Source organism: Schistocerca americana, chromosome 4, assembly GCF_021461395.2.
Source record: "Schistocerca americana isolate TAMUIC-IGC-003095 chromosome 4, iqSchAmer2.1, whole genome shotgun sequence".
In the NCBI taxonomy this organism is placed as follows: domain Eukaryota; kingdom Metazoa; phylum Arthropoda; class Insecta; order Orthoptera; family Acrididae; genus Schistocerca; species Schistocerca americana.
The window spans coordinates 472,395,611-472,467,699 of NC_060122.1; the positions used below are offsets into that span (position 1 = coordinate 472,395,611).

At 38.5% G+C, this 72,089-nt stretch overlaps 1 protein-coding gene across 1 annotated transcript; it reads left to right on the forward strand.

Moving 5' to 3' along the window:
* Window positions 1-1,959: 1,959 nt before the first annotated feature.
* Window positions 1,960-59,926, forward strand: LOC124613108 (DNA-binding protein SMUBP-2-like). Its single transcript, XM_047141713.1, has 9 exons — window positions 1,960-2,420; window positions 10,399-10,582; window positions 15,834-15,970; window positions 19,257-19,399; window positions 19,647-20,069; window positions 21,252-21,555; window positions 22,773-22,948; window positions 44,330-44,624; window positions 58,770-59,926. The coding sequence occupies exons 1-9, from the start codon at window positions 2,192-2,194 to the stop codon at window positions 59,741-59,743; spliced, it is 2,865 nt and encodes a 954-aa protein (XP_046997669.1). The 5' UTR covers window positions 1,960-2,191; the 3' UTR covers window positions 59,744-59,926.
* Window positions 59,927-72,089: the final 12,163 nt, after the last annotated feature.

Here is a 72,089-nt window from a genome sequence, read left to right on the forward strand (position 1 = left end):
TCAGACAATCTTATTTCCACAGATTCATTGATAATCGAGCTCCAAAAGTTTGATGTATGGACCAAAACTATTGTGTCGTTGTAATTCATGGAGTGGTCTGTGGAAATGCAATGTTCGGCGATTGCGGACTTTGTGGGATGGAGAAGGCGAGTATGCCGTTGGTGTTCCACAATGCGTTCCTGCAAAGTTCGTGTTGTTTGCCCTATATATGATTTGCCGCATTCACACGAAATCTTGTAAACACATGATTTACGCAGGCCCAGGTCGTCTTTAATGGATCCCACCAGTGATGAAATTTTGGAAAGAGGGCGAAAGATGACTCTCACGTGATACTTTCTCAACATCCTGCCAATCTGTGAAGAAATATTCCCAATAAATGGTAGATAAGGAGTCGACCTGAAGGCCTCTTCCTCTTCCTTGTTCCGTCGTTTGTAGGTCTGCATCACTCTGTTCACTTGCCTAGTTGAAAAGCCATTCTTCAGAAATACTTTGCTTACTCGCCAGTGCTACTACAGTGGTACCCACCTGAAGATGGCCAGAAGACTCTGCGCCGAAATTCCGTGGTTCTCCCGTGTTTTTGTGGAACAATCAGTACGCCGAGAAAGCTTTAGATATCACAACTTTAATATCGGTCACAAATGTTTTTTAAATAAAAGAAAACATGAAATAACAACAGAAAACACTGTTCATTATTTTTTTATGTGTAATTACAACACATAGCAGCACACAAAAGGGAAGTGGGAAATCCTCTTAAGACTATAGTTTTAAAAACTCACAAAGGTGCCGAGACGACATGTGCACCAACATAATAAAATTATCAAAAAATAAATATTGTCAGTTGACCACAATTCTAAAAGGCTAAAAAAAATTATCTTCGCTGAGTTGTTACAAAAACTGAGCCCCTGAAATGGTCAAGATTGACCTTATTATTAAGATTAAAACAAAAAATAAAGTTATGTAAATGTCCAGCATGTAGCAACATTTTGAAAGATAAAATTATCTTATCTGGGAACCTATTGGCGCATACAGGACCAAGCTAAAAAAAAAGAAAAAAAGAAAAGCACTCTGTTCATAAATGTAAACGTCAAATCTTCCTTCCTTTGATTCCTTGACGTTGAAGTTCTGTTCCACCCTTCTGTTTATAAGATGTGTCTGAACGTCGCCATTAGAGATACGTTGGAATGTTTTATATTCTGCTCAGTTCCATGACGGGCAGGATGCGTCGCTGCAGCCAAAGCCAAGCACCTTGGTCAAAACACATGTCTCGTATGATAACAGCGTCCAACATGGGAACGCAGCCACTGTGTTCCGCCGTCTGGGGTCGGAATGGCGATTTATACTGTATTTTGTGCACATGTTGGCTAAACTGTCAAGTCGATTGGTTGAATGAGTTGTAAGGCGGTTGATTTAAAATATGTGTTAATTTTTTATGTCTCTGTTTGTAATAAAGAGGAAAATCATTAGTCAGATTTTCCTGCCTTTTTTTTATCTGCATGTACATTTCTGCGTGCAGCATTGATGGCTGAAATATCGAGATTCACGTTCATAAAACTGCTACTAAATGTTGACGATGTCGAATAACATTTGCTCTTATCTACATGATAAACTGACGAAGAACAGTTGCAGCTACTAACAATAAAAAATCAATAAAGAATATATACGCGTCTGTTTTAGTAAAAATATTGTGTATCGGAAACGTGGAGTTGTCGATTTACCTACAAGTATTATGAAATATTTTCCACCATTATTCACGAGGTATCTTCAAGAGAGAGCGCATTACAAGCAGTGTCATGGAAACATACTTAAATACTATTTATTTCTCTAGCTGCATATCTATTAAAATACTTAACATATTAGGTTCTTGTGTAAGTTAAATACTAGAGAATAATTATAAAACTTTTTAAAATGGTATTCCCTTGTTTCTGCTCGCAGACGCAGACTTTGCACTGTTGGCAGACATGACTTCCGAATGTTGTCTGTTTGTTTAGCGTCTGCAAATGTTTGTGAAATATAAATGGTACAAAATTCATCAATTCCGACAGAAAACGGCGTTACACACTGTTCAGGACGATGTTAAATAACAAGAGGACTCGTCATGAATCTGGGATGCTAATATTTTTGAAGAAATAGATAGGTTATGTGCGATGTCATACTCTGTGTACATATGAAATTCAGGTTTTGATCCCATGAAATGGAAGAAGTACTAACGAAGTGGGTGGACAAACAAATTAGTTTATTGGAATGTGAGCTTGCATTCGAACGACAAAGGGGAGACGCCGATGTAGGGAGGAGCACCTGCCCAGATAAGCCAGTCATTAAAGTTCTGGATGTGGTGTCCGTTACTCCTAGTAAAGGGCACTATGTCATCGACTGTGAACTTAATGTATCGAGCCAAGAGAATTACCAATACTTCTCAACAGGTAATGAGCTAACATGTATCTCAGTTTGTACTGCTTGGATTAGGTACGTGTGTGTGCGCGATTTTTTTCAACTATTACGCTTAGCACTGGGTAAAAATATCACATTGCAACAGACAGCAGTTGCAAGAAATCATACACTCAGTCTTTAATTCGTACTTGTAATTTCGGAAGACCAATAACTTGTAGTTCAATACGAAATTGTCGATGGACTTGTATTGAATATGAACATTTACGCTACCCATCGTGAAAAGTTATGTAGAATAGCAATATATTTTTAACATTATTTTTGAAAAAAAACTAAGTATTTTCAGTGCCCAACGAGCAACTGTTTCCAGATGATTCAGTGAATGGTAACAGTTTTGATAAAAGACCCATATCTAAATGTTAACCCTTTAGCCCTATCAGTATTTCATCCTTTGGACCCTGACGCCGCCATAAAAAGCAAAGTTTATTTATTTGTTATGATCTTCTGTGATACAGAAAATAAGTTTAATTTTCACAGTCATTTGAATTAGAGAGAGTATGTAACTAGATGGATTTCTGTTTGGGCCCTTTATTGAATCAGTTGCCTGTCATCGTGATGTAAGTTGTATATAGCTCCCACAAATGACCAAAACAATGACAAATTGATCCATCCACTTGATCATGGCTCTATTTCCACTATTATTGTATATTTTTGGAAGTGATCTTTCAAAGTATTCAACTTGTAGGGAAAATATGTTTTAAGTTTTTAAAAACTTAAACATATACTTAACTTACACCCATCCACATGTGACTGACTATTGCACAAATCAATGTTGATTCATTATAAATCATTTGTTTTCTAGCAGTATCTTTCACTTGTAAAGGGGAGGAGGAGAGAGCTACATTCCAAAACAGCAGTTTCAGGGGGCACTGTGTTTTCTTGATGTCCCTTACGGATTAAGTGCTTGCTCAATATGTCTAGTGTATTAAAAATGGATTAAAATAAATAGCATGAAAATATATGTCCATTTGTTATTGGTATAGTTTGTTGTGCAGTCAACCACCACATATCAACAAATAAAGTGCTCCAGTGAGGTATGTAAGGGACCATCATCCTTGTCCAGTGCAGAAGGCTAACAGGTTGACATCCTGATAATGACATAGTTTTTGTCGGAATTTGGTGAAAAAAGTATCAATGAAGGCGAGGTGTTAGTCTAAAACTGTATGCTAATACCCTCAATTAATTTCTTAGGCTTTTCGCTGTTTCTAGTGGAATGAGGATGTAGACACTGCATCATCATTTGTCAAAATAGGATATAAAATGGTGGCCACAAGGATACTATTCAAGAGTTATTTGCTGAATGCTGCCATTGGATTTTATGTTCTTCGTTGCATTCTTTACAAGTCCATAGCAACACAACCATCCTTTAATCATTGGTGGAGACTTTAATCATCCAACAATGAACTGGGAAAATTACAGTTTTGTTAGTGGTGGGCATGATAAGACATCCTGTGAAATCTTATTCAGTGCCTTCTCTGAAAGCTTCCTAGAACAGATTAGGAATCCCACTCATGATGGAAATGTATTGGAGCTAATAGCAGCAAAAAGACTTAACCTCTTTGAGAACATCCACATCGAAACTGGTATCAGTGACCATGACACAGTTGTGGCAACAATGATTACCAAAGTACAAAGGACAACTAAAACAAGCAGAAAGATATATATGTTAAGTAAACGAGATAAAAAATCATAATGCCATATCTCAGTGAGGAACTTGGAACTTTCAGCACAGGTCAGGAGCATGTGGAGGAACTCTGGCTCCCATTTAAAAGAATAGTTAACCACTCAGTGGATAGATATGTACCCAGTAGGACAGTTCACAATGGGCAGGCACCTCTGTGGTACACAGTCACTGTAACATAACTTCTAAAGAAACAGAGATTACTGCATGATAGCTGTAAAACAAAGTGTAGGACTATAGGCCTAGATAGAGAGATGCTGAATGAAACTCGTTTGACTGTCAAGAGAGCAATGTGTGACACCTTCAATGACTACCGTAGCAGAATATTATCAAATGGCATTCCACAAAATTGAAATAAATTCTGGTCATATGTGAAGGCTGGTGGTGATACCAAAGGTAGTGTCCAGTCCCTGGTGAAAGAGACAGGAACTGTAATTGAGGGTAATAAAACAAAAGCTGAAACGTTTAATTCTAATTTCAGATGTCCCTTTACAAAGGAAAACCCAGGAGAATTGCTCCAACTTAATCCTTGTACCACTAAAAGGATGAATGAAGTAAGTATTAGAGTCATTGGTGTTGAGAAAGAGCTGAAATCGTTAAAAGCTGAACAAAATTCCAAGCCCCAATGGAATCCCCGTCAGATTCTATACTGAATTTGTAAGTGAATTATCCCCTCTTCTAACTATAATGTATCGTAGATCCCTTGAACAAAAAATGTGCCCAGTTCTTGAAAAAGGGCACAGGTAATGCCCGTCTACAAGAAGCGTAGTAGAAGTAAGCCACAAAACTACTGTCCAGTATCCTTGGGATCGATTTGTTGTTGAATCTTAGAACATATTCTCAACTCAAACATAATAAGATATCTGTAACGGAATGACCTCTTCTGTACTGACAGCATGGGTTTCGAAAACGTCAATCATGTGTATGGATTGAGGACTTTGGTGGGGAGAACACAGCATGTTATCTTGTATAGAGAGTCATTGTCAGATGTAGAAGTAACTTCGGATGTGCCCCATGGAAGTATGTTGGGACCCTTGTTGTTCATGTTTTTTGTATATTAATGGTCTTGCAGACGATATTAACAGTAAAATCAGGCCTTTTGCAGATGATGATGATGATGATGATGATGATGATATCTGTAATGAAGTACTATTTTAGAGAAGCTGCATAAATATTCAGTCAGATATTGATAAGATGACAACATGGCACAGAGATTAGCAACTTGCTCTAAATATTCAGGAATTTAAAACTATGCACTTCACAAGACAAAAATGTAGTGTCCCATGACCATAATGTCAGTGTGTCATTGTTGGAATCACTCAACTCATATAAATGCTGGTGTGTAACACTCTGTAGCAATATGAAATGGAATGAGCACATAGGTTCAGTCATGGGCAAAGTGGGTGGTAGATTCCAGTTTATTGGCAGAATACTGGGAAAGTGCAACCATTCTACAAAAGAGACTGCTTAAAGAATCACATGTGTGACCCATCCTAGAATATTTCTCAAGTGGGTGGGACCCATACCAGATAGGACTAACATTGGTTATTGAACTTATACAGAGAAGGGCAACACGAATGGTCACAGTTTGGTTTAATCCCTGGGAGAGTGTCACAGAGATACTGAAGGAACTGAAAAGGCAGACTCTTGAAGACAGACGTATACTATCCTGAGAAAGTCTATCGTGAGGATAAGATTAGAATAATTACTGCACATACAGAGGGATTCAAACAATCATTCTTCCCATGCTCCATACGTGAATGGAACAGGAAGAAATCCTAATAACTGGTACAATGGGATGTACCCTCTACCATGTACCTCATGGTGGTTTCCAGTGTATAGATATAGATGTAGATGCATAAGAACTTGTCAATCACCTACAGCTTGTTATACACACTCTACATTTTATAATAGGCTTTAGCTCCACTAGAACCTTACCAACAGCAGTAATAAGGATTTCCAGGCACTGATTCAGTGACTCATTGCCAAGCGAAGGATTGATTCTTGCTTGGAGTGATTTGTGGTAGGCCTATGCACATCACACACTGGCCAAAATCTTAAGATATGTTTAAAATTACACTACACTCAACAAACATAGTTTGTAAATGATTGTGAGTTTATCTTTCAATACATGTTGTCTGTCTATGACTGGACAAATATTTTAAAAAAACCTGAAACCTTATTAAAGTAGACCTAACTGTATTAATTATATGCACTGCTTTCAATGTCCAGTAGAAGATTAGTACAAATAAACTGAACAGAATGTTTTTCATTGATTTTTTTTTTTAATTTTAGGACTTCTAATGTCGCTAAAATGATTGTAGAATTGGACAGTTTTTCCAACAGAGAACACTTTTCATCTGTCATGAGTTTTAATTGAATATTCACCTAGCTGATGAGCTGCATATTGCCTTACCCTAATAAAACATACTAACTCACCCATACATTGTCTTTCTTTATCATAATTACAAGTGGTCACAGTTCCCCAAGACGCCTTATCTTCAGTTACAAAGAGCTCTGTGTGCATTTGCAGTTCAATCAACTTAGTGTTAGTAGACAAAAGGCAATACAAACATTTTCCAATGTGAGTTTTGAGCAACTTTTCAGTACCTTTTTACAGAGAGCAAGAGTGAAACAATACTTTGAGGAAATGTCTCTTAGTACTTAGAGGACACACGTTTTGTGTAGGTAGTGCTCCATTTTCTGAGGGGAAAGCTATTCCAATGATAATGAATAAAACTAGAATCTTGAATGTAGAGTGGGTTTTGGAAAAACACAAGTTAGAGGGTAGTTTTTCCATAACTGTGGGCTAAAATGGAGGAGGAGATCGAAGAAGACATAGTGCTATGCAAAAATGCTGTACGAATCAATCTGGTACTACAGTTATAGAGTGATGATACGTATTTGATATGTGATGAGAGGTAATGAGAACAACAGTGATGATTTAAGAAGGGGGAAATAAGCTGAAGATGTGAATTGAATTTGTGTTAGGTAGGGCATTGGACTGGGATAGTCCATGCAGCAATGTTAGCTATAGTGCTATGTTGGTGTAATGGCTAGCATTACTGCCTAGTAAGCATGTAGACCCTGGTTCAAGTCCTGGCCATGGCACAGATTTTTTATTCATTTCTTCAGCTTCCATCATTATTGAAGTAAACAGTGTGGGAAAGTCACATAGTCTGTTTTCTTGTATCCAAGTTAAGAGAGTACAGGAAGGACGGATGTGATCAAACAACCAAATATTGCCAACAGATTTTCCACAATCATTCATTAGAATTGAATCACCTGGAGCTTTCACTGTTTCTACCATGTTAAACTACATCACTGCAATTAAATGAAATGAACAATCATATGGCATTATTGGCCAGGATGCCCTGCTTTGTGTACTTCAGCCAACTAATGCAACTCTCTTTGACACCTCTGTGGCAACTTGCGTGTCAATGATGATGTGGAATGGTGAAGACAACATAAACACCCAGTCCGTGAGAGGTGAAAATCTCCTATCGGCTGGGAATTGAATGTGGGACATCAGGATTTAGAGGCAGCAATGCTAACCACTAGACTGCGAGCTGTGCACACAGTTGTAAAGACGGGACTAAGTTTTATTTAGTTGAGGTAGAAATTTTTAATCTTTGGATCTGATATAGGTAGGAGAGAGATTCCTGCCAACCCACTTTACTTTGTTGTTTCCATTTTAAACAACACTCATCCAAGATTATGTCGATGTCTTGTAATGTTTTTTTAAATGGTAATTGGAGAGCATCAAGAAGTATTGGAGGAACTGTTTCAGGGAAAGTCCATGATTAACTTTCAGTGTGATTTGAATGTGACTGCAACTGCTCAGGGTATGTTTTAAGACCTAGGTTTTGTGCCCAAAGCCAAGTCTGCCACTTTCATACAACTTGATGTCATCAGCTTATAAGTGCTGGTTGCAAGAAAGGAAGCACTTGTGAAATGTCATTGGTATAGAGTGAAAAAAGCTTTGGACCAAGGACGGAACCCCTGGTTCTGCAGAGAGCACATTTCCATGGTGACTGCTCTGATCCACAGATAACTCATTGATATCTAAAACTACGTGGCAGATTAAAACTGTGTGCCGGACCGAGACTCGAACTCGGGACCTTTGCCTTTCGTGGGCAAGTGCTCTACCACTGAGCTACCCAAGCACGACTCACACCCCGTTCTCACAGCTTTAATTGTGCCAGTACCTCGTCTCCTACATTCCAAACTTTACAGAAGCTCTTCTGCGAACCTTGCAGAACTAGCACTCCTGAAAGAAAGGATATTGCGGAGACATGGCTTAGCCACAGCCTGGGGGATGTTTCCAGAATGAGATTTTCACTCTGCAGCGGAGTGTGCACTGATATGAAACTTCCTGGCAGATTAAAACTGTGTGCCGGACCGAGACTCGAACTTGGGACCTTTGCTTTACGCGGGCAAGTGCTCTACCACTGAGCTACCCAGGCACGACTCATGCCCCGTTCTCACAGCTTTAATTCTGCCAGTACCTCGTCTCCTACCTTTATATCTGTTTTTGAGATAGCTGTTGATGATGATGATGATTAGTTTGTGGGGCGCTCAACTTCGCAGTCATCAGTGCCCATACAAAGTCCAAATTTTTACTCAGTCCAGTTTTTTTAACTGCCCAATCTAGCCACTGTCACGAATGATGATGATGATGATGATGATGATGATGAAATGATGAGGACAACACAAACATCTAGAGCCCGGGCAGAGAAAAATCTCCAACCTGGCCGGGAATCTAACCGGGGACCCCATGATCCAGTGGCAGCAACGCTAGCCACTAGACCACGAGCTACGGACGATAGCTGTTGAACCACAGTACTGCACTGTTAGATAAATTGTACAGTTTCATTTTAATGGTAGTGTATCAAAATCAACAGTATCAAAACTGCATTGAAGTTATGGACTTTTTTTTACATCTGTCCATGGCATGTTAGATCTCATCAGTCACTTTTATGAATGGTAGTTGCTGTGCTGTGGTGTTTTCGGAAGCCTGATTGATACTTATCAGGGATGTAAGTTTTAAGGAAATCCATCAGCTGTTCATGAGCATGCTGATTGGCCTGTAGTTGCCTGTTGTGTTTAAGTTATTACTGTAAGATGTTTATATATAAGGACTAGAATAATTGTATTAACAAGATCTGAATCATATCTACACTAATTCCATGTTTACCTACCAAAGAGATTCTCATGGTTGCTTTCCTTATTGAAAGTTTAGAAACAAGTTTTAAGAAAAACATGTATGTTGAGAGTGTGTTATCTAGTGGCTGATGATAATGTACAAAATTGTTGGCATATTGCCTGTTGGGTTCTGTCTCAGGGTCTTCAGGTGACATGTGACAATTTTCCTGATTTTGATAATAATTTGTTGCAGCTCGGGAGCTGACAGTTGTTGTGAAAGGATTGTTTAATTCATCTGCAGAGACTTGAAACTGAGCACAACGTTTTACCTTTCATGTGTCAAAACTGCACAGTTTCTTCCACAGTGTGGTAGGACTCAACAGGCTGCATTCCATGAAGTGGCCATGCTTGATTTTGGGGTTGAGCACATTGTCTTTTGCATTGTTCCACAGCTTCCTGTATATTTCATGTAGTTCCAATGTTGGATTTCACTTGAATCTCATATGTGCAGAATACTGTTTATTTACCTAGTGTAATTCTGTAGTCAGTCAAGGAGAAGGAATTGTCTTTATTTTGACAGAATGTTTCGAGGCATGTTTTATATACAATGTAGTAAGCGTGTGACAGACTTCCTACACTTTACCATCTAATTTCTGCTCATTGTTATATTCTGCCATAGATTACTACTATTGAAATCTTCTGGTGGTGAGATGCGTGTATTGTGAGAAACAAGAACTCTGGTGTTCTTCCATCATCTGCATCTGTTGTATTTAGTATGTTATGGTTTAGATCACAGTGTTGGGGATAAATATCTATAATTTGCTTAGCCACATTCAGTAACACCTCTTGCAACTTCCCAAAACATTTCTTGCCTATATCTTGAGAATTTTTAGTTTAATTTAAAAAAATAAATTTAAGATGTTCTAAGTCTTCCAACCTTAGGGTACTCATTTTTTTTTGCTGTTTGCATCATATGTATTTACTTGTATAAGCAGTAGCTATGAATGCTCATGTCTGTCTGTTGGAGGACATATTTCATCTGCTTGTTAGATATTGCTTTCTTTCTAATACTGATCTTCATCTTTTGAACTGGCACACTTAAGTAATTTCGACTTGTATGTCCCCAGGTGATATTGTTGGGTTTGTTGAAGGCCCAAAAACGATAGTGTTGTCTGGAATTATAGCAGATTTTACAGCTCCTCACATTTCAGTCAGTGTCAATAATGACCCATCAAACATAGTACTGCAGGAAGAAAAGAAATTTTCCATAATAAAATTAACAAGTGATGTTACCTTCAAACGCATGAAAAAGTAAGTATATTCAGGTGAGGAGCCCAATCTATTATCTTTTAGAACACCTTGAAAACCTATATACAGGAACACTAAATGTGGATGTTTGAAGAGGAGGAAATTGGTTGTGTAAAAATAAAATGAAACAGCATTGTTTTGCAGAGTTTTAGTGAGAATATAAGACTGCATGTGAAGAATACCGCATTTGCACTGGAGGGGTTTCACATTTATAAATTATTCAAAAATGTCTTTCACCTCCCTCTTGAGGCGCGCAGTTTGTGTTATTTTGATTGGTAACCCTGTTTCTCAACACTCCTTTGACCACAGGAAATTACTACAACTAATTTAAAAGTAAATTTACATTTCTTATTGGAGTTCAATAGTGTGTTCTGTGTCTCCAGTCACGAATGTGACAGTGCAGCTTGTGCACACTATTCAGCAGTCAGCTTGCATTGAAGGATCATTTTGCGATAGGACAATGTGAACATTGTCATTTTATGACAGGAAGAGTTGTCAGCCTGGGAAATAACATGCTGAATTGATGTGTACCACAATGGCATCGTTCCAACATTCATCTACTGTCATGAGACACAATACTTTGAGCTTTTGTATGTCCATCCTTTTAACAGGAGTTGGCAGTTGATGGTTGGAGTGCAGACACATTATCTGCGTATCCAGTAATGCTGGCAACTGATGTTTTATGCATGGGGATCATATCAACCTGTACCGCATCAAAAACAGCCTGAAGATGATGCACTGAAGTGTTGAAACTGGTAGCGACAAAATAAAATAAAATCATAGTGACGGCTGTAGGTGTTTTTATTTGTCACAACAAAACATTGATGATTTGACTGGTAATGATCATCCTTTGTCCTCAGCTTCAGCTAATGTCTGCTACCTATGAATTATAACTCATCAGTCCTGCAAGGTGAATGGAACAGAGTTGGATGCTACCATTTTGGAGGCATTTTGGAGAGCTGTGTTAACCCAGACATTTCTACAACTATCAATTTGAACTCAAGACATCCATTATAAACAATCGTACAAACCCATCTAGCATCATGCTGGGCAAAGAAAATGTGTAAGGAAACAACTAAAGTGAAACTGGGATCAGTGGTTTCAAATTTTCTTCATTGATGAGTGCAAGTTTTGTCTGTTATCTGATGATCATCTTAAAGGAGCTCAAGTACCCACGTTCACCTCAGGCATGCAGCTCGCAGACACAACAGGTAAGGTGTGCCTGTCATGGCTGTTAGCATGTCTGGATATTGGGCACTTCTCATTGCTATTTGGTGGGACATAAGGGCTGTGCAGCACCTAGACATGGTCCTCCAACATATTATATGTCCATCCATGCCTACAGTCAGCATCTGTCAAACTGATAATGCATGAGCACACTGCACTCACATCTTGAACACCCTCCTTCAGGAGGCACCATCATGGGACCAGTTAAAAGCTGCAATGCATATTCACAGGAGCCTGCCTCACACACTGGATGATCTCAGGATTGCTGCCATAAAAAAATGGGACAGGCTTGAGCATGAATGATTTATCCACTTTATGGACACATGCCAAGGAAGTCCCAAGCATGTCGCAGAGAATAGGGTGGAGCAACTTGGTGCTGAATGTTACCCAGCAGCAGATTTTGATTTTATAGCTTACTTTTCATTCCCTGTTCCTTTTTAATTTAAGTTCACACGTATTTTCAGGCATGTTGGTGGTGGAAAACAATTTTTATAACAACAAAAATAATCAGTTTTTGACAATATAACTGGATGGATAAAACAATCTACTCACCAAGTGGCTGCAGGAGAACACACAAATAAAAGAAAGTTTTACATATGCAAGCTTTCGGAGCCAGTGGCTCCTTCTTCAGCAGAAGGGCTGAAAGGTCTTACAGTTATACTAGAATATTTTGGGGAATAACATCCTTTCAAACTCAATGTAGTCCCAGGCTGTTTTTCACTATGTAATGATTTCCATGTTCACTCCACATAATTTACTGTCTACTTTTGACTTCAAATGATGACCATGTAGTGCAAAGTACGATGTATTTATGCCATTATATTAGCAGTAGTTGAAATTGAATTTCTGTGAAAAATTTATAACAGTACAAATCATAGTTTTTAAAATTTGAATGGCCAAAATGACTGACAGTTGTACTAATGGAAAATTAAAAAAAAACTAACAAGTTAGGAGACAGAATTTCTGATATTGACCTTCATGGGGCAAAATGTGTAATACTGTATATCATCATCCTTACTGTATGTGGGTCCCTCTCATCCTGAGATGTTGGTGACATGCCCATCCTTTTAATCTTCCGCAATTTGTCCCTCTCTCTCTCCACTCCCCAAGGGAGGCACTGTTAGTTCTGGAAGGTAGGAAGTGTATCACTTTTATACATATGTCACATTTTGACTCTTGAAGATAAGTACTGGCCAGAAATTCTGTCTTGTAATTTAAAAGTGAGTGATAACATTTTGTGAAGCAAATAAGATCAGTTTTCTAACCAAATTCTGAAAAAGAAACAAGTATTCACAGTAAAAACACCACGAAAATAAGAATGTCAAATTTCATGTTATTGGAACTTATTAAAATGAACTTCATGAGAAAAAGATGAGAAAGATGTGCACTTTATTTTACCACATTTATGATTGTTTACTAAGTATTGCTGTTGTAGTAAGTACAATAGACAAAAATATAACATTCCATTTATTATATAACCAAATCTTTTTTATTTACAGAGCTTCACTCTTTCAGTGACTTAAGTTTTTTTTTTTTTTTTTTTTAGTCTCATACAGTATTGATTGCCAAACTAGAGAGGATATAAAATATAGACTGGCAATGGCATGAGACGTTTTTCTGAAAATGAGAAACTTGTTAACATTGAATGTAAATTTAAGTGTTAGGAAGCCCTTTCTTAAGATACTTTACTGGACTGTATAGCCTTGTATGGAAGAGAAATGTGGACAAGGAACATACCAAGAGAATACAAGCTTTTGAAATGTGTTGCTACAGAAGAATGCTTAAGATTGAATGAGGAAGTATCGAATAGAAATGAGGAGAAAGAAATTTGTGGCATAACTTGACTAAAAGAAGGGATCAGTTGATATGACATATCCTGAGGGACCAGGGAATGACCAGTTTAGTATTTGAGGTAAAAACTGTAGAGGCATACTGAGAGTGAGTGCAGTAAGCAGGTTCAAATGTATGTAGGATGATGCGGTAGTTAACTGAAGATGAAGAGATTTGGACAGGATAGGGTAGCATGGAGAGCTGGGTTGTTCATGAGACCCAGAAAATATTAGATACAGGCTCCCAGGTAGATACTATTTTTCTTGACTTCCGGAAGGCGTTCGATACAGTTCCGCACTGTCGCCTGATAAACAATGTGAGAGCCTACGGAATATCAGACCAACTGTGTGGCTGGATTGAAGAGTTTTTAGCAAACAGAACACAGAGACGTCTACAGACATTAAAGTAACCTCTGGCGTGCCAAGGGGAGTGTTTTGGGACCATTGCTTTTCACAATATATATATAAATGACCTAGTAGATAGTGTCGGATGTTCCATGCAGCTTTTTGCAGATGATGCTGTGGTATACAGAGAAGTTGCAGCATTAGAAAATTGTAGCGAAATGCAGGAAGATCTGCAGCCGATAGGCACTTGGTGCAGGGAGTGGCAACTGACCCTTAACATAGACAAATGTAATGTATTGCGAATACATAGAAAGAAGGATCCTTTATTGTGTGATTATGTGATAGCGGAACAAACACTGGTAGCAGTTACTTCTGTAAAATATCTGGGAGTATGCGTGCGGAATGATCATATAAAATTAATTGTTGGTAAGGCGGGTACCAGGTTGAGATTCATTGGGAGAGTCCTTAGAAAATGTAGTCCATCAACAAAGGAGGTGGCTTACAAAACACTCGTTTGACCTATACTTGAGTATTGCTCATCAGTGTGGGATCCGTACCAGATCGGGTTGACGGAGGAGATAGAGAAGATCCAAAGAAGAGCGGCGCGTTTCGTCACAGGGTTATTTGGTTACCGTGATAGCGTTACGGAGATGTTTAACAAACTCAAGTGGCAGACTCTGCACGAGAGGCGCTCTGCATCGCGGTGTAGCTTGCTCGCCAGGTTTCGAGAGGGTGCGTTTCTGGATGAGGTATTGAATATATTGCTTCCCCCTACTTATACCTCCCGAGGAGATCACGAATGTAAAATTAGAGGGATTAGAGCACGCATGGAGGCTTTCAGACAGTCGTTCTTTCCGCGAACCATACGCGACTGGAACAGGAAAGGGAGGTAATGACAGTGGCACGTAAAGTGCCCTCCGCCACACACCATTGGGTGGCTTTCGGAGTATAAATGTAGATGTAGATGTAGATGCATCAAGCCAGTCTTCGGGCTGAAGACCATGACAGCATATAGGGGGTGATCAAAAAGTTTCTGCTTGAGGGTATTGCGGGCAGTGTATATGCAACGTAATGCTTGTTTGATGCAGGTATATAAGTACTGCCGTGTAGGTATTGGATTAGTGTGCATTTGTGTCTTTCCAGTACGTGTGCATTAAATGCAGAACTGTGAATTGTGGTGATGATATCACCAAATGCGCCCAAACGGGACCAATGTGCTGTTATTCTTTTCTTGGCTGCCAAAGGACAGACACTGGTAGTCATCCATTGGAGAATGTGTATGGGGCAGCATGTCTGTCAAAAACTACCGTTATGGAATGGAGTGCCAAGTTCCGTGGTGGTCGGAATTCAGCCCAAGATGCCAGTCGATCTGAGAGGCCAGCCTTGTCCATTACGGACAACAAGAAGTGGTAGACACCCAAGTACCCACCCTATGGTCCTGTATCTCATCATGTGATTATCACACTTTCACTCCCTTACAAGAGGCCTTGAAGGGTCGATGAGTCCTGTCAGATGAGTATGTTTAGCAGGCAGTTATGTATTTCTTCTTGGAGCAGGACACTATGTTTTACCAAATGGGTATCTTGAACCTGGTGCATCAGTTGGATGATTTCCTCTGTGCTCATGATGATTTTACTTGATAAGCATACTGATTCTGGACTGTACAGCCTTTGAACAGAAACTTTTTGATTGCTCTTATAGTACAATGTTGTAGAAGAATAGAGAACTTTGCTTTGTGTAAGCCTAGTTGCATTCCATTAACTAGTAGCTCTACAGTCTAAGAAATTTGTATTGTTTTTTGTTATTTTAGAAAAGTTGTGAGATTAATTAACGTGTTTGACAAAATATTTCAGTGCTCTCCAGTATTTAAAATCACCTTCTGGATCTCCAGGAGATGCATTGATTCCATTATTGTTTGGTAATGCTCAACCTGTAGAGATACCTGTGCCACCATCTCTCCTGAAGGATGGTGAGATTGATTTTATCAGTGGTAAGCTTTTATATAAATTATACATTACTTTGCCATATTCTTTATAAAATACTGTAAATAACAATGAACACTAAACTAAAATCAAGTTAAAGTATGTTTAACAAATGCTTTGTTTACTCTATTTTTTGTGTGCATTTTAGAGGAAATATTACTAATAAATGTTAAGACTGCAAAAGATGAAGCTGTTGAGAACAGGAGGGGAGAGAGCCCTTAATTATAGCTTAGGGAGTATTAGGGTTACCAAGCAGGATATATCCAATGTCCATTCCAGATGTTCATCCCATGCAGCTGTTAGTAATTGTAATGTATGTTGATGGAGCACTTTGTGCTAAACAGACTCATAAAACCACACTGCAAACAGTGTGATGGGTCAAAGTTTGTTACCATTTCAGCTACGTATGTGACAGATGCCATGGAGACTGCCTGTCAGATAATGTTGATTGGTGACTTGAGCCTGTGCTGGCACGTGGTCAGGATACAAACTGTTCACCTTGATTCCAGGTTCTGAGATTCAGAAGTTCTCATCCCTGGACTGAGACTACTCCTAGCATAGCTCAGCTGAGGTATTGCATGGGTCGTGTATCTTGTCAAACCCTTGAGGCCCTGGCAAGCTAGTGTATCATGGGTATGATCGCCAGAGGCCATACTGCCATGTGAGAGCTCATAGGATGTTGGTTTCTGGCCCAGATGAAAGAATATTGGCAGTAGTAGACTCCAGGAACTCGAGCAATAGCGTCAATGAGTATGTTCTGCAAGAAAAACAAAGCAGTAAAAAAGATTTAGATGTAGGCTTACTTGGAAACAAGAAAATCATAGAAATATCACAGATGAAACCTCGTGACAGATTAAAACTGTGTGCTGGACTGGACGTGAACTTTGGAACTGTGCCTTTCATGGCAAGTAATCTACTGACCGAGCTATCCAAGCACAACTCAAACTCAGCACAAGGAGTACAATCTCTAAAAACCCTTGAGAATTATCTGCATTACTAGGATATTACATGTGCAATAGGCACCTGAAGTCACGGGGTGGGAGACTACAATAAGAAATATCAGAATATTGTAGCAGTAAGTATAGTTACTTCACTGTTCAGTGTCATATTTGACAGACTAATAGCTATTGCATGGTGGCAGTATTTGGATCGATTTCCACTTTAGCAATTATTGTTGTTTTCCCGTGTTAATTTGTTTAATTTATAGAAAAAATGAAATTTTCGCAACAAATAGTTAATGGTTTGCAATAATATTTTTTTTACCCTCAAAATGGCATCACATGTGGTTTCTTTACCACTTAATATGTTATCCAAAGGGCAGCTCAGTAATTTCATTGACCATCTGCATCCTGTGAGGTATCATCATTAGAGGTGTGAAGCGTCCACATTTACTGAGAAGTTTTAGTAGTATATGGAAACAAGTTGGATGTAGTGGTCCATACAATACCAACACAAATGATGAGATGACTTGCTTAGTTTCATGTGTAAAGGTCTGAAGATGGTGCCAGTGAGGCATCAAATCTGGTTAGCTAATTAAAGTTATGAAATAAAATTACAGCTGTTGGTATCTATATTGTTCAAGTTACTAGAAGAGGGTCATTGCCAGAAAATGGATGTAAAGTAGCACTTTCTGTGGCCAGCTTCACTGAACTGCATGATCTCTCTCTTCCCCTTAACACTTTTACGAGGGTTACATTTTGAGGGCTCTGCAATTAGTGTATTAAAGTGTTTCAAAATTGGTGAGCTGTTGAGTGTAGCCTGCCATGGGCAGAATTCAGTGAATCATAAGAAAACCTCAGTGTTCATGCTGCTGCTAATGTGTAGACTAAATAATCAGCTTTTGATAATATTTGCCCTTGTGGTAGACCATGGTGGAAGCAATTTATTATTACACCAGTGTTATTGTAATTTTTGCTGTAGCTGTAGCCATCCCATATAAGTGGACAAATAGTACATGTTGCTACCAGTTTTATCATACTTGTCTTGACAAGTGGCCCTTGATTTAAAGTATAGAAAGTGTCACATCTGCTGGAGAAAATTAACTTCACATCATCTGGATATTTAGTATGTCTCTCTTTCAGCAGTTTGCAGAAAAGCCATAATGTCATCATGTACTAGGTCTAGAATACATGAGGATTATTTTTGATTGCTATTTGAAGTAATAAATCCTCTTCTGCATTTTCTCAATGTAAGTCTTTAAAATGACATGCTGCATTTTAGTCTGGGCAATGCTGTACTGTATTTGACCATTGCTATGATTTTCTGCTGCTACCTTTTTTGCTGTCAAAGGTGTGGTGGACAATTTGCAAGTCACGATTATAATTATAGGAAGGGTAATGACTATGAATTATTGCTTTGAGTGTCATAGATTTTGAGAAAGCTTTTCCTTTGGTTTCAATGAAATCTGTACTAACAGCCATTGAGAAATAAGGCAATAAACCAGTCTGTTTTATTCTGAAGAATATATCTGCAAACTCTACAGCTTCAATTATACTGCATCAGGATAGTGTGAAAAACTCAGAATTCAAAGAGGAGCTGGTAAGGAGATATTTCAAGATAACATGTTTTTCAGGGAATAAGTCGTGTTATTGAGGAAGGTGATTGGGACGAACAGGATTTACATATCCATCCACATATACGTTTTTCTTTGCCTCCTTAATTTGACTAAGGAAAATACTGGGATGTGTGCTTTGAAAATGATGAGGATGATTTCCTACCTCATCTTTGACATATCCGAGTTGTTCCATGACATTGCCATTTATGGAACATTAAAACACTCAGAATTCCTCCTTCTTTCCATCCACATCAGCAGTGTTCATTATGGTGGCATGTGAATGAGCTGCACATTAGTGAGTCTGTCTTATCACCATGTACAGTGTGCCTGACCTTTTACATTGTGAGTTCACCATAGCCTTTGACTTCTGGCTACGAGTTCATAAGTTCTGAAAGAATCAAAGAAGAAATTTCTCATCATACTTACAATGGCCAGTGCTCATTTAAGATACACCTTTTGAGTCTGTCATTATTCTTGTGGTGACTTCAGCTTCACTTGTGGTGATTAAAACTTCATTATCTGTATTTAATAGTGTGTATAGAACTCTAACTTCTCACATATCCATAGCTTTATGTGGTAATAATTTATGTTGGTCATAAACAGGGATCATTGTAATGCAAAATGGACAGTTACTAGCATTCTCTGTTATTTGAAGTTTTTTATCTGCATAAAATACCCAACACTGTAACACTAGTGACATAATATCTAACGTTGTGAGCTATATTTATATCACTTTACAGGTAACCTTCATGCAAGTCAGAAGGAAGCTATTGCGTACAGTCTGAAACAGAAGCATATTGCAATAATCCAGGGACCTCCTGGTACAGGAAAAACTACAACTCTTGTGGAAATAATTCTTCAGCTTGTGAAAGCCAAACAAAAGGTAATAAATTTCATGTATATAAATTAAATTTGAGATTGGTATTATATTTAAAGAAGTTAATTGTGTAGGTTATAAGAAGGTAGGATAAACTTTTATCAAATTTTCATTAGGAGCCCATTATGGTAGTACAATTTGGAAGGAAAAAAATGCATGCATGCCGCTTGTTATTGTTGTTAATCCGTTTGAATTTTAACTTCATTTTGTTTGTTTGTTTGTGTGTGTGTTGTAACAACATTTCTGCCCATAGGTGATAGTGACAGCGCCATCAAACATTGCAGTGGACAATGTTCTAGAACGCTTGGTACGAGCAAAATGTCGTGCCATTCGACTTGGACATCCTGCCCGTATGCCAGAAACATTTCAGCAATATTCATTGGATTCCGTTATTGCAAGTAGTGATAATGCTCAGATATTATCAGAAATCAGGTCAGAAATTCGTGAAGTTTCTCGAAAGCTGCGTAGGAGCTCAGAAGAGACTAGGGATAGTGTTACCAGACGAGTGAAAGAGCTGAGAAATGAAATAAAAAGAAGAGAACTAAAAACTCAGAAGGATGTATTGTTTAAGGCAGAAGTTGTCTTGTGTACATTAACTACAGCAAATTATGATGGACCGTTAAAACTCCTTCCTCCCGACCATTTTGATGTTTTGGTCATTGATGAATGCTCGCAGGTAACCATACAGCTTGTATTTGTTATTCATAAGTGATTAATGCAAAATAATGACACAAAAAAATGTGGTCCAGAAGAGGAGCTTATAGTAACAAGCTACTCAAAACAAATTGATATAAGTTGGACACTGAGAAATTTTGAAAAGAAGGGTCATTCTTTGTTGTCTAATCTTCAGTAATTTTCAATAACTCATTTATCCCATCAAAGGCATTCTTTAATGAAGAGCTTTGTTAGAGATATATGCAATTTTATCATGGAGTTTGTTTTTATGTCAATTTCACCATAGTTGTTACTGCTTCCCAGCTAGTAACAAGATGCTCCTCTTCTTTCTCAAACATCCTTATAATCATTTATGGTGTTTCAGTCCAGTGTAAACTCTTGATACAAATAAATAAAGAAAAACATTTATTGATCACATACTGTTATATGTCTCCTGAGTGGAGGATGCTCAGAGTGAAAGCACATTGGTTGCTGCGGCAAGACCCACATCCTTCTCTCAGAGCAGATGGCTTATAACTTATAAAAGAAATGAACATGTAATGGATTAATTTGTTGCGAAGTAAGAAAAAGTTAAGGAGAGTTGTTAGATGAGCCAGGAACAGCCTCTTCACTAATTTTTGTAAATAGTACTAACACTCATTAAGCACAATAACGCACACAGATCTACATTATATTCACACGATGCTGTCACATAACTAAGGTTGGCAATAGAGGTAAACATTTTGGAGTGGCATGTTGTCAGCCAATTTCCATTGATCACAGAGGGGACAGGTAAAAAGTGAGAGACCAGTATCAGTAAAGTGAAAGTGTAATTGTATTCATTGCTTTCTCTTTTCTCTTGTTCAAAGTATGTTTTTTGTTTTTGCTGTTTTTACAGATCTTAATCATTTCATTGCTTAAATTCAAATCAAGATTCTTTGCATGAGTTATAAAAGAATGTTTGCAGAGTATTTTATTTTCATGCAGGTAGGACTGATTTTAGATGAAGCACTGTGTAATGTTTTGCAACTGACACCAGCACTTTGTGTTTGGAATTGCGAATAAGATACTGATCTGCTAGCAGACCCAATACACAGACAACATGCTATCCCTTTTGTGACTGGATGTGTTTGTATATGATGACATGTGCAGATGAAAATCTGTGTGTTCTGCTTATCTGTTTTGAAACTTCATTAACTTTAAGGGAATGGAGGCTGCCTGTTGGATTGCATTACCCAGAGCAAGCAAAGTAATAATGGCAGGTGACCATATGCAGCTGCCACCTACAGTTCTAAATCCAGAGAGTACAAATGTATTGTCAGTTAGCCTCATGGAGCGGGCAGTAAAGAAATGGCCTTATCACATGCTAACGCACCAGTTCCGTATGAATGAGACAATTATGAAATGGGTATCGGAGAAAATTTATGATGGTCAGCTCACAGCTGATGCATCTGTAGCTAAACATCTTATGAAAGACTTACCTTGTGTCACAGAAAATGATGAAACAGGTAAATATTTATTGAATAACAGGATGTAAATGCTTCCATTTTGCACTTTTTAAATGATTTTGACTTTATACATTTCTGTTTGAAATACTCTGTACTCTGTAGAGAAACTTCCATATTCAAAATCAATGAAAAGAACAGTGAAATATTTCAAGTAAAAAAGAGAGAGAGAGAGAGAGAGAGAGAGAGGGAGAGAGTATGATAGTTGCTGAAATGTCTGGGTATATCTTCTTTCTTCAGAAAATTCTTGTAATTGCAGAAAACATATACATCTCTTTCATATGTTTTTGCTATCCCAAAATATTACAGGTATTTAACTGTCAGTATTTTACAATATTTTCATATGTAAAGAAAGCTTCAGATATGAAGTTTTTATTGCCTTTATCACACGTAGGTACACTTGATTACTAGTTTTGGTAGGACTAAGTTGCCATCTTCAGATCCTCAGTGAATGGGTTATGAAATCATGCTGTGCAATAAACTGCATGTATAGCCAGCATTTAACATGGACATATGTGGCACTTTGTGATGGGATACACCTGTGTGACCCTATGTTGCCATGAGGATGCAGTTGTATTTTTCAATGTTTTACTTTCTTTTCATTAGGAGCCCATTATGGTAGTACAAAAACAGACATACAGTTTATTTCACAGCATGTTTTCATATCCTGTGATCTGAGGATCTGAAGAGGGCAGCTTAGCCCTACTGAAAATAGTAATCCACAGTACCTACATGTGATCAGTGCAATAAAAATTTCATATTTGAAGCTTTCTTTACATTGAATTCACGGTCACTCTCCAGCTGACAATGCCAGATATTTATAATTTTCATTATGAGCTCATAACTTATCTTTGCTGATTCTTAATTCCATTTAAAGGTGGCACAGTGTAAGACCTTTTCAAAGAAATCCTAACTTAAGTCAATACAAATTAAATTTTGCAGCTGTGAGCACAGGTTAGTACAACAAATGTTTTATAAATAAGGAGGAAGTCAGTTTGCGGGAAAGTAATGGATATGACTGCATGTCTTACATTGTATATCAAGGATAAAAGGTCCTGCAGACGAACATATTGTAAATTGTTTACTTGTGATAGGTGTTGTGGAAATATTATTGTCTGGATATTTTGTACATTAATTTATACTCTTGGCATAATTCACTGTATTTTGTCCACTTCTTTTGTGTTAATAAACTCCCAGTAACTTTCTCCTCTCGTGGGCAGGCACTCCAATGCTATTCATTGACACAGCAGGCATGGACTATGAAGAATCTGTTGATGATGAGGGATCGTATTCGAACGAGGAAGAGGCCAATATTGTTGCTGCTTTGGTGCACCGCCTTTTAGAGGCAAATGTTCCAAATGAAGGAATCGCTGTCATAACACCCTATAGCAATCAGGTAAACTTTGAACTTACTGTTTATACTGCTTTTGAGTGGATCATGACTATTAGACACCCACTTCTGCCTCCATTGAGGAAGAAGGCATACCGGACTTGTGTTTGGCTGGATTGGGTCAAATCCTCGTGCAGCCATTCAGATTTAGTGCATCTTGAATCTACACAACTCATGTCATGTAGTTACTTGCAATACAAGTTTGAACAGTAGCAGTGAAATATAATTTGTAGAGGAGGATTGCAATTAAGATTGTTGACTGATTAACATTCTAAGTACTGAACTTAGACTAAATAATGGAGTGCACATTTTAATTTATATTCAGATAGTGTCAAATAACATAATGTAAAATAATGGTTTCGAACATTTTAAGCAACTTCATCTTTTGGGGAAACTGCAGAAAGCTGAATACATCTTGATTCAAGACAAAAGCACAAGATACAATATCACATTGTAAAGAGCTTCATCATGTTATGTCTTGTATTTTAAGGAACGTACCTAACTTGAATTAAATGTCTCTGTTACATGCTGCAGGAAATTCCTCTGTGTTAATTTATCCTCTGTTTCCCCTGTGGACACAATGTGAAGTTATGCTAAGTGAGTTTGGTTGCAAATATGGAAATTAGTATCCCAATGTTGCTAAACACTGTAATACTAAAGCAGTAGTTCCTAACATGTGGGTAATTATTCCTGAGGTGTCGTATGAAATTGTGTGAAGGGTACAAGGTTCGGTTGTGTAATGTTATTGTTATTATTATTATCATTATTGTTGTTGTTGTTGTTGATGGCAGTGGTCAGACACAAAGTGTTGGCAACCTGGAGTCTTCCAATTCCTGCCAGTTCAGCAGTAAGGACTCCAGCAATCAAGTGATTTACAAACTAAGCATAGTGCATACATTTTAACTTAGTTGATTGTAAACGGAGTGTAGGGTGTGGTTGAAGCAACTGCTGCTCGGAATAGGTCTGGTGCAGAGGAAGCATGTTTTGGAAAAAGTGTCTACCCTCAATATGAATAATTTCAATGTCTTCTTGTGTCCAGTGCCATTTTCAGAGGTTCTGCTTTGACAACACTTTCATTGTTTTGCTTTTGTCTCATACGGTCACTGGCATTTACCGAGTGTCTGATTGAATCTAATAACATGCCTACTGTTCTTTATTAAACATCGTATATCAGTAAGATACTACAAGTGTTTAACGACTCTTCATTTGTTAATTTTATTTGACCAGATGTGTGAAAAACAGTAATTACTTGTATCACATATCAGTAAAAATACATTAAAAATAGAAGTATGAAAAACCAGTATATTGGAAAAATCTACTGATATTGTTGTGTATTGACAGTGAATAAATATCAATATTCTATCCATGAAATATCAATACTTCTGAAATACTGATATGGTATAATAACATCATGAAAGGGGTAGTTGCTACTCACCATATAACGGATAGGCACAACAAAAGGACTGTCACAAAATAAACTTCGGCCAACAAGGCAAAAATAGATCACACACACACACACACACACACACACACACACACGCACACACGACTTCAGTCACAGCAGCTGAAGCCACACTGTGAGTAGCAGCAGCAGTGCATGATGGCAGAGGCAACTGGGTGGGCGTAAGGAGGAGGCAGGGGGGGGGGGGGGGGGAAGGAATAGCAGGGTATGGGTGGGGGATGGTGAAGTACTGCTGGGGAGTGTGCAGGGACGAGGTGGAGAGAGGATAGGGCAGCTAAGTGCTTAGACGGAGAGCAGGGAGGCGGGGGGGGGGGGGGGGGAGGGGGGGGGCTACAGGTTGCAGAAAAGGAGAGAAATAAAAAGACGGGGTGTGTTGGTGGAATAGAGGGCTGTGTAGTGCTGGAATGGGAACAGGGAAGAGGCTGGAAGGGTGAGGACAATGTCTAACAAAGTTTGGGGCTAGGAGGGTTATGGGAATGTAGGATATATTTCAGGCAGTGTTCCCACCTGCAAAATTCAGAAAAGTTGTTGTTGGTGGGAAGGATCCAGATGGCACAGGCTGTGAAACAGTCATTGAAATGAAGAATGTCGTGTTGGGCAGCGTGCTCAGTAACAGGCTGGTCCAGTTGTTTCTTGGCCACTGTTTGTTGGTGGCCATTCATGCAGACAGACAGGTTGTTGGTTGTCATACCCACATAGAATACAGCACTGTGACTGCATCTTAGCTTGTATATCACATGGCTGGTTTCACAGGTAGCCGTGCATTTGATGGTATAGGTGACCGGACTGGAGTAGGTGGTATTGGGAGGTTGTATGGGACAGATCTTGTATCTAAGTCTATTACAGGGATGTGAGCCATGAGGTGAGGGGTTAGGAGCAGGGTTTGTGTAGGGATATATGAGTATATTGTGTAGGTTAGATGGACAGCGGAACACCACTGTGAGAGGGGTGGGAATGATAGTGGACAGGACATTTATCATTTCAGGGCATGAAGAGAGGTAGTTGGAAGTCCTGGCAGAGAATGTAATTCAGTTTTTCCAGTACTGGGTGGTGCTGAGTTTCAAGGGGAATGCTCCTCTGTGGCTGGGCTGTGAGACTTTGGGAGGTGGTGGGAGGCTAGAAAGATAAGACACGGGAGATTTGTTTTTGTACAAGGCTGGGAGGATAATTACAGTCTGTGAAGACCTCAGTGAGACCCTCAGTATATTTCGAGAGGGCCACTCGTCACTGCAGATGCGACGACCACGGGTGGCTAGGCTGTATGGCAGGGACTTCTTGGTATGGAACAGTTGGCAGCTGTCGATGTTGAGGTATTGCTGTTGATTAGTAAGTTTGATATGGACAGAGGTACTGATGTAGCCATCTTTGAGGTGGAGGTCAACATCTAGGAAGGTGGCTGGTTGGGTTGAGTAGGAACAGGTGAAGCAAATGTGGAAGAAGCTGTTGAGGTTCTGGAGGAATGTAGAATGTAGATAGGGTGTGCTCGCCCTCAATCCAGATCATAAAGATGTTATCAATGAATTTAAACCAGGTGAGGGGTTTAGGATTCTGGGTGTTAAGGAAGGATTCCTCTAGATGGCCCATGAACAGGTTGGCGTAGCATGGTGCCATGCAGGTGCCCATAGCCATACTGCTGATTTGTTTGTAGGTAAAAGGGGAAGTAATTGTGCACGAGGATATAGTTGGTCATGGCAACTAGGCAGGAGGTCGTTGGTTTGGAATCTATTGGGCATTGGGAAAGGTAGTGTTCAATAGTGGTAAGGCCATGGGCATTAGGGATGTTAGTGTAATGGGAGGCAGCATCAAGCTGGGCAGAAAACCTCTCCCTGGAGTCCATCTCTCTGCACACCCTGAGTCACTGCTGCCACCCTAACTCTCCCCTACCTCACTGCTACCTCCCCTCCCCCCACCTCTCTCCTGTCCTCCACCTAACCTCCCAACTGCACCTAGCTGCCCTACCCTTTCTCCACCTCATCCTTGCACACTCCCCAACAGCACTTCACCATCCCCCAACCCTATCCTGCTATCCCTCCTTCTCCCCGCCCCAGCCTCTTCCTTACCCCCGCCCAGGGGTGCTTCTCCTAATGTGCACTGCTGCTGCTGCTCGCAATGTGGCTTCAGCTGCCAGAGATTGCAGTCGTGTGTGTGTGTGTGTGTGTGTGTGTGTGTGTGTGTGTGTGTGTGTGTGTCTCTATCGGTTGTCTATTTTTGACAAAGGCCATGTTGGCTGAAAGCTTATTTTGTGACAATCCTTTTGTTGTGCCTATCTGTGACTCAGCATCTCTGCTATATGGTGAGTAGCAACTACCATATTTACTCGAATCTAAGCTGCACTCGAATCTAAACCGCACCTGAAAAATGAGACTCGAAATAAAGGCAAAAAAATTTCCTGAATCTAAGCCACACTTGAAATTTGAGACTCGAAATTCAAGGGGAGAGAAAAGTTTTAGGCCGCACCTCCAAATCGAAACAGGGTTGGTCCATTGCAATATGAGACACAATTTAGGTCGAACGAATGACGATACACCTACAGTAGTTTGGTTCGAGTCGTAAGCTTAGCAGTTAAGCTTTACCAGGTAGCCATTGCTATGTGTCAGACGCTCCGTCCATATTTATACGGGTACCCTTTCTTTTTCACGTGCTTCGTCTGGTTTGAATCGATTGCTTATTTTGCTTTGATCTGATAAGTGCCGTTTTCTTTGTTATAGGTGTTTACGTCATTCTAAGCTGAAAATGCATTACTGTACTGTGCATGCATTGTTTGTTGCATTCTGATAGTGCGTGTTTATGGCCTGTCGCTGCTCGCGGCATGGCTTGCTTTTGTGCGCGCTACCGCCACTTACAATAAATAAAAAAAAGAGAGAGGAATCATCTCATTAGCGAAACAATGGCATTGATAATGATCAACAAGAACCAAATAATAGACTGCGTATGATAGAACATGTTCTGAACGAGATTTCGGCGAAAATTTTTCTCCATTTGAAAATCCTTGCGGCCGCTTCTTTAGTGCATCAAATTCTGCACAGAAATTAGTCATCTTAGATTTAAAAATCTAGTCAGTTGCTGTGCTTCATTTCTGACTGTATCACTATTAGGCATAAGAATAATATGAATATAAACATGACACGATACGTATATTCTTCCGCGTTTGCTGTTGTCTCACTCTAGTTTTGTAGTTTATTAGGCAGACAGGATTTAAATGAGATAGCAGCAAACACGAAAGAATACATGGCAAAATGTTTATATTCATATTATTCTTATGGTGAAGTGAATACTGTATGTGATTCACATTTCCCCAGGTTCCTATTAGCAACCATCTCTTCTCACAGGTAGGAAAAAATTGAGAACGCAGAGTTGGCCATATTGACAAACATCCCAAACAGTCTTGCCGGTCGGATTTTCGTAGTACATTGAAATTCTGCTGCATTCTAAGATGAATAATACGGAATTTGTATTTACTTCGTTGGATAATGTATGAGAATGCAGTGGTCGAAACTCGGGGCGGAGAAAAAAAATCTTGTCTTCCACCTTTTTTTAAAATTTATTTACTGATGCAGAGGTTTTGGCACCAGTATTTATCTTTGTGCCTACAAAGCATGCCTGTGTAGCGCTACATATATTCGACAGCAGAAGTTAGTAGTGGGAGCACGTACCAACATTTTTCAGAACTTCCGCTTGCTTTGCACTCGATTCTAAGCTGCAGGTGGTTTTTTGGATTACAAAAACCAGAAAAAAAGTGCGGCTTAGATTCGAGTAAATACGGTATCCTTTTTATAATGTTGTTACATTGCATCCTGGATTTTCCATTGTTTGATACAGTGTAACGTAATATGTGACCTTAATGTAACTGTGCCACATTTTTTGTGTATGCTCCAATTGATGCTGCATGCATTGCATGTCATTCATCATTTTTATTGACACACTTAATTAAAAACATTTGGAAAAGATCTGGATTATTGTACCTTTTCATGCATGTTGATGCTTTCAATACTAGCCAAAATCTTTTATTTCATCATTGTCTTAATCTTATCAGTGGAATATCTATCGGCTATTGGAGCTGCCACATTTTGAAAGTCATCATTTCTCTTTGTACGGGTGTAATGAGAGTTCTAGCCTGTGTGCTATACTAGCTATACTTTGCCATTTACCACAGTTCTTGGAATTGCAGTCTCAGGTTGAAATTGCTGCCAGGGGCTCTAACAATATTGAAAAGTCCAGGATCTTTCTCACCTTGAATATTGTGGTAGTTTTCTATTCTCATTGGCTGTCGACTATCTTTCTGGCTGGTATAAATTGCAGCTTCTTCTTCTTCTTGTTTATCCAGTTATGCAGCTTCAGATCTGCTTCCTGGAAACCAATAAATGTAAGCTCTTTGTGGACTTGTCTTCTCATGATCCTCTGACAGGAAGGATTGTCTACAGGTACTTTCTTAGTTCTGCACTACTTATTGACTGGAACTGGTACAACTAAGCTTGCTGCGAGGTTTCTAATGGCCTTGTAGTTAATGCCATTTGTCTACTTTTATTTTGGGTGCAAATTCATTATCAACAGACTTGACACTAAATTGGTGCAGTCTGTCAGCTTCTGACAGTGCTCCTTCCAGTTCCTGTCCCTTCATCAGATGCACACAGGAGAAGTAGCTGTCTTCTAGACCCTATGATCTTGGGGCTAATTGTCTGCTGTTGCCAGTCACTGGCTTGGATTTAGTTGACTGTGTCATTGCCCTCTTTGCAGAAAACTTTGTAAAAGGTCTTTCGCAAGAGTTTCCTCAGCTATATTCTGATTTGTGTAGATGATCAATCAAGCATAAGTCCAAATTGCCACCCAGTCAATTGCTCCTGTCAGTGAGAAGCACTCTGAGGAGCTCTTCAACTTCCTTTGCATGTTACGTCTTCTTCACGTGCTATTTCTATCAATGTACAATGACTGGGGACCAGAAAAATTGGGGACTGATGACCTTCGCTGTTTAGTCCCCCTTAAACATCCAACAACCACCACCACCAGAAAAATTTGCATTTTGTGATAAATGTGAAATAGATGGAAATTCTGTCTCAAAATGTGAGAAAGTGAAATTATATAATAGATGCTATTTTATAGCGAATTATGTCCAGATGAACTATTTTATCAGAGGTAGTTTGAAGTAGCTTTATTTTCTGCGTATAAATATAAAAATGTAATTAATTTTTAGTTATTGATAATATACATCATCTGGCAAAGCCCAGTTTGGAAAGAATATGTGTTTAAGAACCTCTTTGTGAAATAAAAAGTCCATGAATGCAATGGCTTATTAATGCGTTAAGCCCTCTGGTGTCAGGCCAGTTGTGGTTGGTTGAATGATCTATCTAAGATACATGCTGCATAGTGCAACATTTTACGGAGCCCTGGGACCCATAGAGTATACATATCTATGGGAGGAGCATAGCTTGCTGTGCATGTTCTCGACATCAAACTGGCCTAGTCATGTGATTTTGGGACAACACTGCTTGTCTACAGTTTGCAATAATAGCAAAACTTGAATATTACATGTATTTGCCCTTTTTATATATGTTTCTGCACATTTGAGTTCTAGTAACAGCTATGGTGCAGTATTGTCATTACTATGAATGTAAAGAGAAGTATGTGAAAGCAGGACAAGTTTTTCATAGATATGTACAACAAATGTATAATTGTAAATGTCATATTGATGTTGTTGTTGTGGTCTTCAGTCCTGAGACTGGTTTGATGCAGCTCTCCATGCTACTCTATCCTGTGCAAGCTTCTTCATCTCCCAGTACCTACTGCAACCTACATCCTTCTGAATCTGCTTAGTGTATTCATCCCTTGGTCTCCCTCTACGATTTTTACCCTCCACGCTGCCCTCCAATACTAAATTGGTGATCCCTTGATGCCTCAGAACATGTCCTACCAACCGATCCCTTCTTCTGGTCAAGTTGTGCCACAAACTTCTCTTCTCCCCAATCCTATTCAATACTTCCTCATTAGTTATGTGATCTACCCATCTAATCTTCAGCATTCTTCTGTAGCACCACATTTCGAAAGCTTCTATTCTCTTCTTGTCCAAACTATTTATCGTCCATGTTTCACTTCCATACATGGCTACACTCCATACGAATACTTTCAGAAATGACTTCCTGACACTTAAATCAATACTGGATGTTAACAAATTTCTCTTGTTCAGAAACGCTTTCCTTGCCATTGCCAGCCTACATTTTATATCCTCTCTACTTCGACCATCATCAGTTATTTTGCTCCCCAAATAGCAAAACTCCTTTACTACTTTAAGTGCCTCATTTCCTAATCTAATTCCCTCAGCATCACCCGACTTAATTAGACTACATTCCATTATCCTTGTTTTGCTTTTGTTGACGTTCATCTTATATCCTCCTTTCAAGACACTGTCCATTCCGTTCAACTGCTCTTCCAAGTCCTTTGCTGTCTCTGACAGAATTACAATGTCATCGGCGAACCTCAAAGTTTTTATTTCTTCTCCATGAATTTTAATACCTACTCCGAATTTTTCTTTTGTTTCCTTTACTGCTTGCTCAATATACAGATTGAACAACATCGGGGAGAGGCTACAACCCTGTCTTACTCCCTTCCCAACCACTGCTTCCCTTTCATGTCCCTCGACTCTTATAACTGCCATCTGGTTTCTGTACAAATTGTAAATAGCCTTTCGCTCCCTGTATTTTACCCCTGCCACCTTTAGAATTTGAAAGAGAGTATTCCAGTCAACATTGTCAAAAGCTTTCTCTAAGTCTACAAATGCTAGAAACGTAGGTTTGCCTTTCCTTAATCTTTCTTCTAAGATAAGTCGTAAGGTCAGTATTGCCTCACGTGTTCCAATGTTTCTACGGAATCCAAACTGATCTTCCCCCAGGTTGCCTTCTACTAGTTTTTCCATTCGTCTGTAAAGAATTCGTGTTAGTATTTTGCAGCTGTGACTTATTAAGCTGATAGTTCGGTAATTTTCACATCTGTCAACACCTGCTTTCTTTGGGATTGGAATTATTATATTCTTCTTGAAGTCTGAGGGTATTTCGCCTGTTTCATACATCTTACTCACCAGATGGTAGAGTTTTGTCAGGACTGGCTCTCCCACGGCCGTCAGTAGTTCCAATGGAATATTGTCTACTCCAGGGGCCTTGTTTCGACTCAGGTCTTTCAGTGCTCTGTCAAACTCTTCACGCAGTATCATATCTCCCATTTCATCTTCATCTACATCCTCTTCCATTTCCATAATATTGTCCTCAAGTACATCGCCCTTGTATAGACCCTCTATATACTCCTTCCACCTTTCTGCTTTCCCTTCTTTGCTTAGAATTGGGTTTCCATCTGAGCTCTTGATATTCATACAAGGCGTTCTCTTATCTCCAAAGGTCTCTTTAATTTTCCTGTAGGCGGTATCTATCTTACCCCTAGTGAGATAGGCCTCTACATCCTTACATTTGTCCTCTAGCCATCCCTGCTTAGCCATTTTGCACTTCCTGTCGATCTCATTTTTGAGACGTTTGTATTCCTTTTTGCCTGTTTCACTTACTGCATTTTTATATTTTCTCCTTTCATCAATTAAATTCAATATTTCTTCTGTTACCCAAGGATTTCTACTAGCCCTCGTCTTTTTACCTACTTGATCCTCTGCTGCCTTCACTACTTCATCCCTCAAAGCTACCCATTCTTCTTCTACTGTATTTATTTCCCCCATTCCTGTCAATTGCTCCCTTATGCTCTCCCTGAATCTCTGTACAACCTCTGGTTCTTTTAGTTTATCCAGGTCCCATCTCCTTAAATTCCCACCTTTTTGCAGTTTCTTCAGTTTTAATCTACAGGTCATAACCAATAGATTGTGGTCAGAGTCCACATCTGCCCCTGGAAATGTCTTACAATTTAAAACCTGGTTCCTAAATCTCTGTCTTACCATTATATAATCTATCTGATACCTTTTAGTATCTCCAGGGTTCTTCCATGTATACAACCTTCTTTCATGATTCTTAAACCAAGTGTTAGTTATGATTATGTTGTGCTCTGTGCAAAATTCTACCAGGCGGCTTCCTCTTTCATTTCTGTCCCCCAATCCATATTCACCTACTATGTTTCCTTCTCTCCCTTTTCCTACACTCGAATTCCAGTCACCCATGACTATTAAATTTTCGTCTCCCTTCACAATCTGAATAATTTCTTTTATTTCATCATACATTTCTTCAATTTCTTCGTCATCTGCAGAGCTAGTTGGCATGTAAACTTGTACTACTGTAGTAGGCGTGGGCTTCGTATCTATCTTGGCCACAATAATGCGTTCACTATGCTGTTTGTAGTAGCTTACCCGCACTCCTATTTTCCTATTCATTATTAAACCTACTCCTGCATTACCCCTATTTGATTTTGTGTTTATAACCCTGTAGTCACCTGACCAGAAGTCTTGTTCCTCCTGCCACCGAACTTCACTAATTCCCACTATATCTAACTTCAACCTATCCATTTCCCTTTTTAAATTTTCTAACCTACCTGCCCGATTAAGGGATCTGACATTCCACGCTCCGATCCGTAGAATGCCAGTTTTCTTTCTCTTGATAACGACATCCTCTTGAGTAGTCCCCGCCCGGAGATCCGAATGGGGGACTATTTTACCTCCGGAATATTTTACCCAAGAGGACGCCATCATCATGTAATCATACAGTAAAGCTGCATGCCCTCGGGAAAAATTACGGCTGTAGTTTCCCCTTGCTTTCAGCCGTTCGCAGTACCAGCACAGCAAGGCCGTTTTGGTTATTGTTACAAGGCCAGATCAGTCAATCATCCAGACTGTTGCCCTTGCAACTACTGAAAAGGCTGCTGCCCCTCTTCGAGGTACTTTATATGTTGAGAAATATCAAGAGACTGTAGTATAAAGTCCTGTATTTTAAAGAGCATTTCTGTGATTTATGGCCATGTGTGTATGAGGCAAGTGTTAGGTAAATTTGCAAGTATGTTTGAGTAAACTGCCAGTCAGTGTATACAGATTAGTGCTATATTTATATGCAGATATAATTTATACATCACAGTCCAAATAATTTCCTCCAATTAATGCAGATTTTCAAATCCTTGTGTATATCTAAGTATCTCTCAATGAGATAGTGTCCTGTACAGTGTCACAATAACATAATTAATTAGAAAAGATTCTCCTTCCCCAAACAACCAACCAACCAATTAGAAAAGATTTGACTATATGAATCGGCGCAATAGAAAATGTAAAAAATATTGTTAGCTGTCACTTCTTATTCCATTACCAAAAAACCATAAATAAAGTGATATCTGAGCTAAGATACTGTGCTCTTAACATATTTAAGTAAACATCAGTCCCTGGTATCGAATTGTTAAGATGTCTATAAAATGTGTATACAAAGTTTCTCAGTCCTTCTAAAGGTGATACATCTGTGGCACCAAAGTAATAACTCCCAAAATATGCTAACCACTATACAGGCTAAAACGCACAGTCCCAAAATTGTGTAGCTTGAGCTGTGGCAGAATTCTCATTCTATGCATCTGAATGCTCACTCCACAGATATTTATACTCTTTGGTGGGGCCTAGCATTTTATAACAAAAAGCACATACATTAGTTTGTTAGCTAAAGTTGAAAAGTTGTTATAATATGGACATTTAATGCAGCAAATTAGGTAGCAGATGTTTTGCATCGAATAACACTACAGGTCAGGCCCACTCTGTCACATGTATTTCAGTTAATCAACTTTCAAAATCTGCTAGAAAACAGCCAGAAAAAAGACTTGTTTGAGGAAAATGCTTTCTTTACGTATTCAGAGATGCCAAAGGCCAGCACGAATTGTCAAGATAGATTTATCTTGATGTTCCCTATCCTGTTCCTATACAAACTTCGAGCAATATTCATTTCACTAAAACATCTCTCAACTATTGCATTTTACCAAGGCAGCACTAGAAGTATCATAGCCAAATTGCAGAGTTCACTAAAAGACTTCTGTTCACTTGCATCTCATATTTTGATACTTCTGACTAAAATCCAATCATGTCTGTCACATTCTTCCATTCCAAAAGTTGATTTTCTGCTAGTACAGTTTTGCATCAGAAGGATGGCTGGTATGATAAATAATTTCAAAGCTGATGATGTGAGATTGTCCTTTACTCTTCTTAAACAGTTTTCTGGTGCTGTAGACGATACCTTGTGCAGCACTTCAGCATTCTACAGGAGAGAGGATTGGAGCTTATGGACAAATTGTACAATAAAGTTACTGCAAACTTTCTGATTCCCATTTCAGTATCCACAGTCATTCTGGTATGCAAAATTCCTACTTGCTTTTCAAAAGTGGAATCCAAATGTGGCCTGAGATGAAGAAAATTCTTAACATTTGCAAACATCAGATCCTCTTGAGACCCTTTGATTCCCATCTGTACAGATTTTGATTAAAATAGTGAGATGTTGCAGCAGCTTGGTGGGGGTCAACAGGTCCAGATTAGCATTGTATTAATTACATTGCACTGTTGCAGAATTGGTCATAGAAATATGAAAAGCAATTTGTTATTATCGTCTTTATGCATTTTGTATAGTGTCTGAGTGGTATAGCTCTTTTCATTCACTGATGCATCCCTGAAGTACACACCCCCTCCCACTGATTAAGTATGTGTTCACAGATGGGCTCAATTGAGATCCACCATGTTATGGTCATTTGTTGTACCCTCAAAAGATCTTCATCATAAAGAGTATTATACGGATGATTGTAGGACTTTCAGCTTCTCGAGGAGCGACGTATGTTTCTGAAAAGATGAATTGCAATTGATTGAATTCTTCTTTACAAGAATGAGGAAAGGCCAACTGTTTGGAGTAACAAATACATGGTATGAGGATTAGGTGTGAAACTTCTTGTTTAAGGAGAGCATAAACTCCGTTGTCTTTGCCAACTGTAAAAGATGCATTATCTGTGCTTGTACCATGTATTTGCTGCAAATTCAGTTCAAAGTCAGCTAACATAGCTTTCATTCCTTCAACAATTGCTTTTGCATCATGGAGTCTATCCCAACAGTTTCAAATAAGTTGAAACTACACACTCTTTGTTTCCTGAGAAGCCCAAAGAACAAACACTTAGCTGTTTCGTGATAATTATGTCGGTGCCCTCAACGACAAGCACACTGTACGAACTATCCCCAATGTAATTTTACAACAAAACATTACATTGTGGATATATTATATTTTTATAACATCACTGCATTTTGTGCAATGGTATTTTCAGATAACTTATTTGGAAACATCGTTTGTTCAGCTTGCTGAGATGATCAGCACAGTGTGTAGCACAATACTTACTCACAAATAATGTCATTTTTGCCTCAGCTCTAGCTGTTGTGACTGATAGAACTTTTGGCTGAAGATTCTATTTAGGCTTTATAGCACAAGAAAATGGTTTAGCTTCTTTCACATGCCTGATGGATTTAGAATAGTCTCCCAGTCCCAAATACTTTTAGTTGAGAAGGCTTTGACAGAAATGACTTTGCATCTTTGTTTTACTGTTGGTACCTTCTGTATCTAGTCTTTCAAATTTACATCTTTTAATCGTTCTTCTCTAAATTGTTGCATAATTATGTTTCTTCAGCACTTTTTAACAAAATGTACACGTCTAAGGAAACTGACTTCTTATTCAAAATGAAAGGAGTAGGTGAATAAATGCCCAGAGACAGTTAAAGGTTGCTGCATGTGTACTGTTGATAATAAAATGGCTGTAATAGCATTGCAGACTGTATTCAAGTAACCCGCTGAGGCCCTGCTGCAGTCTGTTATAAGTCTGCGCAAAACGCCGTAGCCAGTAGATGTGCAGTCAGCAGGGCATGCATGAGGAGACCGGTAGCGATGGGGGTTGCGGGAAAGTGCTGTAGGGGAAATGCTGAGCACTGGAGGGGAAGTGCTGCTCTAAACATCTTTGTAAATGTTAAGTGGAGCCCCTCCACACCCACACTTCAATGGTGACCTTCAAAAGGTCTGTCACCATGCTGTGATTAGTGCCTAAAAAGAATTTCATTGAAATTGCAGTGATTTATTTTCACTTGGCTTGCCAACCACTTGTAATTATCAGAGAAGCATCATGAGTGACAAATTTTGAGTAAAATTTTACACATTTTTCTGGTTGCCATTTTAAAATTTGCTTCTTTTGCCAAAACACAGTGGAGTATACACAGTATCACCTCTCTAACGTGTTGTGCAGACACAATTCCGAGAGAATTCTGAAACAGTGATTTCTTAAATGAGGAACTGAGGAAAAGAAAGGTCAATAACTTATTAAAAAAGCACATCCCCAGAAGAAAAATAAATGTATATTGTTTAGTCAGTCTGTAGTTAGAGGATTACCATGGTAGATAATGAAGTTTTGCATAATAACAATATAGTAAAAAACCTCCTTTTTATATTCTGTCATTTGCCAAAATCTCATTTTGATATAAACTGTTATTGAAATACAGGGGATGTTGTGGATATTTCATTCTGGATTCATCACTGGTGTGGCGTGATCGCAAATGAGTGTGCTACATTAGATCAATTTTCTTGAGATTGGTGACAGATACCTTCACCCAAGTCTAAAGAAAAATTTTATACATTAGCTAAATTTCATATGCAGCAATGTATTGTGTAATTTGTACCAAACTCAAAATCATAGAAACACCCATTTTTCACTGCAAACGTTTTCAATTTCATGCAGTATGTTACTTCCAAGTAAATATCACAATAACTATGATAATTAACAAAATAATGCGCAGAACATCATGGACCTGACACATGAAGCTATAAGTAACACAAAAATAATTTTTTTTACCAAATAGTTTCTGTAAACTTGTTTGAGAAAGAAAAAAAAATCATTGCCGACTGGCCAAAACCACTGGTCGTCATTACCTTCCAAAGAAACAAATTAATTCACCCAGAGCTTTGAATGAAAATTGGCCACTGCACATTGGCCTCCTTATTGTTCCTGAACTGTACTGTGTCAGATGTCACACAGCTGCCAACAGTAATCAGGATAGTCGTCATTAAACAGTGTATTAGGCTATCTATTCTAAAAGTCCATCTAAAATATTATTAACTCAATGAAAATTTTTTTAACTTTAACATTTTAATAATTGCATGAATTAAGTTAATTAAATGTAATTAATTAAATTATTTAATTGTGTTTAATTTATTGAAATATAGTAATACAAGAAATCTGCCAGAACAGCCAAAATCAGCTGAGTTGGCAACACTGCCTAAACTATGCTGTTACACAGTGCCAACCTCAACAGGCAATTGCGTGGTAACCGTTCCTGAATGCTTTGTGTTGTTGTGCATTGCTTGTTGTTTTCTCTTCTTGTTTTGAAATGAGTGAAGCAACTAATCTGGGTCCATCATGGATTTTGATTAAGACCCTTACAAGAACAGAAGAGATCGATGATCCTTGTGACAATATCAGTTCTGCTTTCGCAGAAGATGGGTGTAGGCTGCTGCTCTGTGAAAGAGATGTGGGGTTCATTTCCCTGCACTGTTCCTCACCCCTGTGGTGGCCAAATACTAGTTTGTTTATGCTCATGGCCTGCCACTATATACTATAGTGCTCCCACTCTGCATGCTATAATGATTGGAAAAGAAAGTCTGTATGTTTTTTGACTGCACAAAACCCTTTCCCAAATGTTAAAATAGTTACTTTTGGTTCAGCTTCTACACTAACTGCCTTGCCATTTCTGTCTGTAGCATTGTTAAGCGTGGGGTCCCTCAGCTATTAATGCCCACAAAATGGGCATTAATATTCTGCAGGTTTTGTAATCATTGAAGTGGGTGGGAAGGGATAAATAATGTTGAGAAACACCTCAAACCAGAGGCACATTCAGTCCACCTGTGGAAAAATGCTGCTACTTTTCAACAGAACAGTCATTTTTTCTAAAGCTTAAATACAGGCAAACAAAAAGCAGACGCCACTTCGGAAAAAAAAGCTGTTGGAAGTTTTCACAAAAGCAAAAATTCCAGTCATAAGGGTCTCAATCAGCACTTTTTTTGTAACAGTCAATTTGAAAGAACTAAGACTTTTTTTCATCTTCACTTACGTAGCATGACAATCTTACATTTTTATGTCTAATCATTTATTTTTTATTTACTATAGATGTGAATTTCAACAGAAACTGACCCGACTTTTGCTAAAAATAGATTCAAATTTTGCCAAAAATACAAGCTATGTTTTCCAGTCTCTAACAATGACTATTGTTCTCAACAATGTGAGAACAGCAGTACACAACAGCTCACTTTGAGCATGCAGCATTGGCATCCCCAGAAAACTGATCAGTGTGAAGAAAATGATAGATTATTAGATAAAAAAACTACATTGTTTCGTAAATATAGTAAGAAAAAGTCCTTTGAGAAATGTAAATAAGGGAAACAGTGAAGTTAAAACTCACATTGTAATTGAGGCATTGAGTTGTTGATGGATACATAAATGAGACTGAAAACATTGCAGACATTCTTAACAATATCATCCTTCAGATTTAATGACATAATACACAAGCAAACTGAACATGTACAGCAATTGTCCCAGCCGACTGCAATGTAAAGGCACTGCAGCAGTGGTGGTGTTTATGATTGTATTGAGTGAGAGGAGAAAGGAGGTCGTGATAGAGGAACGGAAGATGGGTTGGAGGAAAGGGTGGTTGATGGTTGGGAGAGAGAAGCACTAAGTGCACAGAATAGGAATGTGGCACTGGTGAGCTCACTCTGGTACATAAGGCCTTCCTGAGACCCACACAGACAGGGATAACCCTCCATATCTAGTTCGTAAACACACCTCCAGCATCATATACACATACCCCAAATCTTCTGAACCCACCCATGAACCAACTGCAAAGACCACTCCCTCTTTATTCAATATCACCCCAACCTCTCAAATGACATACTGAGAGGAATGAACCAAGGCAATCGGATAGAGGCAATATTTCTTGATTTCTGAAAAGCATTTGACTCAGTACCGTAACAACACTTATTATCAAAAGTATGATTGAATGGGATATCAAGTGGAATCTGTGACTGGACAGAAGGTTTTTTGGTAGGGAGGACATAGCAAGTTATCTTGAATGGAGAGTCATTGACAGATGTAGAAGAAACTTCATGGGTATCCCAGGTAAGTGTGTGTTGGGCCCGTATCTAATAATGTATATTAATGATGTTTCAATATTAATAGTAACCTCAGACACTTCACAGATGATGTGATTATCTTTAAGGAAGTACTATCTGAAAGAAGCTGCACAGTATTCAGTCAGATTACGGTAAGATTTCAAAGCAGTACAAAGATTCACAACTTGCTTTAAATATTCAGAAATGTAAGATTGTGCACTTCACAGATCAAAAAAACATAGTATCTTATGACTCACAGTTGGAATTGGTCAACTCGTACAAATACCTATGGGTAACACTTTGTAGACACAGGAAATGGAATGATCACATATGCTCAGTCATGGGTAAAGCAGGTAGCTGATTTCAGTTTATTGATAGAATACTATGGAAAGACATTCAGTCTAAAATATAATTGTTTACATATCACATGTGCAACCCATCCTACAATACTGCTGAAGTGAGTGAGACCTGTACCAAGTGGGACTGAGGGGGGATATTGAATGTTTACAGGTGATCCGCATGCGTGAATGGTCACAGGCTTATCTGAACCCCAGGAGAATGTCACAGAAATGTTGAAAGAACTCTTGAAGTGAGACATAAATTAGCTCAAGAAAGCCTATGTACAAAACTTCAAGAACCACCTTTAATGATGACTCTAGGAATGTACTAGAGCGACATACATATTGCTCCCATAAGGGTCATGAGGACAGGAGTAAATTAATTACGGAATACACAAAGTCTTTTAAACGGTTTTTCTTTCCACACTCCATACAGAAATAGTGGGGAAAAAAGCCTTCATAATTGGTACAATGGGTCACACTCTCTGCCTTATACTACACAGTGGTGTACAGAATATGGATGTAGATGTAGACGTAGATGTAGATGTATCCATTCCAGTACTTTGGGTAGTTATTGTTAATTCCAGAAATGAGGAACATCCTGTGTACACTCCTTCCCGTCTGCCCCAAAGTATTGTATGGTATTTCACCACCCAGCCAATCTACAAATTTTCTGGTCCATTTTTATGTCATGCATACTCCCAACCGATTGATACACGTGAAAGATTGAGGCACAAGACCTGTCCTATGCACCCAAAGAGCACATCCTATGATAGCCCATCACAGGCAAAGCCTAGCCTAGCAGAGGCACGGCCACCTGTGAAAGCAGTCATGATATGTCCTAGCATTGCTGAACTTATGGACAGCCTTTCTTATGGGATTGATCACAGGCTACCCATCCACTCAAATGAATGGCCACTAGTAGAGTTGCAATCTACTAAAACTATGGTTCTGTAGTTTTGGTACACCACATAAATTATGTATTTGTGGTGTCACCGCCAGACACCACACTTGCTAGGTGGTAGCCTTTAAATCGGCCGCGGTCCGCTAGTATACGTCGGACCCGCGTGTCGCCACTGTCAGCGATTGCAGACCGAGCGCCACCACACGGCAGGTCTAGAGAGACGTACTAGCACTCGCCCCAGTTGTACAGCCGACGTTAATAGCAATGGTTCACTGACAAATACGCTCTCATTTGCTGAGATGATAGTTAGCATAGCCTTCAGCTACGTCATTTGCTACGACCTAGCAAGGCGCCATTACCAGTTAATATTGAAATTATAAAACATGTACCATCAAGAGCGATATTCTCCAATTATGGATTAAAGTTAAGTATTCCAAGATCTTCGTACTTTATTTGCAATTCTCAAGACATTGTCCTGTTCCAGACCTCACGCTAATCTGCGTGAGCTTAAAAGCGTGCATTTCGGCCTCCTCTAGCAACACGGTGTTGGCTCTTCTGCAAACACTTCAGTATTAAATGGTAGGATTACAGTAGTATTAGTAGAATTGGTAGGAAAGTAAACATAAATGAATGTGTAAAAAGAAAAACGGGACCCGACAACTTCCTCTTTTTTTAAATTTGAACTTCACATCATTCAACGTTACTTCACTGTATATTTTATACCCCCTACAGAATATAAATTGCATTTGCTAAATAATAAAAATTAGTTGATTGCCTATCTTCTGTGCTTTTATGTAACCGAGGCAGTTACTTTTGGTGCAAGATACAGTTTACATATTACTGATAAATGCAAAAGTTGTTTATGAATAACAGTCTTGTGTTTTATGTAAGTTTAGTGAAGCATTGAATCAATGTTTGATGTATTTTTGTTTGTGTTTTTAGCTTTTTGTTGAGGCAATAGCATTTTCTAGTACTACACAATAAATCTGTATTACATCTTTTATTTTTGCTACAACATCCCTCTGTTTCATGTTACAAAATGACAATTTTTGAATAAAACATGAATTAAACATTGTTAATTTCAGTTTTGTTGTAAATATTGTTTATTTTTAAGTAACAGACTGGAGGATAACTATGTAGAACATAAAAGTTCTATAGGTTACCTGAACCACTACATTCCACGTGGGAAAAAAATATATCTAAAAACAAAGATGATGTGACTTACCAAACGAAAGTGCTGGCAGGTCGATAGACACACAAACAAACACAAACATACACACAAAATTCAAGCTTTCGCAACCAACGGTTGCTTCATCAGGAAAGAGAGAAGGAGAGGGAAAGACAAAAGGATGTGGGTTTTAAGGGAGAGGGTAAGGAGTCATTCCAATCCTGGGAGCGGAAAGACTTACACACACAGTGTACAGGTAATGTGAGTATGACATTAACTGACCAAAGCTACAAGGGAAACTACTGTAGTAAACACTTGCTTATGACAGTCTACAGCAGTTACACAACTCTAGCCGCCAACAAGCTGTGGTCAGGAGCGGTGTTGACTGTCCAGTGGCAGAGCGCGCTGCTGAGCACTGTGTATTTTACTTCAGTGGCTGCTGCATAACCGTGCTTTCTGAACCCTCCCCCTCCCTTCCTTCCCCCAATACCAGCCTCTCCAAACTATGTAGACGGAAACATATCCTTCAGTCCTGCAGTTGTCATGGCCCCTGTTCCACAGCCAACTCCACTCCTGTCCCCATGTCCGCCGCCCTCCACCCCCCCCCCCCCCTCACTTCACTCATTTTCTACTCCCACTCTCATCTCTACTGTACTGTCTCTTTCTTTCTCTGTTCTAGCTCCCCCTCCCTGTCCACACCTCCACGTCATTGTCACCACGTGCAAAACCCCTGCCTGTACCAGAGTGAGCTCACCAGTACCACATCCCTGTCCTGTGTGCTTACTACCTCTCTCTGCCCACAGTCAGCAATCCTTCCCTCCAAAACACCCTCCATTGATATACCTTTCCACCTTATTTCTCTACTCACCCTCTACAGGGGATACAGTCTGTCACCCCATTCAAGTTACAGCACCATTACAACAATATAGTCTGCTGTGATGATGTTTCGTCCACATGATTATTGTTTCAGTAATTCACAGTTCGAATTAGTCTGTAAAGTCATCTGTGACTTTCAAATACAGCTAGCATATGTTTAGATAGAAAATTATTCCGTAACCAAGTAATGAACTTGTGCAGTTAATATTTGTGGGAACTGACTTAACTGTCTGTTGACAGCTCTATTGTTGGAATGATTACAGACACTACTATACTCAGTTCACATAGTAATATATGCTTATTGACTCTTATCATCACTGACACATCTTTGCAATGATGACTTGCCTTCTATCCTCATAGATGATAAAAAGTGTTATCTAGTTTGAGTTACTGCAGTCCAAGTAATAATTAGTGCAAGAACTTTCATTTTATACTCAGTGTCAGTGTTGTATGAGAGAAAAATTGCTAGTTTCATACATACCTATTTGCAACATGACCAAAATAACCTTTTTCACCCTTTAAATTGTCAAACACATTTCATATTTAGCAGTTAGTCAATGTTCTGGTGACATTTATTTCAATATGCCCTTTATTACACTCGTTCTCAACTGATGAATGGCTCTGCAGAATTAAATGTTTAGATATCTTACTTCTGAAGGGAAAGGAAAGGAGAGGAGGGGGGAGGGGGAGGGGGGATCTCATTGATTTTTTAACTTATGAAAAAAATGGAGAAAAGAATTTGCATTAAGTTTTGCTTTAAGACTAGAATAAAATGTGGCACCAAATGTAATATTGTGGAATTTTTATTTTGGTAAGTTATCTGTGATGTACTTGCTTTTCTTTATTAGCAGTGAACAAAAATGCTACGACATTTGGAAAAACAAATCTGTTAAAAATACGCCTGGGTTTGGTGAAACAATTCATGGCAATTGCAGAACGATAAAGCACCTGCCCAAATTTCACTGAAAAATCGTCAGCATATGGTCAAATAAAACACCATTCTGAGCCCTCAACCTCTGTATGTGCTGTGCATGGGACTCTAGTGATATCTACCAATAGTTATAGCTGGAAAGAATGATGAAATATGAAATTCTAGCAGCATCGAAGAGAGAGAGTCAGAGTAGCTCAAGGAGCTAAATACTGTAACCAAAATTGTGTTTCAGAAATTCTCAAAGACTAGTGAAACCACTGGTACAAATGTGATGTATGTTGTGCATAAGTACTTTGAACACAAGAAAGTTAATGTCTGTGTGTAAATATTTGTGAAAAAAATTAAAATTTTATGTAAGCTCTTCTCTAAACTCTTATTGCAAAAAATACTGCTGGCTTAATGATTTTCAGATATAAATTTCACTGTGCTGGGGCAGACAGTCTTTCATTTGAGAAAGACAGGGCCAAGTACTATCCCTCCCCAACCTCAAGCTTGTGCTCCACCTCTAATGACCTGCTAGTTGACAAGATTTTAACCCTAAGCTTTCTGTCTTCCTTGCTCTTACTATTGTTTGTTATTTTCTGATATGTAGGTACAGCTGTTGCGATCATTGTTGACTGGGAAGTCACATGTTGAAGTAAAGACTGTTGATGGATTTCAAGGAAGAGAGAAGGAAGCTGTTATTTTATCACTTGTCAGAACAAATCGTGAAGGCAACCTTGGTTTCTTGACAGACAAGAGAAGACTGAATGTGGCTGTCAGTCGTGCACGCAGGTTTCTTGGTGTGGTCGGAGATTCTGTTACTGTCAGTAATGATGAGACAATTAAGAGCCTTCTTGACTATATAGGAGAACAGGGGACAGTATTAACACCAGATTTTTATACAGGTATGTTACAAAGAGTGGGTGGATGTCTTGTCTACCATGTATACATTTGTTGGAAACTTTTCTGACACCATGTTTGCATTAAATTGGTGTATGAAATGTGTGTGTTTTGACTTTCGCCATTGTTAAGCATGTGCCTAGATATAATACATTGTAACAGGAAAAAAAATACAGGATAACAGCAATATGTCCTACAAATTTACAATCTGTCAACACTCATGTACTTTAAGATTCAGTATCACATTGTAGTATAGACACAATTTAAAAATAACAATGTCCTGGTAGTGCTGTGTTACCCTTGATAACAAAGCCAGCTGCTGTTATCAGTGACAAAACACGATATGTAGATTTGTATTGTTTACATACAGGTTGAAATCAGTCAGTTTGGGGCAGAGATAATAACATAAAACATCTTAGAGTAACTAGTAAAAAACACATTATTGATCAGTATACTCCATTTTATACAGCGTAATCTTTGGTTCACCATGTACATCACAATACTTAGCTATGTGGACATTGTAATTTTTGACCTTATAAGGATGTGAATTATTTATACGTATGAATATTTTATGATTGAAAATCTGTGCCATACTGGGGTTTGAACCCAGATTTTTTGCTTTTTGTGAGCAGTTTCCTTAACCAACATGCTGTCTGATATTGCCTCCAGGTTGGACTTCAACTATTATTTCCACTGATATTTTTATCCATGTTTTCTAAACTCTACATCTAGAGATTCTACCATGGGGTTTATGGGAATGGCACCACTGAGGAGTGAATTCACTAATAAATTCATTAGTAAAAGTAGCATACCCTGCTACAAAGGATGGGTTTGAACTGAATTAGAGTAGCTTTGAACTGAATTAAAGTAGCTGAAATGAATTTCATATGGCTTCAGTGGAGTAAGATCATTGAAGATGTAATGACATGAAATGATGTTGGTGAAAACTAGGCATAATTCTCACTTGTTTTTGCTGGCATTATCTCACGTCATTGCATCTTAATTGATTTATACCCATTGACTTCACATTAATTTCATTTCAGCAGTTTCATGTTTATAAATATGTGTTTAATGTGTCCAATTGTTTAAGGTTGTTGTTTTCTAAATTTAGTAATTATAGTCAGTACAACATGGCCCTAAATGCTACAGTGCTTGTGTGTAGTGGGCTGACAGTGAATATGTGTATTCTATATTCTGGGCGTTTTCTATATAATAGATGTTTCAAAAAGGACTTTAAAAATTCATATAAATTTATTGAAAAAAGATAAACAGCTGGGTTTAGTGTTATTTTGTTTTATCCTTAAGCTAAAGATGTTGTATGTGACTTCCCAAACTTGCTGTAGCATTGCAGGTGTAACTTGCTCAAATTCTTGCTCTAAGTTCAGGTAGAGAAGCTGGCACAGGAGGTACAAACATGATATCCTTGATGAATCCCCATTAAAAATAAAATTTAGTGGTGTCAGGTCTGGGGAATGTGGGGGCCATGCAATTGGCGCAGCATGGCCAATCCATTGACCTGGAAAGCAGTCACTGAGAAAATCCCGGACATCAGCCAGGTAGTCGCGTGGTGCATCATATTGTATGAGGTAAACATTTCATTCCTGGTCATCCTCATTGATCTGTAGTATCAAAAATTGTTGTAACATATCCAGGTACACTATCCCATTGATGGTTCTCACATGGGGGGAAAAAAAGGGGCTGTACACTTTGTTATTGCTCAATGCACACCAAACTTACAGTTTAGGGCTATCATGAACATGTTGCAATGTTTGATGTGGATTTTCACTGCCACAAATCCTACAGTTATGTGTGTTAACCTTGCTACTCATCAGAAAAGATGATTTTGCCCAAGAAATGTTCATCCTCATGTAATCGATTTAACATATCCGCATAGAAGTTCTTGCAACCAATTTTATCAGTGTCTTTTATTGCTTGTACAATTGTCAGTCTGTACGGTTTGAAATGCAAACGGTTTCTCAGCACACATCAAACAGATGTATGTGGGATTTGCAGTTCATGAGATGCACGTTGGGTCAATTTCATAGGGCTGCTGACAAAACGTTGTCTCAGTCGCTCAATGATGTCGTTAGATGTGCTTGGATGACCTGGTGATTTCCCATGTCTTACCGAGCACCCTGTTTCTACAAAACATTTATGCCACTTGTAAATTGTAGGCCTACTAGAAGGATCTTTAGCATACTTGGTATGGAAATTACGCTGAACTGTTGTTGCTGACTTCAATTCTTCAAACCAAAACACACAGCTAGCACACTCGGGTCCAGTGAGGACAGCCATCTTTAACGCAACTGCCGCAAGTGCTCCTTATGGCGTGATTCGGCTGTAACAAACTATGCGAGACAAAATTTGTATATCCCTGCAAATTGACACAACAATCACCTCTGTAGGTACTTTGAATTACTTTATATCAATTTGTAAAGTTCGTTTTGAAACATCCTTTGTATTGAACATATGATTTTGTTGTATGCTGGTTGTCCTGAGATGAAGAAAATATAACACTTTTAGTGGCAAACTTTATGGTGCTTTTCAGTTTTGTTGCTCATTCATTCTTTTATTCATTCATTCATGCCCTCAAGGATGTGGAACAAGTTGTACATTATTAGGCAAAAACCCATCGCTGGAACTTCTGTAATGCACACTAGGTGCTAACTATGACTGTGATAATATACTCAAACTGGTAATAGTGGGGAGGGGAGGGATGATACTGTTGCCTGCTCTTAGATTAGTCAGCTTCTATTCTTATATCATATTTCAAACTAAGTGTTTATGTAACTGTACACACTATGTACTATCTACACAGTGGCAGTGTTAAAACCTGTTTAATAAAATCATTAGAGTTAAGAAAAATGTACATCCATGAGTCCAAATAGTCTGATTAATTATACAGGGTGATTTCATTATGATGTTACAAACTTTCAGGAATGATGGACAAAGGAAAATATATCAATTTGAGGTAAGAGACTGATCCAGAAATGATGAAGTTGAAAGTTAATAGCGAAAATCTTTCTGATATTTCTGTCAGTGGAATACATGTGCTGGTGAAATACACGTAAAAGTACTGTTGTTGCTAAGATTGTAGGATAGGCAACTTTCAGAAGTGGCAGTATGGACCAAATAAGGAAAAAAATGTCTACAGGGTGTATCTGGAAAGTAATATGTTGTAAATTTTTTATGTGACTGCCTTGCAGATTGATTGGACTGATTGGGAAGGGTGGAAGGATCCTTATCTTTTCACCGGTGGGTTATCCAGTTGCCTCTGTGCTCTTGTAAGGTTAGTACAGCTTCTTCTGTGAACCTCTACATAGTGATCACGTTGAGCTAACGATGAAGAGAAATTTAGAACAACACTGTATGATAAAGTTTTGTGTGAAGCTCAACAAGATGCTGCCGGAAACTTTTGGAATGCTTAAGGATGCCTTTGGGGATGATTACCTATCTTGATCGCAGTTGAACAGGTGGTGCAAATTGTTTAGAGTAGGTCAGGAGGGGGTTGCCGACAAGACCCACACAGGATGTCCATCAGGATCTCAAACGGGTGCCCATGTGACTTTTGTGTGCCAGTTCCTGAATTCAGATGATCCAGAATGAGTGTTCACTTGATGTTGGAATTATTAGACTTGGTGAAGAGATTGTATTGGATAACTGGACCATGCAGAAGTTTTGCACGAAACTTGTTCCCAGAGTTTTGACCAATGCATAAAAGCAAGAGTGAGTGGAAGGGCATGAAGAATTCGAGCAACTCTGTGAAGATGATTCCTGGACATCATAATCACTGGGGATGAATAATAGGTCTTCCAGTACAGTCCAAGATGCAGAGAGGCAGAATGAGGAATGGCACATGATGTCGCTGCCATTGCAGAAGAAAGCTGGCATGAGGAAGTCCCAGGCGAAGACCACTCTCCCTCCCTCCCTCCCTCCCTCCCTCCCCCACCCCCTGACCTCCCTCCCCCACCCCCTGACCTCCCGCAAGGGGTATAGTGCATTATGAGTGCACACCTGGCCGGACCCTCTGTGCTCAGTTTTACAAGGAAGCGCTCCAGACTGAATCACAGGTTCACCTGCATCTGAAAGAAGTTCCATGTGTCTTGGAAACTGCACCATAACAATGTGCCAGCTCACACTGCCTTTGTTGTCTGAGCCTTGCATTACTTTCTGAACAATATCTGTAGTAAACACGGGCTCTAAAATGCATACCTTTAGAGCTATGAACTCTTATTCATCTTCAATCCTGTGAAATACTTCCTTCTACTGCAAGCTCTTTAGTTTCTGTATTTGTAGATGAGGTAGTAAGGACCAGAAAAGGAGAAAGAGTCCAGTAAATATGGTCTCTGAAATGCACAAACAACTATGGGCACTTATTCAGTAGAAGAGTTGTGTTTCACAGTAACGAAGGTGAACAAGTGCTCATAGCTCTTAAGGTATGTATTTTAGAGTCCATACTTACTAATTTTTTTTTCCTTATTTGGTCCATAATACCACCTCTGAAAGTTACCTACTACACAATTGTAGCAACAACGAACCCCAGTGCATGTATTCTATTGCCAGAGGTATCGGAGCAAATTTTGCTTTTAACTTTTGGCTTGATCAGTTATACAGTTACCCTCCTCCATCACCACTGAAAGTTTGTAACATCATTACAAAATCACCATGTAGAAGTAGTGGCTAATAAGGTATTTTGATTTTTGAACATCTGGGAATTTCAATTTCTTTCCTGATGTCTCCCAGCAACTTCCTTTAGACTTTTGCATCAGAATGCTTTATGAAACTTCATTCCAAAACATAGATGGGGGGTGCACAGTCAGTATGGAAATTACTTTTGCTTCTAGTATTGTGATTGTGAATTTTATGGTGTATCCTAAATGCTCTCTTATTTAGTATTATCCACATCTACAATTGTGGAGAAAATTTATTGGCATGTAAATGCAAGAATCTGTAAGCCCTTCAAGAGGCTTTTGCGAGGTGTTCAGATCTCATCTTAACATGGTATTCTTACTGCATGCTTCTATAGAATAAATTATTTTTTAACCTTAGCTCCATTTGTCCACTTGATCATGCAGTAAGACAGTGCTGAATGAAAGTACACAAAGTATTCTAGCAATCTTGTTGGTGCAGGTAAAGGTTGTGAAAACTAGCTTTGTTGAAATAATAAATTTCCAACACAAAATATATTATGGAAAATTGTGTATCACAATTACAGCTGCAGTCTTTCCTTCATAATGTATTGTGGAAGCACTGTAATAATTCAGCAACTGAAAATCAAAAAAAGGTTTATAATCACTGAGTGACTGTATAAGTCTGTTTTGAGAGACTCCATATCATTAATCATAAAATCTCATGAGTGATTATATGAATAGGAATGCTAAAGCTAGAATTTTACATTTGAACACTGGTCTGCTCAAAGTTCGCAAACAGCGTCTGCAAATAATTTCGACTGTCCTTTTATGGGCTAAGAATATTCTTTGTTAACACACAGAATTGTCCCAAAATGTATCATAGGTTGTAATAGACTGAAAGTATTCTAATAAAAAAGCTTTCTCTCCATTGTCATAGATAGTGAAGGTTATTATAAAGAAGATAGAAAAATTTAGCTTCTGCACTAGATCCTGAATATGACATATTCAAGAGGCTTCTGGGTTGGGGAGGGGGGGGGGGGGAGGGGGGATGTAAATAAATTAGGAGTAAAGGACACCACTCCCTGAGTAGCAGAAGCATTGAGTTGTCAACAAGGACACACAAAAGAAAAAGAAAAAACTTGCTAGCTTGCTGTCTTTGGATTAAAATGGTTAGAACTTTGCGTATGTTCTTATTAGTGAATGGATTTACTACATAATTGTTTGAATTTAAAATGCTGTCATAATCTGCTCATTACATTTAGTAACTGTATTTGTGATTCTTCCACTTCTCCCAGCATAATTCAGGAAAAATATGTCTCAGATGAACAACCGGATGTCAGTGTCCAATGGGCGCAATATTTCAGCAAACAAGAACTTTCCGTCATCAAGTGCACAGATGAACTGAGTGCCTTGGAGCTTGTGTGGGGCTTATGTCTTCTCTCCTCCACCCCTCCCTTCTACTTGGCATTCTGTACGAGGTCTGCCCCCAGCTGGGGGCATATGTCTAGCATCTCCTCCTCCTCCTTCTCCTCCTCCTTCTCCTCCTCCTCCTGCCAAGTTGATCCTTCCAAGGCATGCACGCAGGAATGCGTACTGGTGGCATCTCTGCTATTGCACTGACTGCCAATGAAGTCTGTTCATTGTGGGATATCTCCCTCCTCCTCTTCTTGACTGGACCCAGTGCATGTTCCCAGGACTTACTAAGGATGTAACCACTGTTAATAATTTATCAGTGGCTCCCTTACTCAAATTTTGATAGATTCTTCAAGTACACAGTCCCAGAAATCGAATGTCTGTGTCAGAACCTCCGTATGGTCGTAATGCATTCCACGTGATTCCAGTTGGCAATGTTCCGTGACTGCCAACTTGTTAGACTGCTGCAGTCTGATGTACTGTTGGTTTTCTTGATGATGACCTTAGACAGTATGCACAGCTTGGCCTATGTGAATGATGCCACACTGGCAGGGTAACTAATAGACCCCAGATTTCCAAAGTCCAAGGTTATCCTTGACACTAACAAGCAGTGTCTGTGTTTTAATTGATGGACAAAAGACTCTTGATTTTTACAAAGAATTGCTCCAATCTTCCCAGATAATGTGCCACAAAATGGAATAAATGCAATGGCTGCAGCCTCCTGAGGGTCCTCTTTTGTTAATGCTGATTGTACAGTCAGTGTAGGACATAGAGCTCTCTGAATCTGTCACTTTGTGTAGCCTTTTTCCCAAACACTGTCCTCAGAATGTTCAGACTTGTGATTGAGGCTGTCAGTGTCAAAGAGGGTATGAGCCGTATGTATCAATGTTTTGAGCATGCCATTCCTCTGTGCTGGGTGGTGGTAGCTGGCTGTATTTAGGTATAAGTTGGTGTGCCTCATCTTGAATTACATGCTTTGGTCCAACATGTTGTCCATTCTAATTTTTATCTAGACATCCAGAAGGGGAAGCATTCCATCCATTTCAACCTTCATGATAAAATTGATGTTCTGGTATGAGGAACTGAGAAGTCTGAGAATATCACTCTGTTTGTCCCTTCCATGTGATCACATGATGAAGATTTCATTAGCGTAGTGGGAGAAACAAGTAGGTTTCCATTGAGCTGATTACAGGGCTGCCTTTTATGACTATACTAAGGTTCTGACACATGTCTAATTTCTGGGACTGTGTAATTAAAGAATCTATCAAGATTAGAATGAGGAAGTCACTAATCAGTCACAATAGTGGCTACACCCTTAGAAAGGCCTAGGAATTCGAATTGAGTCTGATTAAAAAGAGGAAGGAGATATCCCACAATGAACTGACTTTAGAGACGAGCAGGGCAATGGCTAAGATGCATCCAGCACATGCCCATGGGTATAAACCTTGAATGGAATGGTTCGATGGTAGGAAGAGGGTGGGAGGATATACTGGAGATGTGCCCATGCCTGGGTATGGATCTCGCACAAACACCTGCTCCAAAGCATTCAGTTTGTCAGCACACCTGATAGTAGCAGTGTGGTCAATTGCTGAAATATTGCACCCATTGGACACTAACATCTGTCCATCCACCATAAACTACTTTGTCAGCTGTGTGTTTGTCTTGAGGCAGTGTAGCAGATGATGCACAAATCCTCAGACTGTATTCATCCTGTGTTTGATAATGAGAGCCCTCAGTGACTTCCAACAAACTTTAAGCTAATTTCAAACCCCTCCTTAATCTTCTCTAACTTATGTGCTTAAAGTCAAATATTCACCACATTAACTCATTTGTAAAGTAATGACATGTTTAAAGCAGTTTTATATATGGGAATTTGATTGTTTAAAGAATTACAGGTTTACTGGAATAAATTAAATTTATTAAGAAAAACAATGGATTCAGATTATAACACAGTTACAACACTTCACCTCCTTTTACATCACCCCAGTGAGATTCAAATAGGTTCCGTGTTAGTTAACATCCTTCAATTACCTAGTTTCGAGGTATGAAATATGCTTATGTTCAGTTCCTTACCTAAAAGTGTGTTGTGACCCACACAGTCAAATGCTTTTGTTAAATCAAAGGAGATACTTATTGTTATCAACTTACTGATTTGCCCTGCAAGAACCTCTCACCCATTTCCTGTTGCTGCTTTCTTCTGAAATCAGAGTGTAAGTCTAACAAAAAGTTATGTGCCTAATGTGTTACTTCTCTCTTATATATTTTCTTCTCAAAAAAACTTTGAAAACATTGTTATCAGTGATATTGGCTTGTAATTGACTCCATTATTTGTTTTGCCTTTTTTATACAGTGCTTCTGCTGATGAAGGCCATTCCAAAGCAGTCCCATTGAACATGGGCACTAGTGGCCACCCCTCCGCACGCTTGCAGGCAGAACAGCTACTATAGGCTACTTGACAGGCAGCCCAGTTGCAATCATTCTGCACCTACATGAGGTGGTTGGTCACCCCGGCTTGCATCCTCTTGGCCGCTACAGTAGGATCGTGTAGGCTGCTGCCTGGCTACCTGATTGCCAGTGCAACAGCAGTTTAATCACCCCTACTCACATTACCGTGGGCACCCTGCCACCCATCAGCTGGCATATGAGTTGGAACACCCTTGCTAATGAGTGTTTTAATCTGTCTGCAAAGTGAACACACCTGAAAGATACATTGCACAGGTGATTAAGTAAATAGGTAATGTGTATTGCATTGATCTTCATAAGTCTACTTGAAATTTCATCATACTCATACGAGCCTCTAGTGCTTTAACAATTGGTTCAATATCATTCTTGCTTGTTTCCAACAGGTGGATATGACATAATTGTGTTAGCTCACCAGCTTTTTCTAAACTTCCGCAAACTTGCTTGTGCAAATATAATTTTGATTTACCTTGCCAAGTATTGACAGCAAGTGACTGTCAAAATTCCAGCTCTGGTACATCATTAGAATTATCATTCTCACACAGAAGAGATGTGATACATTGAACACCCACATTCTGCCTTGATATTTTTTTTAAAAAACTGACCTATTTTGAAAGCTGCTTATTCTCTGTATTTAACACATTGTTTTAATCTGTTTGATGACATCCTTCAACACTTTGCAGTATTGTTTGTAGTGAAACAAACAAAACTGATCCTATTTCCTGCATCATGATGTTCTAATGTCATTAATTATCCAAACAGGTTGCTTATTACTACAGTGTTTCTGCACGCAAATCCTTATTCAAAAAGGACTTCAAAGGAAGTGATAGATTTTTTTATAAATGTGTTTGGTGTGCATGTCTTATCAAGGGTACCCTTCAAGATTAGCTTTAGATGTCTGCATTGCAAATGAAACTGTATCTCTAAATATTTTGTTTACTTCTTTGGATGTGACTCTGCCTTAATTCATTATAACTTTACTACACTCACATTAAGGAAAAACAGAACACCTTTAATGAGTAGAAATAGTATGTTCATATTCACAGGGGGACATGTACATTAGTATATTCTACAGAAATGGTTAGCATTTCAGTCACGTCGGTTCAGCATGTGTGCTGTTGCCTAGTAGGCACAGGGCCCTGATAACTTATTCCATGCATAATAGCATCGACACGTATAAGGCATAAATCGTGTCCAGTGGTATAGCCATCCATGCTGTATTCACCTGGTTCCAAAGTTCATATATGGTGGTTGGCATTGGATCACAGCGCTGCACCTGTCATTTCACCATATCCCACACATTTTTGATTGGTGACAAGTCTGGTGAGCTGCCAGCCTAAGTCAAAAGACTGATGTCCTGTGATACCAATAAGGCACATGTTCATGCAGCAACATGTGGTCGTGCATTGTCCTGCTGAAAAATGGCATCTGGGGCATTGTGCAGGAAGGGTATGGCTTTGGGTCACAGTATGTCATTCACGTAGTTCACACTGGTCACAATGCCCTGAAAATGCACCAGCAGTGATTTGTCATTGTGCCCAATAGCAGCAAACCAAAATTTGGCCATCATTTTCAAACAAACAGGACCTGGATTCATACAAAAACACTATCCAATGCCATTCCTGTCCCCAGTGGTGTTGTTCCCTATACCATTGCTGTCTAACATGTTTCTGCACATTTGTCATAGGTAGGTGGAGACGTGGATGACACACATGTAACCCATGCTGTAATAAATGATGAAGGGCTGTCATCCTCGGTAGTGTACAATGTGTGACACTGTTCCACTGTTGTGCCAGAGCCAAGGAGGAAACAGATCTGTCCTGCAGTGCTGTTCGGATGAGGTGTTGATCATCTTGGGGGGGGGGGGGGGGGGTTGGTGCAACTTGACCCGTCTCGTCATGTTCTACGGCCTTCCATGAACCATTCTGCCCACACCCGTTGCACTGCCAAAACACTTTGTCCCACACTAGCAGCAATTTCGTGGATTGGTACATCACATTCTATCATGCCAATAATGCATCTTCTTTCAAACTCACTGATCTGATGGTATGGTTCATGCATGCATCTGCAGGGCATCCTGCACATCTGCTCAAGTCACACTGAGCCATTACCTTTGGTTTATAGTGACAACAAGAGCCGCAGGCACATTTTACCGGCAGGTGGTGTTGTGCCACAATATCGATGTTGAGCATGAATCCACAGGCTGATATAGTTCAGATGCTAATTATTTCTGCAGAACATACTTGTGTACATGTCCTGTGGATATGAATGTTCTGTCTCTGGTCATTCAAGATGTTCTGTTTTTTTTTTTTTTTTTTTTTCTGAAAATGAGTGTATTTATCCATTATAATCTGACCAGCCATTTGTAATTTTTCTCCCAATGTGTCTCAGCTTGAGAAAAATTATTTAAGTCATCGTATGAAGCTGTGCTACTGTTTACTTGTAGTCTAACTAGGGAATGGTCCAATAAGACATGTTGAAACGTACCCTGAAGTTTTTTACGCAGGAAGAAGATGATGAAAGAAATGCACTGCCAAAATTTTAGCTGCTAAGAGACACTGCAAGTGTTTTGTAAAAAATGTAGAAGTTACACACTTTTTCCACACGAAGAATAGCTTATAACAGCGATTTGGACAGCCCTGCCCACCTAGCGCGCGACTCGGCAAATCGATCACGCTGCACCATGTAGCGGAATTACCTGTAGTTCACAGACACCAATTTTAAGCACCAAAATCCTGGTTTACAATGGAGCAAATGGAAGCGAACACATGTGAATGAGCATTTGCAGAAAACTTACTACGATTCGCTTGTATATGGGTAGAATCTTTTATACTAGAGGGAACGGAAGATAACATGAGGTAGCGAACACTGCCTACGAACACTGTATTATTAGTTTTTGGAGTGAATATTTGGCATACAGGCTATAATTCTATCTTGTTAGTGTCACAGTACGAAACTTTGCTATTCAGTGAGGATTATTTTGCATCGCGAGAGCACTGTTCTTGACTGAGTATGCAAAATAGTGCAGGGATGGAAGAATTTAAGAGTCTCAATTTGTATGGAAGTGTGACATTTGTGGAGGTTGTACACCTTACATGGATTTACCTCTTCATCTCTCCTTAGCACTGGTCCAAAATTTTCCTTGTGTGTCGGCTGCCATTTTTCCCAGGCTTCTCATTACCATTGAGGGGAACTCTGGAAACAGAACACTAATTACTGATGACAAACATCATTTTAAGAGGTGACACAGCTAGCATTTTCCCTACGCATGTAAGGTCTAATGGTCACATTTGTTTTTGTATTTTTTTTTTTTTTCTAAAACAAAAATGGTCTAGTGGCAAAGTGTGCGCTTCATGATCCTTAGAGCGTGGGATCAAATCCCATTCAGTCCACAACTTTTTCACTATGATTTTTAACCGAGCAGTCACTTCTCACAGATGTTGGAGTGGCCATGAAAGACATGGTTTGGATTCCACGTTAAACTGCAGGTCTCCATTTTCTGATTAGGTAACTAGGGAATGTTAGGGACACCCAAGTAGCTGCAGTGGCATCCAGTTAATAAGAGACCTGCAAGAGGCCTACTGGGTACATCTGACCAAATTCTCTTTTGCTTTCCACTGTTGAAAAAATTCCAGGCAGAATCCACATTACATCTACATATTTTTCTTTGTCTTCCACAAAAAGAGAGGCGTCGTTATGTCGAGCCTATGAATCCAAGAAAAGCAATGAATTAGTTTCTGTAGCTGGTAGGAATACGTTTCGAACGAAACGTTGAAAATTATTCTTTTCAATTTTTCCAGATTTTGATACTTCGATTACAAGATCTAAGCAGTCCATTTTTTATTTTTGGTCCTAATTTGCCTTGCGTTTGTTGACGACAGGTATACAACTGTGGAAACAGTAAACCACTCATACTTATCACTGGCATTATCGTATGTGAGTGTGTCGTCGTGTTCATTGATTTGGCAACCGACTTTTTTCACCCTGAAATGATAAAGTGCGGTGTGCTCGCAGTTCTTTCACCAAACATGACTGATCATCTTTATAAAGAGCAGTTGCAGTGATAACAGCAAGTTTTGTCTTTATGTCAGCTATGAATTTCTCTATAGCGTTGTCTATCACTTGCAGCTGCTCTACACGTTTACATAATGTAAACTTGGTAATTTTGTGACTTCCTATTCTGTAATATTTCTTGAACTTGCATAGCCTGTCGACAAAGCTTGGAAATTAACAATATTTGTGTCAGATGCAATTTGGGGGACCCTGTCTCGTAGATATCCATCATTAACAGTGCATAGTCTCTCACGAGCAGTCCTAAATCTTCTGAACGGTTTTTCATTCAGATGGTTTCAGGTTTCTGTTTGGCGCATATTTCTTACTTCATGTAATTCATTCTTCCATTTGTATAGTTCACACTCTGATTTTATGAAACGAAAATGCCTTTGCACACTGCATAACTTCTAGTGTTTTTTCCCTCCTTCATTTAACCAATATTTCACTTCCCTCTCTTTGTCAGCGAAAGCTGTTGCAGTACATTTTTTAAAAGGCTTGGAAGGTATTCTTCTTCAGAACTGTCACTGGCACAACTGTTTGTCGTCCAAACCACAATTATTGGAATTGTCATGGTTATTTCTTATTTCTTCTTATGTCTTTACAATTTTAAAGGAAATGTCGATGACACTTGAATGAATGTCAGGGAAACTAACTAACAAAGGACACATATGTACATCCTCAAGAGATGTAGGTGATTTTGGCTGGAAACCACGTTCTTCGTATTACATCATTGTTAAACTGATAACATTTATTGGATTCTGCGTAACTGTGAAACTGGAAGAGAGAAAAAAAAAAAAAAAAAAAAAAAAAAGGTCCTATCAGGAGGGATGCCTTACGAAAGCACAATAAATATTAATTCAGCTTTACCTTTATTGTCAGTACTGCAAGAAGCAACTGATAATTTGTAATGGATGTTACTACTGTGTTTTGTAGTGTCAGAGAAACTATCAATGAACGGTAACCTGAAACGTCCTTTACAAATTATGATCGAAGTGTGTCATGTTTCTTGTTTAGAAATGTACCGCCAACCTCGGCTGTCTGTGTGTGCCTAGTTGCGCATGCACAGTTGTTACAGCGCCAGTAGTCCATTTCTACCACTGCCTTGCAGTGCCTCTTAGCAGCTAAAATTTTGACAGTGGATTTCTTTTGTTGTCTTCTTCCTGTGTAAACAAATTTTAGGGAAGGTTTCAAAATGTCTCATTGGCCCGTTCTCTTGTAACTGGAAAGGACACTATTTGCATCAGGTTGTGAGACTCAAGCAGACCCATCAACATTCTTTTCCGTGGAGAAATTACCACAGAAAACTTGATGTCTTTCTTTAAGGACTGAGTCAACCTGGAGAGGAAAATCATGTAATGTGAACTGGAATATCTCTGGAGGACTATAATTAAAAGATTTTTCATGGAAATTTAAACACTCGTGTAGTACCTTCAAATATTCTGAACTTTTGTTTTTTACAGTGCTTTGATGTGTCAAATTTTGGTGGAATGCTACCTTTCAAGTACACAGTACTCCTATTTATGTCACATGTAATGCATTTTATGTTGTTTTTTTTGCCAGTTATTTTATTAATATGTTTGTTTTAATTTTCAGGGAATGAGGGTGCCCAGAAATCTGTTTCACAGAGCAGTCCAGCTATAAAAAAATTACCTGGTAGAACAAAAACAAAGCCTTCAAAAAAAGAGTCATCTTCTATGCCTACTGCAAACAAGACCTGTAACAAAGATTTGTCAGCCCAATCTAGGTTACATAAATCTCAACAGCCTACAAAGCCAGACTCACATGAACAAGACAACAACAAAGAATTACATGAACATGTAACCAGTGAAGCTACAAGTACGAGTGACATCAAGACCACAGTCTCAGAAACTGAGAAGTGGAAATTGGAGCTTGAAAAAATATTTTTGGTACCTAACGGTGCTTCAGAACACCATTTCAAAAATCTTACATCATATGAAAGAATGTTGATACATGAAGCAGCTGAAAATCTGAACTTGGAGCATGAAAGTGTTGGTGAGGGAAAGAATCGTTACATTGTGGTCAGGAAACCAGCAAGTAAAAAACAAAATTGTAGTGAACCAAGTGATATGCAGAAGTCTGATGAAAATAAGAATGACAATATTTTGTGTAGAACTAAGTCTTCCAATAAAGGCAAAATAAAGGATGAGGATAGAGAAGCCAATGTACCAGGCACTAGAAAAAGTGATAAGCCGGGTGTTAAGAAGAAAAATGTGAATGCATTAGATAAATTAAAGGATGATGATTTTGATTCTGTAATTAGCCATTTTCAAAAAATGAATACAAAGTGCAATTATGAAGACTGCAGGAAGTCTACAGAGCTGATATCCAGTACTTGCATTCACTGCAGATTGCGTTTCTGTTTCGAGCATGCCCTTCCTGAAGTGCATGGTTGTGGTGAGGCAGCTCGTAAGCATGCACGACAAACATTTAAGCACCCACCTCCAGTGAAAAGTGATGATCATCATCGAAACCAAAAACTGAAAAAGCTTCATACCAAACTCAAGGAGAAAAATGATGAAAGAAAAGCAAAAACTAAAAACAAATAAGGAACTTTCTCCTTTATTAACAACACATTTTGTCCATGCTACTTATTCTGTGACATGCTGTGTTTAACCCTGACAAAATATTTACTGAGTTGTGATTATCACATATGTGTTTCATACTTATGTTTAGGAAAGATAAGTTTCTTGTATGCTGAAATGAAGACAATTAAAAACCATTTTTGATAAGCTGTAGTTATTTTCATAGTTGGCAGTATGACCGATATGAATAAATCAAGAAAAATCCTATTGATGATCTCTCCTGCTTTCCATTACTATTATGTTTCATTTGACATTTATGAAGGTTTGTTGAAGATGTTTATCAGTTTCAGAAAAAAGTACTGTTGAAACTTGACTATGTCTGTAACAAACAGAAATTAAAATTTTAAATAAAGCCAGGAACTGATATTTACAGCTATGAATTGAAACAACAGCAGACAAGAATGTTCTTCTGTGTAATCTCCTATTAAATCCAGTCATTTGAAACCAATATCTCCCAATGATAGAGAACTGTTTGCTAATGAGAATGAACAACATCATAAATTATTTGTAATGATTGTTTATAAATGATTTGATTAAAATATTAAAGACATATCATAAATTGTTGCCACACATTCATTGCTACAGATAATGAGTGATAAGTGTGTTAATAAGAGTTTAATTTTGAGCAGAGAGTTAAATCTCACTGTATATCTGTAAAAGTATTAATGCAATACATTTCACTGAAATTATCAATTTATCCTTCATAAACTGTTCCATATAGTAGTAACATCTACATACATACTTCACAACTCACCATACAGTGCTTGGTGGAAGGTAGCTTGTACCACTGCTAGTCATTTTCTTTTCATATTACATGTGCAAATGGAGGAAAGAGAAAACAGCTGTCTGTGTGATTCTGTACAAGTCTTGACTTTTCATGTCTTTTCTTCATGGTCCTTATGTAAGATGTGTTAGTGGTAGTAGGATTTTTTGGCAGTCTGTCACAAATACTGGTTCTCTAAACTTTCTCAGTAAACTCTTCCCTCCAGGGATTCTCATTTGTGTTCCCAGAGTGTTTCTGTAATACTCGCTGGTAACAATTTTAACAATATTCCTCTGAATTACTTTGAAGTCTTTCATCAATCCGACCTGGTGAAGATCCCAAACACTTGAGTAGTATTTGAGAGCGAGTCGCACAGGTATTCTGTATGTGGTCTTCTTTATAGACAAGCTGCATTTCCTTGAATAACCCAAGTAAAAAAAAGTCAACCATTTATCTTCCCTACAACTAATGTTAAGAGTTCATTCGAGGGGGGTGAAACTCATATAGGGATTTCCGGTAACACAACGTTGGTTTGGTCCCAGGCCACTTGGAGCGCTGCAAGTTTAGCAATTTATAGTCTCGTGTTCCTATTGGATGACGTAGTCTTCCATAATTGTTTTGGTATCGTAGCAAAGTGATGGTGATTTTTCGTTTAAATTGCAGTGTAAGTATGTTGCTATTATTCTGCTTAATTTTTGGTTGCATTCGTAATATTTGATGGTGTGATGATTCAGTATTTACTTTTTTACTTTTGTTTCATGTAGAACACGAGGTTGTATCGTCACATTACGTTCTGTGGACTCTTGTATATTTGTTCCTGCAAAGAAATACAATTTCCGTTGCTCAGTTTACTTAAAGGGTAAGTATATTTCTTATTTCTGTTCATATTTCCTTGTATTTCATAGAGAATCCCATGCTAGCAGCTTTTGACATAGTTGGTATTCAACTTTCCGAATCCTGTAATGGAATATAATTCTGGCTTTGATTCATCTTCCTTTTTGCCACGAAGTACTCTTAGTGACATAATAAGTACCATTTATTGTGCCGTTTACTACATACCAAATATTGGACGTGTTACAATTGATTCGTAATGACTCGCGTGTGTTCTATTTCCCGTTTTCGACAGTAAATATTCTGTACAGTACATAACACTCTATCCAGGTAAAAAGTGTTTGTTGCTGTTGTATCGACAAAGGTTGTGTTCTCACATAATAAGACATTTGTTTGGAAGTCACACAAAGCAGGTCCTTCAAGCAGTTGGACTTTTACACGTATTATTGTGGCAATATCAAATGCAGTAGAAATCTTCTCGCACTTTAATGCTCAACACAATGTAATACAGATTTACAGCTGTAACTGTTACTGATAATGTACAGTTGAATTTGGTATCTACCATGGTATCTAGATGCTGAAATATACTGAAATGGTACAATAAGCAGTGTTTCTACTGCCTGATAGCACTGTTTAACGAAGTAGTGTTGAATATAGAATATAGTGCAACTACGCTCACGCAGTTATATATAGAGTGATGTGCATATCCGTAGTAGAAATGAGAATTTGTTTCGTTTTTTCACTATTTTGTAGCAATACCACATCAGATTACAAGCCATGATAACAGTTATCAATACTTCAGTACAGGATAGCTGCATTTAGACATAAGCTAATATGATTTTTGATAGTGAAATTAATTTCACATTGAGTTTTCTTTAACATTAATCAATGTAAACCATACCTGATCTTTTTTCTCGTTCCTAATTTTTGGTTTGAATGACATTTTAGACACACGAGGATGGATCATACAGGAAGAGAAAAATCCAGTTTGAGATTGAAATTGAAATACTCGTGCAAGTTTCCCGGATGCAGGAGTAGTTATTATGTAAATACAAATTCCAAACACAAGAATAAACATTTCTATAAATTTCCAGCTGCATCAAAAAGTGAGACTTTAAAGAAGTGGAAATTGATCTGTAATATAGATGGTGTCAACTGTAGTTATTATTATGTGTGTGAGGATCATTTTTATGAAGCAGATTTTGTGAACTTTACTAAACACAGGCTAAATCCTGGTGTTATACCAAAGCACATGGAATTGGTGTTGTATCACCCTCCCCCCACCCATCTGTGTTACACTGGTGGTGGTGGTGGTGGTGGTTTCACCACATCTGGTGCAAATATAAGTGTGCACGAGACAGGTCACAATGCAAAATCTACAGTAATACAACGAAGCAGTCCCCCTTTACAGAGCACAGATGATGGTGAGTACAGCTTTTTATCCTCACCTGTTTATGATGTTGAAAGTAGTCCAGGTGTAATGGGATCTGGCATTTCTAAACGTGATTTAACTCCAAGAAAACACAAAATGTATAAACTGCATAGAATTACAGTTTCCAGAGTGTGTAAAGTGAAAAAACAGGTACAGAATTAAAGCAATAAATTGAAAATTCTAAAAGAGTTGTATGATGACAGGAAATTTCAGTTAATTGAAGAAGAATTGAATGATGTGACTAAAACTTTTATTAATAGTCAGTTAAGAAATGCCAATGTGCAGCCCACAGCAGTACGATGGTCTATACAAGATAAGGCATTTGCTTTATCTATTTATAAGCGTAGTCCCCGGTTGTACAGATATTTGGCCACATACTTCTCGCTTCCATCTGTCAGGCTGCTCAAGGGAGTGCTTTCCCACATACCATTTGATACAGGACTTAATCCAGCTTTATTAAACTTTTTAGCAAGGGAAGTAAGTAATATGCATGAAAATGACAAGTATTGTACTCTACTTTGTGATGAAATGTCTCTGGATAATGGTATGTACTAATGACGCACACAAACAGCTAATCTATGGGTATCAGGACTTGGGTCATTTAGCACGCTCACCTGTAGCTGTTAGTCAAGCATTGGTTTTTATGCTGAAAGGCATTCACAGAACTTGGAAACAAGTTCTAGCATATTACTTTACCGCAACCACTTTCCACTACACCCATTTGAAATCACTCATTGTTCACATCATAAGTGAACTACAGAATATTGGGTTCAAAGTGGTTTGTACTGTATGTGACCAGAATGCAGCAAATCAAAAGGCCCTTAAGCAACTGTGTGAAGCAAATTTGTTGAAGCCACGTATATTTCATTTTGTCGTCAATAATCAACCAATTGTTACCATTTATGATGTACCAAATCTGCTCAAAAACACTATAAATGCTTTAATAGATAATAAAATTCAATTTGAACCTCACAAAGCAGCAAAGTTTGAGTACATCAGTACAGTGTTCTTTTTGGATAAAAAAAAGAAAAAAAATGGTTCAAAACTCTACCCAAATTAAAAGCACAACACTTTAACTTTTCTGGTTCCCATGTCAAAATGAAGGTAAAAGTTGCTGCTGCACAAATGAGCCATACTGTTGCAGCTGCAATTGAAACATATGTTTCTACTCACACATTACCATCTGAAGCTATACACACAGCTGAGTTTGTGGAAAAGGTAGATAATCTCTTTGATTCACTCAACAGTAATGAGCAATATCCCAGGGATGGAAAACAATTTAGGTGTGCTTTATCAGAAAATTTGCCACATTTAGAAATGTGGTATAGCATATTGAGGGAAATAGGCAGCTGACAAATAATAGATTTAAAAACAGGAAGAAACAAGACTAATATGTTTAGCTTCATAAAAGGTTGGCAGATTACATTACAGTCTATTATTTTCTTGTGGAAGACCTTGAAAGTGGTTGGCTTTAAGTACTTAAATTTAAAGGCATTCAATCAAGATGCTTTAGAAAATTTCTTTTGTTGTATAAGACAACATGGTATTGCTAATACAAATCCAACGTGTTTTCAGTTTGTACAAGCTCTGAAGACTTGTGTTGTCAATCATATGACTTTGCCTTTCAAAGCCATGAGTGTAAGTAACTGTGAAAATGATGATTACACTCCCTTGAGCAGTTTGTGTCACTTTTTGGCAGCTAGTGGTAGGAGTGAACATTTAAGTGAATGTGAGATGAATGACACTGATACACCTGAGCAAATTTATTCTTACTCAGATGGTGTCATCGAGTCTGTAGAAGATCAACAATCCTTAGCCTATGTAGCAGGCTATGTACTAAAAGCCATAGATGTACCAGATGATTGTGAAACATGTAATACCAGTCTCTACTCCTTTGTTGTGACTGAAAATCATTTGTTTACCTCATTTAAAGTGAATAGTGAGGAGAATTCTCATTTGAAATATGCAAGTGAAAGAGTCATGATTTTCCTAAGGGCACTCCATGATCAGCTGTAAGAGTATCTAAATAGACTACATGATAATTTAAAAAAAAAAAACATTTGTTCTGTCTCATACAACAATTTGTAATATACATGACATTGAAGAGAGACTTCTGAAGACAAGTATTCCATTGATAATATACAAGTATGTGAAAGAAAAGAAATTTACAAACAAGAGGAAATTGTGTATGCAACAACTTAAAAAGAAGTTCAAATCATGTTAAAAGACTTTGTATTTCAGTGTTTATTATGTGTACAATAAATACAAATGTTTTGTTAAAAGCAGAGAATTATATGTTATTGTATGAAAATCATGCCTTTGATTTGTTATGACAAAATCTGGTAATTCAGCAGGAACATAACTTAACGCTTTCCAGATGTGATGATTGGACTCTAAAAGTATAATGAATAAAGTGCTGTCAAGGGGAATTTGTGTTAATTTTCAGTAGTGTACCAAACAAAGTTTTCACAGAGGAAGTAAATAAATAAAAATGTTAAAAATAAATGTTGTACCAGCGTCTTCTTTCATTATTTAAACGTGATGGGTGTTGCCAAAATAACAGCCAAGTTGGGGAAAAAAGAAAAAAAAAGTTATGTGTTGCAGTTCATTTTCTTTGTATGTCTCATTGGCAAAAACATTTTGGCTACATTCATGGAGTGTCTACCTGCTCTGCTCCCAATTTGTTTTTCAGTTGGTGTAAAGTAGTATTTTGTGTGTTTCATAAATTTATTTGAACTGTGCAGAAGTTCAATTTCAGATTACTGAATATCCATAAATAACAATCAACATAAAAAATAATAAATCGGATTTTGTAGACTTTACAGTACATCCTTGGTTTGTAGCACAGATTTTTTTGTAAATGGCCTCTTGGTTATCCTTTAGCTGTGTAGTTATTTATTTGTGTAACCTACTATTCCACTTTCGATCATGCGAGTGGACGTAATGTGCTTTAGGGTATGTGGAAACGTAAAAATCATTTATATATGCATGCAATGTCAGATGGTTTTTTAGTCTGACATGTACTAAAGCTCGTTTATTTCCACATGATAATGGCCACACGGCCAAAATCACAATATTGAGTTTTACAAAAAAATTTCACAGTCAAAAGGTGACGTCGTAATTTCCGAAAATTTTCACAATGTAAACTGCAGCTACGAGTAGTTAATGTTTGTTTTTGATTGAGATTTCTTTTATATATTACTTTGCAAGATCTCAAAAACCTTTATTACTGCACTATGCGGCCCACATTCAAGGATTAAATGAAAAATATTGTCATCTAATTCGCGTATTTAGAAATAAACATAAGAGATTTTCACACCATATTTTTTCGTATTGAAGTTCACAGCCAGGCCACAAGTAGTGCTGGTGTCGTTCTGTGTACCCGTATAATAATGTGGTCTTTGCACTTCTACTATATTGGTGTTCTGTGGTTCATTCCATTTCCTCTCAATTTGCAATATTTTGCCTAGATACATAATTGATGTGACTGTTGAGCAGCATATCACTAATACTTTATTTGAACATTACAGGATTGTTTTTCCTGGTCATCTGCATAATACTCTCACTAATATTTTGTGTTAAGGGAGAGCCTCACCGAAAAGCAGAAGCATTGAGTCATCAACAGGGACACACAAAAAGAAAAAAAGAGAAAAAAAACTTGCTACCTCCTTTTCTTTCTTTTTGTGTATGACTGTCACTGACTCTAAGTTTCTGCTTTTCAGTGAGTAGTCTCCTTTATTTCAAAAGTATTTCCAAGTCTTGTAACAGCTGCTAGTTAAGTTGGCATGGCACCGTAGTTTAAATTGCCTTCCTAAGTTCTTTGCTGTGGTATTATCATCTGTGATGTATTCTTTTCTGTGTGGACAAGGATGTAGTTAGTGAAATAAAGTGTGTGGTTTTTATATCCAGGTATTACTAAGCAATCCAGTACAAAAGCTAACCACTGGCAATGAGAAATTAAAGAACAACTTGATGTATGTGATTTTGTGTATAAATTTTTGCTGTAATAGTGTTTGTCAGAAAAATTATCCAAACTAACCATCGACTGCAGCATGTCAGATATTGACTGAACTTGAGGACAAGGAAGCAGTGAAGAAGATTCAAGTGTCTGTAGGTAACTCTAGTGTCGTCGCAATGCCAGAGTTTGCAAAATGAGTACAGCGGGCTCTGTATATCTACGTTATGAAACATAAGTTCATTGTGCTCAAGATTCCAGACAACCTACAAATGACTATACACTGAGCCTCGTTGGATTTGAGTATGTAGATATCATAGACCTAGCATATCCTTAGAAGCCAGAGGAAATGACTTTCAATGAAACAGTGAAACTAGTGAAAGACCACATAGAACCTGCACCTTCAATGATTTGGTGGCACAATAAATGTCAAATGAGAAACCAATTTCTGGCAGAATCTATTCCACACTACATATCTCAGTTGAAATCTTTGGCACAACACTGCTAGTTTAAAGATAATGTACAAGAAGTGCTACAAGACAGATTAGTGTGTAATTTAAGACACGACACACAGTTCAGAAAAAAAAAAAAAAAAAATTTTTTTTTTTTTTTGGAGAACGCAAACTGATACCCATTAAATGTCTAGGAATTGCAGTGGCTTGGAGACTGCTGCTACGTACACTGCAATGCTCGGCAATTGATATAATCAGGCTTCTTCAAGAAGAGTGCATCAAGTGGGCTGGTAGTCTGAAAATGCACAATGTTGGTTCTGGTTGTGGCAAACAAGGATACATGGAGCCACAATACTCACTAAAAGGTTCCACTTGTAAAACTTGTGGCATCTAAGGATGTGTTCCAAAAATGTGTAGCAAAAAGGCAAGCAGTCAACAGTCAACAAGTCTGATCCTAACGGAAATCAGTGGGAGGAAAAGAAGTATGACAAGGTAGGGAACAGGAAGAAACCCAGGAAAAGTGTACAAGCTGGTATTGGAGGATTCTGACACTGATTCAGAGAAATCAAATTTAAACAATGGTGGAGAAGAGGAGCAAGTAGTGTTAAAAATGTCATGCTTTCAAACTGTGCATTAAAACAAGTGTGTACCAAAAAGATGATCTAAATGAAGATATGTCAGTGTGTGCAAAGAGTGCTACAGTGCTGATGTGTGTTCCACTGTGGCAGGACAAGTTCCAGTGTATAAAATTGGCCTCATTAAACCGATGGGTAGTGAAGCCTGAGTTGTAGAGCTGGTTGTGGATGCAAAGAATATTCCTTTTGAATTGGGTGCAGGTGCACATAACATATAAAGAAGGGTGCAAATGTTTCCTGAAAGATAAGTAGTGCAAAGTCAATACAAAAATTATTCAGTGTGATAACACACATCTTGTAGCGAAATTGAAATAGATAGTCCCTGTGAGTTAGTATGGGCAGAGGTCATTCTTGGCAACCAGAATAAAATAATAAGTGGATCTTTTTACTGACCTCCCAGCTCAGATGACACAACTGCTGAAAGGTTCAAAGAAAACTTGAGTTTAATTTCAAACATGTACCCAACTCATACTGTTATAGTTCTAGTTAATTTACTCTCAATATGTTGGTGGAAAAACATATTTAAATCTGGAGGTATGCATGAAAGATCATCCAAAATTGTGCTAAATGCATTCTCTGAAAATTATTTCGAGCAGTTAGTTTATGAACTCATGTGAATAGTAAACAGTTGTGAAAACACACTTGATCTCTTTAACAAAAACTAATCCTGAGCTAATAACGAGCATCAAAACAGATACAGTGATTAGTGAACACAGGATTGTTGTAGCAAGACTGAAAATATTGTAACCCTCAAATGCTCCAAAAATTAACGGAAAATATACTTATTATAAAAAAAAAGGGCAGATAAAAATTAACTTGATGTCTTCCTGGGAGACAATCTCCACTCCTTCCAAATTAACAATGTAAGTGTAGACACAAGCAGTCTGTATGTGTGGATGGATATGTGCGTGTGTGCGAGTGTATACCTGTCCTTTTTTCCCCCTAAGGTAAGTCTTTCCGCTCCCGGGATTGGAAAGACTCCTTACCCTCTCCCTTAAAACCCACTTCCTTTCGTCTTCCCCTCTCCTTCCCTCTTTCCTGATGAGGCAACAGTTTGTTGCGAAAGCTTGAATTTTGTGTGTATGTTTGTGTTTGTTTGTGTGTCTATCGACCTGCCAGCGCTTTCGTTCGGTAAGTCACCTCATCTTTGTTTTTATATATAATTTTTCCCACGTGGAATGTTTCCTTCTATTATATTGATACCATATAAATTAACATACAACAGAGCTGATCCCCTTTTGGTACACAAAATGGGTTAAAACACTGTTGCAGAAGCAATGAAAAGAAGCATGCCAAATTTAAACACATACAAAATCTCCCAGATTGGTAATCTTTCACAGAAGCCCAAAATTTAGCATGGACTGCAATATGAGATGCTTATAATAGTTTCCACAATGAAACTGTATCTCAAAACCTGGCAGAAAATCCAAAGAGATTCTGGTCATATGTGAAGTATGTTAGCAGCAAGACACAATCAGTGCCTTCTCTGTGTGATAGCAATGGAAATACTATTGCCGACAGTAGTGCCAAATCAGAGTTACTAAACACAGTCTTACGAAATTCCTTCACCAAAGAAGATGAAGGAAATATTCCAGAATTCAAATCAAGAACAGCTGCCAACATGAGTAACTTAGAAGTATGTATTCTCAGAGTAGCGAAGCAATTTAAATCACTCAATAAAAAAAAGAAATCTTCCCCCAGCCTGTATACCAATAGGTTCCTTTCAGAGTATGCTGATGCAATAACTCCATACTTAATAATCATATACAACCACTTGTTTGACAAAAGAACCATACCCAAAGACTGGAAAGTTGCACAGGTCACACCAATGTTCAAGAAAGGTAGTAGGAGTAATCCAGTAAATTATAGACCCATATAATTAACGTTGATATGCAGCAGGATTTTGGAACAAATATTGTGTTCGAACATTATGAATTACCATTAAGAGAACAGTCTGTTGACACACAGTTAATGCAGATTTAGAAAACATCATGCTTGTGAAACATAACTAGCTCTTTACTCACAGAAAGTGTTGAATGCTATTGACAAGGGATTTCAAATTGATTCCATATTTCTAGATGGCTTTTGACAATGTACTGCTTGTGTGGTACAGTACAGCTTGTAGTGAAATTGCTTGCTTATGGAATATCTTCCCAGTTATGTGGCTAGATTCATGATTTCTTGTCACAGAGGTCACAGTTTGTTGTAATTGACAGAAAGTCATTGAGTAAAACAAAAGTGATTTCTGGCATTCTCCAAGATAGTGTTACAGGCCTTCTGCTGTTCGTTATCTGTATAAACAATTTAGGAGACGATTGCAGCAGCCGTCTTAGGTTGTTTGCAGATGATGCTGTCATTTATCATCTAGTAAAGTCATCAGAAGATCAAAACAAATTGCAAAACGATTTAGAAAAGATATCTGTAGGGTGCAAAAATTGGCAGTTGACCATAAATAATGGAAAGTGTGAGGTCATCCACCTGAGTTTTAAAAGGAAGCCATTAAACTTTGGTTACATGATAAATCAGTCAAATCTAAAGGCTGTGAATTCAACTAAATACCTAGGAATTACAGTTACTTGTCTAAAATTCTAATTTCTTTGATTCATGTGCCACAAAATGAAGTTTGAATGGAATACAAAATGTGACAAAGCATTCAAAGAAGCTAAATGTGTATTTCTGTCACACAAAGTTTTGTGTCATTGTGACCCATCATTGCCACTGGTTTTAGCTTATGATACTACTGAGTCAGGCATGGGTGCATGTCTTTCTCCTATATTTTCTGATGGAACTGAAAGATGTTTGCTAGTTCCACTTAGAGCAAAGCAGAACAAAATTATTTTATCTTGGATAAGGAAGCTAGGGCCATTATATGTAGTGTAATAAAACTATGATCTGTACCTAAAAAGGCATTACTTTACTGTGATAACATTTCATAGACCACTCCTCTATAATTTCAGTCCCAAAGCTTCACGGTCCTCAATTTGTGATTGGAGATGGCAAAGATGAGCTGAATTTTTATCTCAGTGTGATCATGACCTTAAATATTATAAATTTGATGAAAATTGTAATACTGACTGTTTATCAAGATCATCATTACCCAGACAGATTGAACCTGATGATTATGTTGTGTGTGTAAATTTCTTCATGCTTGATAGTGCCCCTTTTACAACTAAAGACATTTCCAAAGAGTCAGTCACAGATAGGATACTATCTGTTGTGTTGAGCTGTGCCAAAAATAACCACTGGCCAAATAAGGTGCCAGACATTCTTAAAGCATATTCAAGGCACTGCAGTGAGGACTCAGTTGATCATAACTGTATTGTTGTTGTTGTTGTTGTTGTTGTTGTTGTTGGTGGTGGTGGTGGTGGTGGTGGTGGGGGGGGGGGGGTCGGGGCGGGGAGGAGGTTCAAATGGCTCTGAGCACTGTGGGACTTAACGTATCTATACCGAAAGCACCATGTAGTTATCATGTACTCTGAGTGTACTTCGACGTAGCGACTTTTCGTCAATTCAAAGAAATGGTTCAAATGGCTCTGAGCACTATGGGACTCAACTGCTGTGGTCATCAGTCCCCTAGAACTTAGAACTACTTAAACCTAACTAACCTAAGGACATCACACACATCCATGCCCGAGGCAGGATTCGAACCTGCGACCGTAGCAATCGCGCGGTTCCGGACTGCGCGCCCAGAACCGCTAGACCACCGCGGCCGGCGGAGAGGAGGGGGGAGGAGCTGGAATCCCAATTAGTCTAAGACCTTCTATTTAAAAAAAAAAACACACTCGGGCCATATGGGAATCACAAAAATGAAGTCTATAGCTCGAAGCCTGGATTGAGTAAAGAAATGGAACAAATTACAGCTGTTTGCTATGGGTGTTCTAAAGTCAGTAGGGATCCAGCCAAAGCCCCTTACCACCCATGAGAATGGCCTAGAGAGCCATGGGAGAGCTTCATATCGGTTTTTACGAATTTTGTGAGACCACATATCTAACCATAGTGGATGCCAACAGCAAGTGGTCAGAAGTAATCAAGATGCTCTCGATCACATCGTCTATCAGATGCATTAATCCCTTTAATTTACTCAGTTTGGTCTGTGTAAAGTGATTTGTGTCAGGTAATGGGTTCCAATTGGTTAGTAAAGACATCGCTTCACTTTGTGTGCAAACTGAAATTAGCCATTTAACCACTGCACCTCTCCACCCCAGTTCGAATGACCAAGTTGAGAGAGACGTCCAAAGTTTG

Coding starts and splice junctions, on each gene's coding strand:
- LOC124613108 (XM_047141713.1), top strand. CDS start 2,192: ATGGAAGAAGTACTAACGAAGTGGGTGGACAAACAAATTAGTTTATTG. Junction 2,421..10,398: donor TTACCAATACTTCTCAACAG/GTAATGAGCTAA, acceptor GTATGTCCCCAG/GTGATATTGTTGGGTTTGTT. Junction 15,971..19,256: donor TGAGATTGATTTTATCAGTG/GTAAGCTTTTAT, acceptor ATCACTTTACAG/GTAACCTTCATGCAAGTCAG.